The sequence below is a fragment of the Cupressus sempervirens genome, chromosome 8, assembly GCF_028749045.1.
Source record: "Cupressus sempervirens isolate cs-2001-9-10 chromosome 8, ASM2874904v1, whole genome shotgun sequence".
NCBI lineage: Eukaryota > Viridiplantae > Streptophyta > Pinopsida > Cupressales > Cupressaceae > Cupressus > Cupressus sempervirens.
This window is the reverse complement of record NC_143125.1, coordinates 846491363-846563451: the sequence shown is the minus strand read 5'-3', so window position 1 is coordinate 846563451 and position 72089 is coordinate 846491363.

Below are 72089 nucleotides of genomic sequence, written 5' to 3'. Positions count from 1 at the left end.
CTGAGATAAGGAGGCAATTTGTGCCAGAGGATTATGAGATCCTTGTGAATCAGAGGTTGCACAATCTAAGACAAAGGGATGCTGATGTAAGCACCTATACACAAGAATTTCACAACTTGACCCTTAGGGCCAAAGTTAATGAGACCAACAAGCAAAAGTTGGCAAGGTATGTTAGTGGCCTGAAGTTTAGCATACAAGATGAGTTAGCATTGATCAATTTGGAATCAGTCCATCAATGCTTCAACCTTGCTTTGAAGATTGAGCAGAAACATAAAAGGAGAGGAGAGTCAAACAAAGGGAGAGGCAGCAACTTCAGAGGTAGAGGAGGAAGGTTCCAAGGAAGGAACTCTTTCTTCAAGGATGAAAACAAAAATCAGAGTGTAGAGGCAGAATCCAATTAGAGGGGAGCCTTTAGAGGGAGAGGAACCAATGGCAATAGAGGAAGAAGTGCTGGCAGAGGCAGAGGAGGCCAGGTCTTCACTGGCAGATGCTTTACTTGTAACCAGACAGGGCATCAATCTTTTAGATGTCCCCAAAAAGGAGGAGATAGCAGCAGACCCGAAGATAGAAGGGTCAATCTATTACAAGAAGAAGAAGATGTTCAGAGCACCACTACATACCAAACTGCCACTTCAAGACCTGCAGATGCAGAACAAGGTGAGTTCCTCATGATGCAAAGGACCCTACTCAAAGTGCCATCCCCTGCAGAACCACCTCAGAGAAAAGCCTTGTTCAGGACACATTGCAAAGTGAAGGGAAAGGTATGTAAGCTAATTGTAGATTCAGGATCATCTGATAATATAGCATCTAAAGAAATGGTGGACAAATTAAAGTTACCTAGGATACCACACCCATACCCTTATAAAGCTTCTTGGTTAACAAAAGACAAACAAACTCTGGTCAATGAACAAGTATGGGTAGATTTTACCTTAGGGGAATATTCTGACAGAGTTTTATGTGATGTAACCGAAATGGATGCATGCCACCTCTTATTAGGGAGGCCATGGTAGTTTGATGTCAAGTCTAAACATGATGGGGAAACAAACATCTACACCATAACCAAGGGGGGTATTAACTACACCATGAAACCTTTACCGGATGATGACAAGTCTGATCATGTGGTTAGTAGTGTTGCATTGGTAGGGGAGAAAGAATTCTTGAAAGCCTTGAAGGAGAAGGATACACCATGTTTTTCCATTGTTGTCAGACCCAAACAAGAGTCTAGAAACCTGATCAAAGGCAAGCCAAAGGCAGACCAAAGGAGAGAAGACATAGGGCCAAAGGAAGTTAGAGATTTTCTGCACAAGTACCATGGGATTGTTGCAGGTAGTGTCCCATCTACATTGCCACCTAAGAGGGAAGTAAGCCATTGCATTGACCTTATACCAGGGACTACATTACCAAACAAAGCTGCCTATAAGTTGACACCAGAATAGAATGAAGAAGTAGCAAAACAAATAGGTGAGTTGTTGTCTAAAGGCCTCATAAGGAAAAGTGTGAGCCCATGTGCAGTACCTGCTGTACTTGCACCCAAAAAGGAAGGAACTTGGAGGCTCTGTACTGATTCAAGGGACATAAACAAAATTACAATCCGGTATAGATTCCCCATGCCTAGAATAGAAGATCTGCTTGATTGCCTAGGGGGAGCCAAGGTGTATTCTAAAGTGGACCTAAAGAGTGGATATCACCAAATAAGGATCAGAGAGGGTGATGAGTGGAAGACAGCATTCAAAACCACTGAGGGTCTTTATGAATGGCTTGTGATGCCATTTGGGCTATCAAATGCCCCTAGCACCTTCATGAGACTAATGAATGAGGTGCTTAAACCATTTCTCAATAAATTTGTTGTAGTCTACCTTGATGATATTCTAGTGTTCAGCAAAGATGAAGATGAACACCTAAGGCATTTAGATTTTGTTTTGAAAAGGTTGCATGAAGAAGATTTAAAGATAAATTTGGAAAAATGTACATTTATGAAAGAGGAATTAATATTCCTAGGTTTTGTTATTTCTAAAGATTGTTTGAAAATGGATCCTTCCAAGATTGAAGCAATTATTAATTGGCCACCACCTACTAGTGCTGGTGAGGTGAAGAGTTTTCATGGTCTTTGTAACTTCTATAGGAAATTTGTTAAGAATTTTAGTGGCATCTCTGCTCCAATGATAGACACCATTAAGGGGGGCAAAAAGTGCAATTTCCAATGGACTAAAGCAGCAGAGGAGTCATTTGAGTTGTTGAAACAGAGAATAGCCCAAGCACCTATCCTTAGGTTCCCTGATTTTAACAAAGTGTTTACAGTTGAGTGTGATGCAAGTATCAAAGCAATTGGGGGAGTGCTAAGTCAGGAGGGCAGGCCAGTAGCATTTTTCAGTGAGAAACTCAATGATGCCAAGCAAAAATATTCAGTATATGACTTGGAACTATATGCCATGGTTCAATCCTTGAAAAGGTCGAGGCATTACTTGTTGCCTAAGGAATTTATAGTGTTCACTGATAACCAAGCCCTGAGTTTCCTTAATAGACAAGACAAACTAAGTCAGAAACACATAAAATGGATGGAATTCATGCAAGCATACACATTTTCAATTAAGCACAAGAAAGGCATTGTAAATAAGGTTGCAGATGCACTGAGTAGGAGGAACTTAATGATACAAACAATTGATCTTGAGAGTGTTGGAATAGATTCCATGAAGGACATGTATCCTCATGATGATGATTTCAAAGAAATATATAATGTTTGCCTTGAAATGAATGATAGGTATCATACCGATTATGCAGATTTTCTGATTCAGGAAGGATTGCTCTTCAAGGCTGGACAGTTATGTGTGCCTAAGGGTTCTTGTAGAGAGAACATAATCAAGGAAAAGCACTGTGGCAGCATGTCAGGTCATTTTGGACTGGATAAAACATTGGAACAAGTGAAGAGGTTCTATTATTGGCCAAAATTACAGGCAGATGTCAGAAGTTTTGTGGAGAGTTGTTGGATATGCCAAAAGGCCAAGGGCCATACATCTAATGCTGGGTTATATACTCCCTTGCCTATTCCTTGCAGACCATGGGATTCCATTAGTATGGACTTTGTGTTAGGCCTACCTAAGACAAAAACAGGTCATGATAGTGTGTTTGTAATCGTGGACAGATTTTCTAAAATGGCCCACTTCATTCCTTGTAGGTCTACACACGATGCATCTCACATTGCAGGACTCTTCTTTAGGGAAGTAGTAAGACTCCATGGATTGCCTAGATCAATCATTTCTGATAGGGATCCCAAATTCCTTGGTCATTTTTGGAGGACACTATGGAAAAGGTTGGGTACAAACTTGAATTTCTCATCAGCATACCATCCCCAATCTGATGGCCAAACTGAAGTCACAAACAGGTCATTAGGTAACTTACTAAGATGCCTATCATAGCAACATGGAGGGTCATGGGATACCATACTATCTCAGGCAGAATATGCCTATAATGATTCAGTTAATAGGAGTACAGGCCTCACTCCATTTCAAATAGTTTATGGGGATCATCCTAGAGGTATTCTTGAACTGAGAGATGTCAATACAATTGAGAGGAAGAGTGCACAAGCAGAAGATTTTGCTAATGTGATGAAGGATGTACAGCAACAAATGAAGGACAGGTAAAAAAAGGCAGCAGATAAGTACAAAAACCATGCAGATAAAAAGAGGAGAGACTTGCAATTCAAAGTAGGTGACCTTGTGATGGTGCACCTTAAGAAGGAGAGATTGCCTAAAGGGAAATACACCAAGCTTATGATGAAGAAGGCAGGACCCTTCAAGATTCTGCAAAGATGTGGCAACAATGCATATAAGATTGAACTCCCACCAGAGATTGGTCTATCACCTATTTTCAATGTTTCTAATCTTTATGCTTATAAGGAAACTAACACATGTGATGCAAGGACAGGTATACAAGACAAGGTGACAGAGACTCCATTGCCAAAGGTCATTCCACCAAAGATTGAATGCATTCTAGACAAGAAAGTCACTAGACAAACAAGGAAGCATACCTATTATACCTATTTGGTCAAGTGGGTTGGCTGTCCTCATGAAGATGCAACTTGGATGACAAAGAAGGAAATTGAGAAGGCAGGTTTTGATTTTGACTCAATCCCAACTCAAGGGACTTGAGTTCTTTGAAGGTGGGTAGTATGGTGCAAAGCACCAAAGGGCATACAAAGAAGATGACAAGGAGGCAAGGTCTCAATGAAACCTAGACATCATGGGTCATGGACCTATAAATGCTAATTGATCTTGTTTCCTTGTATAAATGGAAAGTAGATAGGTTGATTAGTCTTGGAATAATGTGCCCATATTGTAAAGGCACTTGGTACAATTTGGTGTTCTATAAACCATGTGCCAAGTAGCCTAAAGGGCTAAATAGTACTTTAGAGGGCTAGATTAGGAAATAAGTTATGTTTTGTTTCCACTTAGTGGAAAATTTCATTTCTCATGTTTTTAGAGTCATTTGAATAGGTTTGGGCAAGTTTCATAAGGTTTGAAGATCAAACAAACAAAATTGCAAAAAGTTGCAAATATTGTCAAGCAACTTTGAAAAGTTGCTGAGCAGTTTTTGGAAAAGTTGCTCGGACTGGTATGGAACTGATTCCAACCATCCTCTAAGTAGTTGATCAGTCTTATGGGCCTATTTAAACACTAAGTCATCTTCCCCTTCAGAACAGATGACATTGTACTCATTTTGCTTGTGAAATAATAAAGATCCAGTTGTTTTCTTGTCATTTTCTCTGCTGTTTGGGATCCACACGTGTGGTAGGGACACCACATGAAGGCACAGTAACATTTTTATAATCCTTGGTGATTTACCTCTCTGCTGCACTTGGTTTGGAGGCAAAAGGAGATCAGTGCTGAAAGTTATCTTCATTTCTTTCCAAACAGCCTGCAAACCCTCACAAACCAGGGTTTGGTCAAAGATGGATGTGTAGGTCGCGACTGCACCATTCAAATTGGATCAAACCCAATGAATCTGCTAGTAAACAGAATGTACTTTATCATTTTAGGAGTAGGAGTCATAGTTTCAGCAAGGAGGATCAGAACACTCAAGCCCTAGGCCAAATCTAACCATTGATTTGGACCCAGAATTGTAGGATTTGCAGATTTTGAGTGTATGGGATTGTTAGGATCCTAGAAATTGGTGGAATTGTTGTTGTTTGATCAAGATAAGTCATCCTAAGACCAGATTTGGAGTTGAGAACCCATCCCTAGCAAGTTTCCCTTGAAATCCAAGCCTAAGGTGCACATTAGGCCTGTTGAACTTTGTGAATTTGCCATATGCTGGATTAGCTCTAGAATCTAAGTCTTTGGGATTTGTTAGAACATCCAAAAGGGTATTTGAAAGTAGGATTTATTTGCAGAGTCATTCAAAAGAATACAAAGTTATTGCCCTAAAATAGGTTTGGGAGACCTACAAGGAGTTCTAGGTCCAAACCCACATTTGTCATTATAGTGTTTTGGGAACCAATCTAATAGGTTGGATTGTGTCATTTGGGAATATTAAGGTGTTTGGAATACATTTTTGCAATTGGATAAGTCATTATACTCTAGATTCCCATTTTGCCAAAATTCAGGAGTTGTGTTCCTAGAGAAGGAATTTGCTTTGAATTGATTTGTGTCTTGTGATCATTTGATTGGCTTGGAAATCATCATAGTTCATTTGAGAAGGAGTTCCTATAGTTGCTGAACCAAAACCAAGGTTGGTTTGTGAATTTGCCTTAATAGGAGTGCCTAGAGTGATTGGGCATCTTGTGAAACGTTTCCACTGCCACCTCTGCATCACACTGCCTGTTGTAACTATACCATCCTGAATACATGTGGCATCACCCTTTGACGACCTATAAACAATTGTCTCAATCTGAGTATCAAGTTGACCGTTACTATCAATCTGTGTAATATCCTTTCCCACCACCTCGTGTGGCAGAGTAGAATATGAGACCTCTACCTAGCTATCAGCTAGTTTCTCAAACTCCTCATGCAACTTCTTGGAAATTGTGTCATCTGTCCTGTGAGAAAATATGCTAAATAGAAATCTAGTCAACTTATCCACCTTAGCTGGGTCAGATAACATGTCATTCATTATACGGTGGTGCTCAACCAACTATTTAGACATGTCATGGCTTATTTTCATAAGTTTATCTCGAATGTCTAAATAACCATCCTTTCTACTATTTTGACTCTGGTTATCAATTGTCCAAGATCGTTTCCTCTGAGACTCTGTATTATACCTGTCCATTCTGGATAAAGTAGAGTGTAACCTCAATAGGATATAACTTCTTCAAACACCAAGAACTAACATGAAAATGATTAGACATAGCATGCAACTAGAGATTTGGAAATGCAACTGATTAGAAGCAACATGCAACCACCAAATTATGACATGCAAGATCTGGGTAGTTGTCAAAACTGACATGCAAGATCTGGGTAGTTGTCAAAACTGACATGCAAACTTATACAACCACCAAATTCACCAAGAACTAACATGAAAATGATTAGAAGTAGCATGCAACCATAAATTTTGACATGTAGCTGATTATAAGCAACATGCAACCATAAATTATGACATGCAAGATTTGGGTAGTTCTCAAAACTGAAATGCAAGATCTGGGTAGTTGTCAAAATTGACCTGCAACTTCTACAAACCCTCAGGCTGGCAAGATCATGGCTCTGATACCACTGAAATTTCCCCTTTTATGATTTGATATGGTATTTCACACCTCTAATCAGATTTTCAAAATCAAACAACTGCTATCACAAAGATCTACCAAATTTCTCAAGAAACCCCAAATCGGGTATGCCGAAAATAGTGCCAAAAAGCTTCACAGCTTCTCCTGTTATTAATAAATCTGAAAGTGGAAATTTTTACAAAAATTTCAGTAGCATAACAGCCTACAAAATGACATTTCCAGATCTATATATCCTTTACACAACAGCTCACAAATGTAGGACAAAAACTATGCTCATCGGGCTCTCGAAATTAACACAAAATGCCCGGAAACCCCACAAAAACACTAATAAACTATCTCAAAAGTTTAATCATGTCCCAATACATATATTCAGCTCTATTTTAACAGCTTAAATTCTAAAATACAGCAGCAACCAAAACTGATATGAAGTGCTCAACTGAAAACACCAAACTCATGCAAAAAAACACACCCAAAAATCCACAAATCTACACTGTTCAGCACAAAGGCAAACTCTGTATGAGCATGCACATGGAATGGATTCAAACTACCATCCTTAGCCTTCCTGGAAACCTGCAAACTCCCATTCTTGGGTCTCCTTCTCCATAGGTTTGGCAGCCTCTGAAGAATAACAAAGAATGAGCGAAAATCAAGTCTGGAATCCCCCCCAAAATGCCTCCAAACCTCTTTAAAAAGGGCATAACTGTAACTCACGTCCAAGAGAGGTTAATGAAACATATTTTAATAATAATTATCATTTATTAGTCCAATAGTTTCCAAAGATTAACTCCCTTTTTCCGAAACTTCACTTTCTTGGGCCTGCCTGTCTTAGCAAAGATTATTATTTTTTAATTATTTGAAAAGGGGACATGACAAATAGAGGGGGAAAAGACCAGAAGGAATCCTGATAGATGGAGGAGCAACACTGATTACGCATGGAGCTTGTTTGCTAGGTTTTCACCATGGTACTTGCCCAAAGCACCTGTTTGCCAAGTTTTCACTTTTGGATGAAATTTTTCTCTTGACTAAAATTTTCATGCCAAGATGCCTATTTGCCAGGTTTTCATCAAGGCATCCTTTTTTTCAAGACTTTTTTTCACTTTTTTTCTTTGTTTTTTTCATGACTTTTACTATTTTTTTGATATTTTTTCAGGACTTTTTGCAATTTTTTTGATATTTTTTCAGGACTTTTTGCAATTTTTTTGATATTGTTTTAGGACTTTTAGACAGAATCACGAATGTCACTGACAAATACTAAGAAGATATCTGTTGTTGGTGCTGCTAGCTGATGAGCTCTGAATCCATGACTGACCATAACTATGCAGGATTTGTTTCGAGTCTGTAGCTAAAATCAAACCACTAGAAAAGCCTTGAGATATACAATCATGTACCGTATGCAAGACAATGTCTGTCTCTTGCGAATCAAGGCATCTAAGGATAATTGGGTCAATAAAAATTTCACATGGGATGTTACTGATGATGATATATGCAAAGGCTTGTTGGAGAAGGATTTGATCTTGGTTATTGGAAAAATTAGGTAGCTGGATTTGGGGATAAATAAAGGGATATAAGGGAGGGTTGGGAGTGCATATGAGCAATGTTAGTATGCTAATAGAAACTAAATTTAAATAAAGCTTCTACAAACTTAACAAAATTCAAAAACTTCAAGATAGACTAAGATGAGCTCTCAATTGAGAATATGAGCCATTAATGGGCTCTCTCAATGAGAAGCTCTCTTGTTGAGTGGCTTTGTCTAAATAGATAGGATGTATGCTCGAGCTTATGCTTCAAAAAGGGCTTCAAATGGAGTTGGAATTTGGGTGTGAGTGTATAGTTTTGATGTAAAATGACTTCTTAAAATGGCATTATGAATTTACTTCATTGATTGTGTTATTTTGCAAAGGGGAAGGATCCAATTTATAGGCAAGAGGCTTGAGGGATTGAGGGCTAAGATGCAAGGATGGGAAAAAGCTCATGGAGGGCTCAGATTACATGAGAAGAGAGCGCATGGATTGTGCTTCCTTACAACCAATCAAGGAGTGACACATGTCACAAGGTGAGAGGATGGAGGAAAGGGGAAGGATGAGTCAACAAAGGAGGCTCAAGGGATAAAATCTTCATAAAGACCCTCACAATGGCTTGTAAGAGCAATAAAAGGGCTTGGAAGAGTCATTTATGACCTTGTGGGCTTGTGGGCTTCATAAAGTTTTATGGTTGAGATATTTTGAGGAAGATGAGAGAAATTTCAACTTGGGCTTGATTAGGAGGGTTTTAAGCTTGCTTAGGATTGTGCAAATGATTAGAGGATGGATTAGGATGGTTTAGGATTAGCTTAGGGATAGGAAAGTGGATGGCATTTAATGAGGGTGGGTGAAGGAGGAGATATTTGTTAACTTTGGCTTGGGTTAGTAAGTCTGAACTCATGTTTAGAGAATGTGACAAGGTTAGGAGGGGATTAGGATTAGGTTTAAAGACATCTTCTAGAAGAGTCTAGGCTTTGGATGAGGATAAAGACTTTCTAGAATAGTCTAGAACTTCCTAGGATGAGGATGAAGACTTTCTAGAAGAGTCTAGAACTTCTTAGGATGAGGATAAATTGGATTTTTAGGAAATAAATAAAGTTCTATTTATTTCAAGGGTTTGGGTTGAGGAGATATTTATTAAAACTTTTTTAATAAACATGAGGATTAATATTTAATCTTAATTAAATATTTTGAGTTGGGATTAGGGGTAGAAAATGATGGGATTAGCCTTTAATCAAAATTAAAGAAGGATTAGAAGATTCTGGAAAAGGTTAGTGGTCTTAAGGAAATTGGCCAAGTTTTGGGCAAAAAATAAATTTTTCATTTATTTTGGGTTTTTTTGGTCAATTTATTAATTAAATAATTAATAAATAAGGAAATAATGTTTAAATAAGATTTAAACATTTTTGGGAGGGATTCCTTAATTAAATATTTTTAATTAAGATAAAGGGATTTAATGGCATAAAAATAAATAAATTGATTAAATAATTAATTAATTAATAAATGATGATGTCATCAGGAATTTTTCAGAAAATAAAAATACTTTATTTTCTAAAGGTTTTTAGGTGTCTACAGGGAGGGTTGAGATCAATGACCTTCTGCATGAATGCTGATCGAGAGAGATCCAAAAGACTTGGTGGCATGTTGAACATTGGAACACTGATATTCATGGCATCATATTTTCCATTTTGTATCATTGGGAGCTGCTTAGCTTTTGATTTTTTATAGTCTAATCGTGCCTTTTGATTTTCACCAAGAGACCGATGCTTGCTATATTTTTCTCTTTTTGCTTTGTAACTAGAAAGTGGAGTTGGCTCCCCAAAATATGCCAATGTGTTCTCTTTAGGAGAAACTACTTCTTTATTATCTTTAGTCATAATGCCTTCAAATTCTATTATAAGAGTGCCATCATTGTTGAATTGATCAAAAATTGGTGGTCCACATTGGTCCCAATCGAAAGGTTTAGGATAACTTGAGGAGATGTCATCATCAGTGTTGAATGGGCTTTGGTTGAAGGTAGATATATGGGTAACTGATTCAACTGGGTCATTGGGGTTATGCTCAGAGGCTAGGGGATGGTTGGTTTCAAGTGGGATATCCTCAGATGCCTTTTCATCATTTGAAACATCCATAGTCTTACATGTAGGTACTATGGTACTAGGAGGACCTATTTGTAATGGTTTAAATCCAAGCCCCAAACTAGGAGGTTGTCCTTCTGTAGTGATAGGTTCAATGATTCCTTGTTTCTAAGATCCAAGACCACTATAGCCATCATAACCTTGTTTTTGCATGATGGTAAACCTAAGTCCATACTTGCTAGGAGACATCAAAGTGGGTTCTTGGTCTACTTTTTCTTTCTCAATACATATGGATGTATTCTCATTGATAGAAGTATCATTCTTTGTGCTAATGGGAGAAAGTGGTGACTCCCTAATGTGAGAGACTTTAGACATAAAGTAATCTCCACACCCATTGTCTTCAATCTTCATCTTTTCCTTGGCTTTACTAAGCAGTATATCAGCATCCACATACTTAGCGGGATTTGTGGGTTGTGCTTCATTTTTTGTGGGGATTTGGAATGCAGTAGCATCTCTTAGATTAGCACAAAATTGGAAAGGATCTAGATCACTGGGGATGGTAACCTCTATGTTATGATACAAAAACTTCAAACATTGATGATATATAGAAGGGACTACTTTCATAGCATGAAGCCAAGGGCATCCTAGTATCATGTTGCAATTCATTTCGATGTCTAGGACATGGAACAATGTGTCTTTAGTAGCTGGACCAACTCTGACAGGTAATGTGATGATGCCCTTAGAGAAGTGTTCACCATCATCATAAGCTTTTATTGTGATTCTTCAAGAGGAATCCACATCATCTTCAGAATAACCCAAATTGTTGACAACCTTAAGAGTACAGATGTTTAGTCCTACTCCTCCATCTATTAAGACACGTCTGACTTTGGCATTATGGATGAAGACTTCGAGATGAAGGGGATCATTATGGTTGGGTTTATCTTTAGGAATATCTCGGGGTGAAAAATTAATATGTTGTGATGTAGATAGGTTTCCAACCATGGCTTGGAACTGGGCAACATCAATGTTATCTAGGACAATTGACTCTTTAAGAGCTTGATCCAAGATCTTCTGATGTTGGGGAGATGCACGTAGTAGGTCCAAAATGGATATTTCTATAGGGGTTTTTCCAAGTTGTTCAACAAGGCTATAATCAGATGAAGTAGGAGCAGTAGGTCTACTTGGGGGTGTAGGTCTAGTAAAAGTAGTAGGTCTAGATGGGGCTTTAGGTAGGATGATCTTGCTATGACGTGTAGTGATAGCACAACAAGGGTCTTTAGCCTTCAATGCAAATGTGGATATGCAAAAGTCAGACTCATTAAAGAAGTTGATGGTGTAGTAATAGCTGGTGCATGTGTAATTCACATTACCTTGTGAGTTTGAGTTTGAACTTGAGGGTTTGTCTTTGTCATGATTACCCAAAGGATATTTCAAAATAGTATGATCAGAATTGGATGCTAACAGTGATGGATCAACTGTGATGACACCATCATCAATAAGGTCTTGTATTGCATGTTTCAATGGGAAGCATGATGAAGTCTTGTGTCCTTTGGTGCGATGGTAATCACAATACTTTTTGTCATCCCACCAATCAGCTTTAGTCAATGGTTCATCTTTTATTGGAGGTAATTGCAAGAAGTTATTACTCAGTAGCTATTGTAATGCAGTTTCAAGTGGTATTCCCAATGGTGTGAATTTTCTATCCTTGGTTCTAGGATGTCTTTGTCTTGCGTGGAAGTCTCAGTTTTCTATTGTTGAGGTGTTGTTTGATTAGGAGTTTGTGAAATTTTAGGGTTTACACCTTTCAAAGTCAGTTGAGGTTGTGTTGTGCTAATTGTTTGAGCATCCACAATGCCATCATCAGTCATGTTCTTGTTTTTGGAGAAAAATTTTGCCTTGTCATTAGATGAGTTGGTATTTGTGTTTTCTTTGTTTATCTTGAGGATTCTCGTACGGATAAGAGCATCTTCAATACTAGCCCCTTTTTTCATTAGTTTAGAAATGGTGCTTGGACTCTTGATTTTGAGTTCATACATTAAGTCTGGGACTAAGTTTTCAATGCACAAGTTTACTTGTTGTTCTTCAAGAATGTCTAGTAAGCATTGACTAACTAAGCTTCTCTAATGTAGTAAGAATGTGATGAATGATTCTCCTGTCTTTTGTTTAGTTGAGCACAAATTAGAAAGTGTCACCTCATTCGTAATGTTAAAGGAAAAGTGGGAGATAAACTTGTCTACTAGCTTTGACCAAGATTTGATATTACCAAGAAGTTTGGAGTACCATTCAAGTGCAGGCCCACCTAGAGAATGAGGGAACAATCTCATAAGGTAAGTGGGCTCATTGCTGAGTTCGGTACATGAAGCACAAAATTCTTGGATGTGATCAATAGGCTTTCCTTTTCCTCAGTATTTTTCAAACTTTGGAGCTTCAAAGTGTTTTGGGAATGGAGGCATATACAGATTTTTATCGAATGGATTAGGACATAGGTCCCTTTCTATATATAGACCCTATCTCTTTTGGACTCCCAATGCCTCGACTTGTTTGGAAAGTTGTTTGAATATTTGTAATATTTCTTCATTGGGTTTTTGCATGATGGTCTTTCCTTCAAGTCTTTTGTGTCTGTGAGTAGACCGTTTGCTGTGGCAAGAACTATGTCTACTTGATTCTGACATTTCTGTGTCTAATGAATCTAATGAAGTGTCGGTAGGTGGTGGAGGTATGTTGGTACCTCAAAGATAGAAAGGTCCTTGTTGTTGGGGTACTTTTTGTGGTATTTGATGGGGCACTTGTTGTGGGATTGACTGTGATTGTTGTACCATGTGTTGTTGTTGTGTCGTGTGTTGTGGTTGTTGTTGGGATACCTCTGTTGGTTGTATGTAAGACCATGTGTGTGCTTGTTGTTCTAGAGTTATTTGTTGAGGTTGTTGTGGCACATGTTGTTGTTGTAACAAATGTTGCTGGTATGAAATTTGTTGCTCAAGGCATTTTTGGTATTCCAACTATTGCTTGAGTTGCTCTTGTTGTTTAGCATACATCATTTGTTGTTGTTGGAATTGCTGCTTAAATTGTTGTTGATAAATTGTGTGTAAGTCAAGTGGGTCAATATGGGAGTGTGTGTTAGGAATGTTGGATGTTTGCCTCACTTGTGGTTTTTGTTGTTGTGTTTGATGTTGTTGTTGATATGTGGGATGTGTGTCAAGTGGATGTAGACTTGGTTGTGCCTTGGAAGTGTTGAGTCCTTGTACCATTGTAGGTTATTGTTGTCATGGGGGTTGACTAAGTCCTTGAGAATTGAACGTCATGTTTGTATTGTTGTTTTGGTACCTTTGTGTTTTAGATGTTGCTGCTTGTGACATCATATTGACTTGACTATGAGATGTGTCCCTATTAGGAATGGGTGTAACGTCAATAAGACTTTTCCTTTGTGCATCTATAGGGATGGTGTCACTTGATGTTTCACATGTTGTATTTATGAGAGGCTCCATAGTGTTTGATGTCGTAGCAAAGGGTAAAGTTAGAAGCAAAGGTGTACTTTGTTGATTTTCCTCCAAAGAAGGTATGTCTGGCATCCCTAGAGCATGGGTCCCTTTAGGTACATCTTTTTGTTGCATCATCTGACTAAAATCAAGTCTTAATGTCCTTTTGGGGTGTTTAGGGATTGGTGGTATTTCATCAAACAAGGGATTAACATTGATGTGTTCAAATGTACTTTGGAGGATTTCGATAGTTGACTCTTGATGGGACATTATAGGTTCCATTATTGCATTTGAAAACTCCAAAGGTTCCTATATAAGTCCAAATTTATCATGGGTTGGATGTTTTCAATTGTTGTGTTGGTTTGATTTTTGGACTTAGGACCTTCCAAGTTTGGGTTAAATTTGACAATTTCTTGTGCTGCCAAATGTTTGAAGTTCTTGCGAAAAATTTTGTCTTGACATGCCCTAGCCATTTCTTCATTAGTGATGCCATAATCAGTGTTAGAATCATCACTTAGGTGTACAATACCTTATTGTATGTTTGATGTGTTAGGTTGGCTGAATTGAAATGCATGCGATTGTTCATCTTCAGGTGAGGTTGGTACACATCCTCCTCCTGGTGGCATTGGCACGAATATAGGTTCAAAGTTAGGACTCCATTGAACCATCCCATGTGTGGGGGAAGAATTTGGAGTAAATCTCATGGTAGGTGTATTGTTCAATGTTTTTTGTGCCATAGCTTGAGGATCTTGTGGATACATGTTCAAGGGGTCTGCTAGTAATGGTTGTGATGCCTTGATTTGGTCCTCGTCAAAGGTTTGTTGGATTTTCTTGCTCTTTCTTTGTCTTGGATGAGGTTTTGGTTGTGCTTGTGCCTTAGAAAACAAAGGTTGATAGAGTTATTCTGGTCTCTGAGCTGATTGTGTCCTAGTAAGTGCTGGCATGATACCTAAGAGTGCAAATGCAATGGAATTTTTGAGTGCTTTGGGTGATTTTAGAGTGGTGGGTATGCAAGATATGAGTGTTTTTGGGATTTTTAATTGTTTAGGAATGTTATGAAATGTGAGGAAATGCTAAATGAATTATGGTTTTGATGTGCAAAGTGAAAATTTCCTAGGGATATTATGCAAATGCAAAATGCAAGGTGATGTTTTGAAGTTTGACTAGAGAGGATGAAAATGACTCTAAGGTATGCAAAATAACAATTAGGGTTATGTTTTGGACTTCTTAAGGATGCTAAAGGTTGATGTATGCAAGGTATATCATGAAAAGGATGATGTTATAGGGTTTTTAATGACGTTTGGGACATGCAAAATGAGGATAAATGCTCAAGAAGGTAATTTGGTTGATGGACAATTTGATAGGGTTTGGTAGTGAAAATGATGTTAAGGATTTTGATCACTACAATATGAAGGGGATATACCACTAGGGTAGGTAAAAATAATGTTTGGGGATGCTAGTGATATGATTATGTTATGACAAAGGTATATGGAAAGTTTTGAACTTAGATAAAACCTTTTGAAAGTATTTTGCCTAAGAGTTTAACCTTGTGATAAAGGACTTTGGATCTTGACCAAAAACTGATAAAAGATGAAAAGATCAAATTGATAAAAGATGACAAGGTCAAATCTATCAAGACATAGATAGATTTTGACCAAAGAAAATGACAAGCAAAGAGGTAAAAAGACTAGTCAAGATCCATTATCCGTCAACACTAGGAGATACTCTAAGACTTATACTTTGTCTAGATTTTTGACTAAATTCAAAGGTTTTGGGGGTTCAAAATGACATTTTGAGGACTTGAAATGGTCGTGATGCTGAACAGATATGTGATACAGACAATGCCTATGATGAAAAAGGGGATTTTGGGTGTAGGATATGGTTTTGGGTCAAGTGCAAAATGGGTAGGTCTAGAGGCTCCTAGATGCAGTTTTGGGGTCCTAAAGTGTAGTTCGGAGACCAAAAATGGTCATTTATGTACTAAAGTGTGCCCTAATAATTCCAAGTGTGCCCTAATAGTACCAACTACATCAATGATCCACTTGGAGATAGTTTGGGTGCAGTTGGTAGTTTCTAGGCACAGTTGGTAAGCTAGGAAGAATGTTTGCTAATTGTGAAGGGTATGGTTACCAAACTGACATGCCAGGAAGCTAAGATGCTAGGGTTGATGTTAGGATGTGTTGGGAGATGAAAAATGAAGGTTATGACATATAGAATGATGTATTAAGTGAAGGTGATGATGATTAGGTGTTGTAGAATGTAGATCCAGGCAAGCTAGTGCAAGGGGAGCTTACCAGGTACCTAAGGACACTATTGAAGCCCCAAAATGTTATCTGGAACCCAAAACTAGATATCAGGACCAAAAAGTGCACCTAGATAGTGTAGACTACATCAATGATGCAGTTGGGGCCTAGTTGGGTGCAGTTGGTAAGCTGGGCTAAAACTGAAGCAATTCTAGAAGCTATGGTTTCAGGATTGATGTCACAGAGAGGTAAATAGTAGAGGACAGTGTTAGGGCCAGTATGGATGCTCAAAATGATGGATAAAGTGGTCAATATGATGAATAGGTATGCAAGGATGCAAGGTGATGAGTGCAAAGTGCTGATTTTGAGATGGGAATGCAAAAACTAAGGAAAGTAAAACTGAACCTAAATGGATGCAATATGAAAAGTAATAGATAATAAATGAGGACTAAAAGGTGCAATATGAAGCCTATATGATGTAAGAATGAAGCCTGGACTAGGTTGAATGCAAGTGAAATCTATGCAAGTGTGAGATCTACGTTTTGCCAAGCACATTTAGGAGCACAAGTCGCCATGTTTTTCAAGGTTCGAGTGTGGTGAACCAATGTTTGCAAAGTTTGATAAAGGTTGAAATTTTTTGGCAATGTGTGAGGTTTTGACAAGTTCAAATGATATCCAAGGTGTAAATTTAACAGTTTGTCTTTTATCTTGATTATGTTTTACACACACACACAAGACACATTAAGACAAGAATAGCTATTCTAAAAAGTTAACAAACACACCACAACCTAGGCTTTTAGGATGGTATCCACTGAATTCCTACTTGAACCAAAGTTCAACCTCACTTATCAAGAGTGTACAACCTAGGATCTTGGCACCACAGGCTCCCCCTTATAGCACACTCACTTATCGAGGCTACCAAGATTCACTTCCCAAGGGGTATAACTTCCCAAGGGATTGTTTCCTCTACTAAGGACCGCGAGAATGTAGGATTTCTTCACGGGCATGGGTGACCCCTTGAGCCAGTGGATAGAAAGGATTTTGGCCACTAAAACACAATTTTTAGTAAGGGCATTCCGTTCGGCAAGTGAATGATAAACTTTCGCAGAAGGTCTCCCAGCCCCGAGAATCAGGGTTTGATGCACCACAAGGGTATTGGAAGAGAGCTATCACGCAGCAATACCGCCAACACAGCTTTCACTGTAATTGAATTTTATATAGTGGGTAGAATGTTGACCTGGCTTTGGCCCATTACCACTTTGAGGTCATCCCTTGGCATACCCAATATCAAGTATCTTGGTCCAAGGCAGGCCTCCTATAGAAGTTACACGGATTTCTCTTACACCCAAGATCCACAAATGGCGAGGGGAGAGGATATGTCCAATGCAACTCCTAGGGATCTAACACCATAGACATGCTAGGAAAAAAAGAAAAAGGTTATTTTTAAGAACCAAATGAAATGTTATCTAATCTAGGAAATCCATACACATAGTTATGAAAGACACACAAAGTCTTCGACAACGTCCTGCAAAGCACACACATCAGTAGTTTGTTATGATCATATCTTCATCCAATGATCACCACGTGCTGTAAATAGATCATCAGTAACACAAAATTACCTAATCTATGTCCTAGAGAGTGATAGGAGCTTGAAATGCAGATTTTGATTGGTGCAAGTGCTTACTATGAACCTAGGTGTGCTTTGACAGTGCAAATTGCTCCCCAGAAGGCCAAAATATCTCTGAACAACCCCAAGTGTGCCCAAACAGTGCAAACTATGTCAATGACATAGTTGGAGCTCAGTTGGGTGTAGCTAGTAGTTTTAGCGCGCAGTTGGGAAGTCAGGTGCAGGGTGTGGGGAAATAGGTGCCTAGTCAAGACCCAAAAACTGAAATTTTCAAAGCTACACTCCCAAGTGCACCAAAATAGTGCAGACTACATCAATGATGTAGTTGGGGCCTAGATGGGTGCAGTTGGTAAGTTGGAAATAGTAGAAAGAGGTTTTGGTGGTTTTTGGGCTCCTAAAATTGCTCCTAGGGGTCCCAAGTGCGCCTTGACAGAGCAAAGTGCGCCCTAGGACAGCAAGCTAATAGAATGCATGAAACAATAGCATATGAGCATTTTACTAGACCCCCTAATTAATCTAGGTGTAAAAAGGAAGAGCATATAGTCATTATACCCTTCCAAGTGAGCTCCTTCCTTGCACCTACAAGCATAAAACAAGAAAACACAAGTTAGATATGCATGTTTCACGTCGGGTTCACCAAATGTAGGACAAAAAAATGGGTTAAATGCATAAAATACTATGAGAAAATCACAAAACTCAATCAACATATGTTACCACCCACTAGTCTACCATGAAAGCCAAACTAATAAAGAAAGCAATAGAAACCCCCTTTTTCATTTGTAGCTCCCATGTCCTTCTTTCTTCTCCAAATGATTGTAGCTCCAAAGTTGCCTATAGTGCACACAAAATTGAAGCAAAATTCTATGATGTGGATAATGCCATGAGAATACTTGAAGTGTGCTTTTATGTGAGAGAGAGAATGCAACATGAAAATAAGTAAAGACTCAAAGATTCAAAGATTTGGACTTTCAAAACTTAAGCATTTGGATCTGAAAATGAGAGGAAGGGTGTCCATTTTATAATTTTCATGTAGGGTGAGAGCATTGGATTTGTCACCCACAGACATGCGATGTGGCAAGAGATTCCTATGATGCATATGACAGAATATGCCAAAAGTAAGATTCTATGACACAAGAAGTCAAATTTGAAAGAGAATCTATGACGCGTCATAAGATTCCTCTGTATATGAGCAATGTTAGTATGCTAATAGAAACCAAATTTAAATAAAGCTTCTACAAACTAAATAAAATTCATAAACTTCAAGATAGACTAAGATGAGCTCTCAATTGAGAATATGAGCCATTAATGGACTCTCTCAATAAGAAGCTCTCTTGTTGAGTGGCTTTTTCTAAATAGATACGATGTATGTTCAAGCTTATGCTTCAAAAATGGCTTCAAATGGAGTTGGAATTTCGGTGTGAGTGTATGGTTTTGATGTAAAATGGCTTCTTAAAATGACATTATGACTTTACTTCATGGATTGTGTTATTTTGCAAAGGGGAAGGATCCAATTTATAGGCAAGAGGCTTGAGGGATTGAGGGCTAAGATGCAAGGATGGGAAAAAGCTCATGGAGGGCTCAGATTGCATGAGAAGAGAGCACATGGATTGTACTTCCTTACAACCAATCAAGGAGTGACACATGTCACAGGGTGAGAGGATGGAGGAAAGGGGAAGGATGAGTCAACAAAGGAGGCTCAAGGGATAAAATCTTCATAAAGACCCTTATAATGGCTTGTAAGGGCAATAAAAGGGCTTGGAAGAGTCATTTATGGCCTAGTGGGCTTCATAAAGTTTTATGATTGAGATATTTTGAAGGAGATGAGAGGAATTTCAAGTTGGGCTTGATTAGGAAGGTTTTAAGCTTGCTTAGGATTGTGCAAATAATTAGAGGATGGTTTAGGATTAGCTTAGGGATAGGCAAGTGGATGGCATTTAATGAGGGTGGGTGAAGGAGGAGATATTTGTTAACTTTGGCTTGGGTTAGTAAGTCTCAACCCATTTTTAGGGAATGTGACAAGGTTAGGAGGGGATTAGGATTAGGTTTAAAGACATCTTCTAGAAGAGTCTAGACTTTGGATGAGGGTAAAGACTTTCTAGAAAGTCTAGAATTTCCTAGGATGAGGATGAAGACTTTCTAAAAGAGTCTAGAACTTCTTAGGATGAGGATAAATTAGATTTTTAGGAAATAAATAAAGTTTTATTTATTTCAAGGGTTTGGGTTGAGGAGATATTTATTAAAACTTTTTTTTAATAAACATGAGGATTAATATTTAATCTTAATTAAATATTTTGAGTTGGGATTAGGGGTAGGAAATGATGGGATTAGCCTTTAATCAAAATTAAAGAAGGATTAGAAGATTTTGGAAGAGGTTAGTGGTCTTAAGGAAATTGGCCAAGTTTTGGGCAAAAAATAAATTTTTAATTTATTTTGGGTTTTTTGGTCAATTTATTAATTAAATAATTAATAACTAAGGAAATAATTTTTAAATAAGATTTAAACATTTTTGGGAGGGATTCCTTAATTAAATATTTTTAATTAAGATAACGAGATTTAATGGCATAAAAATAAATAAATAAATTAAATAATTAATAAATTAATAAATGATGATGTCATCAGGAATTTTTTAGAAAATAAAAATACTTTATTTTCTAAAGATTTTTAGGTGTCTACATTTTGCCCCTCTTTGATGTGATGCCGCAAGTGGCATGGCATCAAAGATAAGAAAATAAGATGCCCAAGGCTAGAGCAGAAGAGGAGAGAATGGACTACAAGATGCCCCCTCAAGAAGGTGGCGGGGAGAGAAAGCAAGGCTTGACGACTTCTTATAAAGTACAAGAATTAGAGATGACCAAGAAGACTTAGATTGGCTTAAGAGAAGAGGTTTAGTTAGCTCAAACTCTCACTACGAGAGAATGATAAAGGGAGAATTAGAGGCACAAGAGGATGCAAGCTTAAGTTCTCAGGGATTGCAGAGGATGAAGGAGTGGAGTGCTATAAAAGGAATCTAGGATGGGGAGATGGATGAGGGGATTAAAAAGTTGATGCAACAAGATTTCAAAGAGTTAGATTGGTGGAAGATGGGTTTCGTAGATCCCTAGGGCTAGGATTGTGGATCTTGAAAGATGAGGCTTGGTGGATTGATTTGGATTGGTGGATCCTTAAGACTAGGATTGTGGATCCCTAAAGCTAAAGGTGAGGAGTGATTCAAAGAGATACTAATGCATAAGGTGGGCTAGGAGAGACAAATGCTGGATATGGATGGGGGATAATGGAGATGAAGGAAAACCATTGAAGCTTTTTGAGTGTGCAGATACTTCAAAGAGAAGTACCACCATGTAGTTGAGCACTAGATTTGCTATAGGACTGTTGGTTAATTGTCAAGGTTACCAAGAACATCAAGGCCTTTTCACCAACTGTCTAGAGGATTGACGGACTGACTCAAAACAAACATGCAAGGATTGCCCCAGCATCACACATGAATCTTGAAAGAATCAGAGTGGAACCGACACTGGGTAACCCACAAGCAAAAAAGAAAAACAAACAAAAGACTTGATCAAGACCTTATGCCCAGATTGCCCCATTCATAGTATACCATGATATGGAAGATTGTGGCAACTTTGAGGAGGGAGCAAAAATATTGTTTGGAAAAGATACTTCAAGACCCAAAAGGGAATATTCCAAATCAAAAGAAAGTGAAAATCCAAAAGAGAATTGTTTGCCAACGAGATGGGTACGAAAAGGTACTAATGGACCAAGATCAGACATGAGGAAAGCTATATCCTACAAGGATCTATCAGAGAGCACCTAAGCTGGTGGATCTAGATGAGTGATGCATTTGGCAAGCTAAAATAAGAAGGATAACACTAAGGTGACCGGAGATCTAGCTAAAAGATGCATTGGAATAGCTAACCAAGATGTGCGATGTGTGCAAGATGCTGATAAAGGAGGAACTGACACAAAAGTTGGATAGATACAATGGTACTAAGCTAAAGAGGATGTACAAGCTGACGGACCAAGATATTTACAAGCTGAAGCTGACCAAGATAGTTACAAGTAGGCAAAAGCTTAGGATAATAGGATAGCAGGATGGTTCGATGTTATGCAAGATGCGAAAGCTAAGGATGGGGTGATAGTGAAAGATATGGATTTGGTAGGATGCATCCAATGATGATGAGAAATTTTTTGACCAAGGATAGCTAGAGGAGCAAGATGAGATGGCTGGATAGGATGGTAGATAGCTAGGATTATGATGGATATAAGGAGATGACATTGGGTTTGCATGAGGATAGCCTAGAGCTAGATACCAATGACAAGGGAGGATAGACAAGACAAGATCTCCAAGGAATATAGTGCCCCCAATCAGAAGATAACATGCAGAAGGAGGTCTTATGATGGATGTGATAAGATTGAAGCTAGGATGGAAAAAGCTAAAGGGGCTAGGGAGATGGATGATAGCTGGGATGGTTGGCTGAAGTTGCAAGAGATAAGTGGATGGTGTGAGATGGAAGATGGAGGGTAGAGGATAGGTGGATAGATTGGAAGATGGAGTTAGATGTCAAGAGATGACCAAAAGCATGAGGGTGATAGGCTAAGCTAGGGATGGTGGGTTACGCATGACGCTTGTTTGCCAAGTTTTCATCATGGTACTTGTCCAAGGCGCTTGAATTGCCAAGTTTTCACCAATGGATGCTTTATTTTTCCTTATTATTATTTTTTTGACTTTTTGACTTCATACTTAGCTAGAATGATTTTGGCTTTCTTCAGCTATTTTGGCTCTTTAGATGTTGGTAGGATGGATGAAAAAGGATTGGATTGAACAAGTGGAATGGTGGGTGGGAGTTTGATAGATAATGGATGCGAAGACATAAGGCTTGTGGGTAAATGGATGAGGAAAATGGAAAGATCATCATTGGCACACACCTTGAGAGGTGATAAAGTAGTGGGAAAGATGGTTTTGAGCGAGGTTGAGGAGAAAATGGAGGAAGAGAAAGATAAGGACTAAAAGTAGAGTTGGAAGATGGAGGATGGGAAATTTAGAATAAGAAGCATATGGACTAAAAGTGGATTGGGGAGATGAAGGATGCTTATATGGGGATTTGGATGAAGGATGGATGGATGAGGCTTTTTGAGTAGCATGAATGGATGCCAAATGAGATTTTTCTTTGAGATGCATTTCTTTTATGAGAATCTTGGGTATCCACATGATTTTTGACTTTTTTAGCTTGGGCTTTTGTGGCCTCTTGACTTTTTCTTTGATTGGGATTAAATGTTTCTTGTTTTGAACATCTATTTTAGAAGGGACATGTTGAGACTTGGATTTTTGTGGATTTTAGGATTTATGCTTTTGTATTTTGGCATCCAATATGCTTCTATTAGCCATGGGATGGGAATAAGAGCATGGAGGAGATGGAGGGATAATTGATGGAGTGATAGGGTTTAAAGGTTGGAAGGGATTCAAGGGTGAGTGCCTTTGATGATCTAGCTGGTGGATTTGAGGGGATGGAAGGATAGATTGTAACATAGGATATGGATGGATATAATTTTCCAAAATGGATAGAGGGAAGGAAGGATATGGGCCCAAAATAGATGGAAATGGCAAAGGTGTAGGTCCCAAAATAGATGGATTAGGATGGTTTAGGATTAGCTTAGGGATAGGCAAGTGGATGGCATTTAATGAGGGTGGGTTAAGGAGGAGATATTTGTTAACTTTGGCTTGGGTTAGTAAGTCTTAACCCATTTTTAGGGAATGTGACAAGGTTAGGAGGGGATTAGGATTAGGTTTAAAGACATCTTCTAAGAGAGTGTACACTTTGGATGAGGATAAAGACTTTCTAGAATAGTCTAGAATTTGCTAGGATGAGGATGAAGACTTTCTAAAAGAGTCTAGAACTTCTTAGGATGAGGATAAATTAGATTTTTAGGAAATAAATAAAGTTTTATTTATTTAAAGGGTTTGGGTTGAGGAGATATTTATTAAAACTTTTTTTTAATAAACATGAGGATTAATATTTAATCTTAATTAAATATTTTGAGTTGGGATTAGGGGTAGGAAATGATGGGATTAGCCTTTAATCAAAATTAAAGAAGGATTAGAAGATTTTGGAAGAAGTTAGTGGTCTTAAGGAAATTGGCCAAGTTTTGGGCAAAATTTTTTTTTTTAATTTATTTTGGGTTTTTTGGTCAATTCATTAATTAAATAATTAATAAATAAGGAAATAATGTTTAAATAAGATTTAAACATTTTTGGGAGGGATTCCTTAATTAAATATTTTTAATTAAGATAAAGGGATTTAATGGCATAAAAATAAATAAATAAATAAATTAATTAATTAATTAATAAATGATGATGTCATCAGGAATTTTTCAGAAAATAAAAATACTTTATTTTCTAAAGGTTTTTAGGTGTCTACATCCTCAACCCACTTAAAGCCAGGAATCTATGATGAAGAAGCCAAATAGAGACATGCGTAAGAGGTAATAATATTTGATTATGACAAATCTAAGCCAAGTGTCAAAGGAGAATCCATGAGGTGTCATATCTAAGTGTCATGATGATGGAATATTTTATGGAATATTTGAATTAAAAATCCTCTTATTCCACAAAATAAGAATTAGTAGAAAATGGAATTAATGATGGAAAATGAAACTTAGGAAATTAAGAATTTCCATGGTTTGCAGATGATAAACCAATTAGTTAATAAAATTAATTAATTGAGGATGATAATTAGGAAGAATAATTAGAAGGAATAATAGGATTAAATTATGAGTTATTTAATCCTATAGAGAAAATTAGTAAATGATTGGCCAAATTGATTAAATGAATGCGATAGTATCCTTTGATGAAAATGTAATGATGATGGATATGGAATAAGATGATGACTAGTAGATCAAAGCCATGATTAGATTGATTGATTTAAGTTGATAACATGCCTAGGACACATGACATGAATTGGTTGATATGTAATATTTAATCGACATTGTAAATGCTACAGGATTGAAATTGATTGATAAGGTTTGATCATAATAACACTGAAGGACATTGTCAATATTATTAAAATGGTTGATGATGCCATGATCTGACATTGAAAGCCTCAACAACATCAAATATTGAATGACATGAATGATATTTTGACCTAGCACTAAGAGCCATGACAGTACTAAGGTCAGATTGATAAGATTGATAAGTTGATAGGTTTCCAAGGCACCGAAAGCCACAACAATGCCTAGGAGCGGATAAATGATGATTGATTTGGGATGTTTGATATGTTTTGGGTTGATTAGGACTGATTTCGAGTGATTTTGAGTTGATTTGGGGAGATTCTGAGTTGATTTGGGGTGATTCCAAGTTGATATGAAATTGATGTGAAAGGGGATACAAATGACGAAATATGGTCAATCTGGCCAAAAGATCAAAGTTAGTAGAATAAGAAAATGGGACAAGTTAGTATGAAGAAGTGATGAGGTCATAGATGCAAACCATTTTTGAGCATCTACATGATGATATTGGAAGGACAGTACAAGGCCTAGAAATTGAAAACAAAGAGACTAAGAAGGAAAATAGAGATGCAAATTGAACTTTTGGCACCTTGTCAAGAAATAAAAGTGGAAATTCATGATCTCCACACTCCTACAAGACACCCTATGTGATATGGAGGTTCCTTGATGTAGATGAACATATGGAGGATTAACTCACATGAGGTTCATTAAATGGAGTTCGGGTATGCTAGGAGCAAGATATGTGGATGTGAATTGGATGGATTTGATTAATTTGGGAGGGTTTCAATAATGGTAGGAGATGGAAAGGTATTATCGTACTTTTAAGAATATTTTAAAATTTTTTACCTCAGGTGTTCTTGCTCCTAGCCTCGTACCTCTAGCAGAATGATTACTATGTAGTGTTCCCGTACCGCTTGATGCACCTTGCATTACATATTGTTAGAACATATCAATCTAAAGTTCTCTATTAAAAAAATTAAAAAAATTACTTTTATGATATTTCTAGGTGATTAAATAATATCATGTAAAAATTAAAGAGGTTCATTAGAAGAGGTTTGGGTAAGCTAGGAGCAAGAGATGTGGATGGGAATTGGATGGATTTGATGAATGAGAGGGTTTCAATGATGGAAGGAGATGGAAGAGGATCTAGAAGCAAGTTGTTAGTGTCATACCAATTAAGAAACAATATTTCCAATCCAATGTATTATTGTACTTTTAAGAATATTTAAAAAACTTTATCTCAGGTGTTCTTGCTCCTAGCCTCGTACCTTTAGCAGATGAGTACTATGTCGTGTTCTCATATCGCTTGCTGCACCTTGCATTGCATATTGTGTGAACATATCAATCTAAAGTTCTCTATAAAATTAAAAAAAATTTACTTTTATGATATTTATAGGTGATTAAATAATATCATGTCAAAACTAATGAGGTTCATTAGATGGGGTTTGGGTAATGCTACGAGCAAGAGATGTGGATGGGAATTGGATGGATCTGATGAATGAGAGGGTTTCAATGATGGTAGGAGATGGAAGAGGATCTATAAGTGGGTTGTTAGTGTCATACCAATTAAGAAACAAAATTTTTAAGCCAATGTATTATTTTACTTTGAAGAATATTTAAATAACTTTACCTTGGGTATTCTTGCTCCTAGCCTCACACCTCTAACAGAACAAGTACTCTGTGGTGTTCTTGTACTACTTGTTGCACCCTACATTTCATATTGTTCCCATATAAATCTAGAGTGATCTATAAAATATTTTTTTTTAACTTTTATGATATTTAGGTGATTAAATAATATCATGTCAAAACTCAAAAAAACAAACAAACTTGTGTCCCCTATCCATCGAAGACCTTCACCATCAAATCATCCATGAGTGTGAAATCCCCACTTCCATATGAATAACAAGTATTCCCACAATGTACACATGGATGGAATGATACTCCATCTTGAGACGTATCTATATCTATTCCATCACACATGTGCTAACAGCTAAAACAAAATGTTGATTGGGCCCCAAAGATTGTAATAATGCACATGATGAAAATGTAAGTGGCACAAGTGAGGATGACATTGGTGGTGCACATGATACAAGAAGAGGTGAAAATAGTGGTGTAGGTGACATAAGAAAAGATGACACTAGTGGTGCAAGTGATGTTGATGGAGTTGTCGTAGGCTATGATGACCAAGGTGCCATTGGTGATGATGATGGAGTTGTCGCATGCTGTGATGACCCTGGTGCCATGGGTGATGATAATGGAGCTTTTGCATGTTGTGATGACCCTAAAGGTGCATCTAATGATGGTTAGGGTGCCATAGGTGAAGGAAAACCACCTAACTATGAGCCATGTTGAATGATAACATTTGTCAATGATGCAGCCGCATGAAGAGTCTATAAATCAATAGACTCCTTTAATATTGATGGGAGCACAACATGAGGCATGATTTTTTGTGTTGTATGTCTCCTCTCATGTTGTGGTACCACCCTATGAGCCCCAAGTCTATCCTATGTAGAGCCTTTCCCTCTATCCTAGAACTAACGGATGTCAAAGTAATTTGGCTTCTCACCAAGGATGAACTCACAATATAGCTTTCCCAAAAAAATATAGAGGCACCTCATAATTATTACATGGTGGTAGGTCAAATACCATATACCACCTATCCCAAAAACATGATCTCATCCTAGTACCAGTGCACTAGTGAATAGGAAATTTTTTTGTTGTGTGTAATAGGGAGTTGTCGGATATAGGATCGATGAAAAGAGAACATATGGTATCTTTCTTTATGTCTTTATCTTTCACTTGTTGATATGATAACCCATTGGCATAAAATGTATGCCACCTATCCCTCCATGTACCCCATTTCATAACATCCCTAGACACATCATTTGCATTTTGGGTCATTTGTTCAAGTGTATTCGATAGGGTTGAGTGGTGATCAAGTGTAGATGACCACAACCTATTGAACATTTGGGTAATGTTAGCACTATTTTGTGAGAGGCAGTTTATGAGATCCTCTTGTGTAATAGTTAAATTATGTAATTGTATGTATGAAGGGTTTATAGGAGGCAATGGTTGTTGAACGAGAACATTGAGTGGAGGGCTTTATGGTTGTGCCACTATGGGTGGAGGGTTTTGTGGTTGTGTCATGACGGGTGGAGGGTTTAATTGTGTAGGAGGTGATCTTTCTTCTCTCCCTCATTTTCTTGGATTCCTTGATGTATCTATATTTAAAAAAAATTAAAACAATTATAAAACTTATAAATTACAAAAAAAATTTATAAAATTTGATTAAAAATACATAAATGAAAAATAGAATGAAGACTTACCTTGTTTGTGGGGTGCCATGGATGGAGATGCAATCAAAATATATTTTTTATGGTAAACTCGATCGAGTTTTGTTGGTCTCCTTTGCAATTCACACTAATGTTGTCATTTGAGGGTAAAAAAATGCCCACAAACACAGATAGCAATAAAAATATATAGTTTACAAAACCCGATCGAGTTTTGTAAACTATAATGGCTAGGCTTGGATACCAAGCTTGGCCGACATTTCACTTTTTGAATAACCTGATAAGGTTTTCAAAAACCTGATTGGGTTTTGGGTATGTGCAGGATCGTGGTGTGCCAAAAAGTGGCGATGTGAAAAAAATAGAGTTTGAACATGTCTAAAAGTGCTTCAAAATTCGCTCTAACTTTTTTCCACCTATCCAGGTATCAAGCCTGGAAGGAAACGCCGAGCCTTTTTGGATATCCAATCTAATATCTGATATCTGATTTAATATCAGATATCCAATATTCATATGACATTATTATTATAATATTATAATAATATAAAAACATTATAGTATAACAGTATAATACATTATAATATATTATTATTATAATATAATATTATTATAATAATAATTATTATACTATAATATAATAATAATATTATTATATTATAATTGTATAATATTATACTATAATAATAATATTATATTATAATGTATTATATTATAATAATATAATATTTAATATTATAATATATTGTAATGTAATATAATATATATATATAGCATAATATAATAATAATAAAGTATAATATATTATAAACTATAATAATATTGTAGACACCTAAATTTGATTACACTATTTTAGTAATCTTATTTAGTTATCTAAAAAGGGCATTATTAATTAAATTTCTATTTAATTAATCCTTTGTCATCCCCTAGTTGATTAATTTAATTAATCATCTATAGTCCTAATTGATAAATCAAATAATCTATTATTTATCAATTAAATCCTATTCTTCTATCTAATTCCAAAAATCCCCATTTATTAAATAAATCTATTTGATAAATGAAATCCTCAAATTCAAAAACCCCTAACCTATCTCTAATCCTCCATTTAGCCTAATCCACCCCATCCACCCATACTAACCAAGCTTAGCCACTAACTCACCCACCCTCATTAATGCCATCCACTTGCACATCTCTAACATCCCTAATCTAATCCTAAACCCAAGCCTAATCCACCCCCTAATGTTGTCACATTCCTTAAACAAGTTTAAGACTTTCCTAATCCAAACCAAAGTCTCCCCTCAAAAAAACCAAACCACTAAGTCATGAGTGCTCTTACAAAACATAAAGACTCTTACAAGCCCACTCATGACTCTTACACCCACCTTCCACACTCTTCCCTCTTCCACACTCATTCCTCTTACATCCCTCTTACATACTCAACCCCACTCATCATGCCCTTAACCAACCCTTAACCCTACCCTCTCACACTCATCCTCCTTGTGACAAGTGTCACATTCCCATTGGTGCTAAACAAGCACAATCCATGTGCTCCCCTTTGAGTGCATCTTAGCCCTCCTTAAGCCTTCATCCATCCTTGCATCTAAGCCCTCCATCCCTCTACCCCTTAGCCTATAAATTGAATCCCATCCCAAGCCATTTCATCAACAATCTTTGAGCTAAAGTTACCATGCTATTTTGAGAACCAAAGCCATCAATATTACCCTTATAATGCCAAATTGAGAGCTCACAAAGCTACCAATTTGCCATTACCCATCTCCATTGAAGCAACTTTTGAGCATCTTGAGCATACATCCACAACAAAAGGACACATCTACAGAATCAAGAAAGCATGGATTGTTTTCTCCTGTGAGGTTTGCACTTCTTGTTTGCTTTCTTTGTCTAAGCATATATGTGAATTTAGTTTTTGGTTTGTGAATGTTTACTTTATTTGTTAATGTTCTTTGCACACTGATTCTGGTTCTACAAATATAATATAATATTTTATATTATAATATATATTAATGTAATATAATATATATAAAATATAATATTAAAATATATAAAATATAATATAATATAATATTTCAAAGCTATATGTTATTTATCTTATATATAAAATATAACGGGCGATCGAATATCCAATTCAATATCAGATATCCGATATAATATCGAATATCCAATACTACGGATATTTGATACCTGTAGCATTATATTTGTTTAAAGAAAAGACCTGCAAGCCCTTATTTCTCACATTTTGGGAGCCAGTATTGACGCGTGACCGGATATCAGTTATAAAATCGGATATAAGATATTAAGGTATGGTTTTTTTTGTGAAACTAATTTTTAATCTAAATTCGATAGATTTTAGCATGATTTTGTTTGTTTTAGTTGAATCTAGGGTTTTTGTGAAAAAAAATGTTAAAATTAAGGTTTTTTTAAAAATATATATTACGTTTTGCAATTCAATAGGAATGGCTAATCAGAATGATAACACTGAGGCAGGGAATAATATTCCTCGTAACTCCCCACCAAACAATCCAGTACCCCCACAAAATTGTCCACCAAATGATCCTCTACCCCCTCAAAACCCTCCTCGAATCGAGGATTTGATAAATGAAAATTGCACTAAGTTGAGAGGTTTGCATAGAACATATAATAATGTATCCGCATTGGCTCCTATGTTATCCACGTTAAACACCATAGTGGATAATATTGAAACCCTTACAAACCAACAAAATGTCACTCTTCATTGGTGTGATAAAATGCATGAGATGTTTGATGATGGTTTGGATTATGATGAGGTTGTGGCCCTCAACATAAGCAAATACATTTTGGCTAGCCTTTTTGCGAACCCAAAAATGGGTTTACTAGTTGACCCAAAAAAATCCAAACTATCGATTAAATGGTGCACAAATGATGCCATACATGCAAACTTTTGGGATCGTTGGTGGATGGTCTTTGATATCCCTCCACATGGAAATTTAGACATACCATTTTATTTCCTTAGAAAATTATATGTTGAATTTGTGTTGAAACTTAAAGTGAACTATTGGAGCATGAAGCCCAACATGAGCTTAGGACTAGGAGTTCCTCAGGATGGACCCTCTTCCTAGCGGAAGAAAGTTGGCACTTTTGTCCACCCCACTGATATATCCCCTCCTCCTTGAGTGCAGCATCCAAATATTATGATAGAGGCTAGCTCTCAGACTATCAGAGCCATTCATAGGCTAAGTAGCCTAATGATATCTCAAGCTAGGTCAATCTTGCCTCCTCGTGTTGATGATGTTGGTGCCAGTTCATCATCGGCTAGCTCATCACATGTTTGTGTGCCTCACACTTGCATTATGTGCAAGAATATTTTCTTGGGTCCCATACATTATCTTCCTAAGTATCATTTTGTATTAGACAAGGATACACTAGACACACACATAGAGGCTACAGACCCTGATGCGAGAGAGGAGGGAAATGCAGAGGCATGGACTCCTTCAGTGTCAGTATGTGTATATATTTTTTTGTTATGACATATGTGATTTAAAGTTAATTTTTATAATAGATTAATTTTAATTTTTAAGCCATATTGACTTTTATATGTATGTGATCTTCATTCACGTTTAGTTGATGACCGAGGAGGAGCTCAAATAGATTGATGATGCCACTCTCTCAGCCATTTCATTTGGCCTTGAGACATCTACGATACATTATGTTCTGTTCGCATTTTTTTTTCTATTTGATATTGTAGAATATATGGTTGCTAATCTTTCTTTTATCTTGCAGGTAGCACCTATCCCAGAGGGACAAAGTGCGGAGGGTGAGCCAGTACGCATGGACAAAGGAAAGGTAATTAGGCACTTTCTATTTGATTAAATATCAATGCATTCTTGTAAAATATTTGTGGTAATCCCATTTAATTGCATTCTTTATTGTATATAGGGCATTGCTACTGGTGATGAGCCTGTACAGATTTCGCGTCATAGACCATTAGGGATTTCCATTCGCACTGAAAGTCCCATTATATGTATAAGTATCATTTATTTTTTATTATCCTTATCTTCATAAATAAATTCAAAACTGATTTCCATGATATTTGATGCAGAGCCACGCCTTGGAAAACTCAGGAGGAATCAGTCACTCAACTGAGTTGCTTCAAGGGGCATCTACAACCTTCAGGATCACACACTAAAATTAGATTCAATAAACAAAACTTTGAAAATAAAATCCCCCAAAATATCTTCTTGCTGCCTTCAGATAGACCCGTACTCAGATATGAATAACTTTCAAAATAGCAAATATTTACTCAATCTAACCATTGACATTTGGCGTAACTAGGTTTCAAACAACATATAAAAATTTGAGAGAAATCCAACGGTTCAAACCTGATATATTGACCCCGCATCAGAGTACATTTTTTCTGAAAATAAATCTCCCAAAATATCTTCTTGCTGCCTTCGGATAGACCCACACTCAGACATGAATAACTTTTGAACCAGTAAAGATTTACTCAATCTAATCATTTATATTTTGTGTAACTAGGTTTCAAACAACATATAAAAATTTGAGAGAAATCCAACGGTTCAAACCTGAGATATTGACCCTGCATCAGAGTACATTTTTCTGCAATTGTTATTCCCTAAACTGATTGCCATGAGAAATATATGAAGCATAATAGTAGAACCATAATCTTGAAAAAAAAATGCAGGAAACCAGAGGAGACATAAAACTTCCCATTCCTCCCCAAGTTTGAATCCTTTTTTTTACATAAAAGATTGGCTTTTTAATAGCCAAAGTCTGACTGGCCTTGCTGTCCAGTAGTAATAAAAACGTTTTCTTTTCCATCTAAGAATAGGAATCTAAAAGACATTTTACCATCAATACCATGCAGCAATCATGGATATTCTTATAACTACTAAGAATAGGAATCTGAAAGATGCTTTACCATCAATACCATTCAACAATCATGGATATTCTTGTAACTGCTAAGAATAGGAATCTGAAAGATGCTTTACCCTCAATACCATGCAGCAATCATGGATATTCTTGTAACTGCTAAGAATAGGAATCTGAAAGATGTTTTACCATCAATACCATGCAGCAATCATGGGTATTCTTGTAATTGCCTATTATCTATCACCAGTATTTGATGGAATTCTCTTTAATTATTTAGCACAACTACGAATTAAAACAACTATTCTAATTTTAAAATCCACACACCTGGTCCTAGGTGGCTATATCTGGAGAGCTCATCGAATTGCTACTCCAGGTATGCCACCACATGTAGGACATTATTGAAAATATTTAAATTTAAAACACACACAAAATGTAAAACATTACTTATCATATTTTCCACTCTACTACGGCAGCATACTCCCCTGTAGAAAGAATCTCAAGTCCTCTTGAGATGAGATCTTGAATGGATGAACCATACTTGTTGATTTGTTTCTCATCCATCCAGATAGCCTCTGTCACTGGTTTGTTCTTCCATTTGACTAAATACTGAGTGTATTTTCGTCTGCGAGTCTTCTTTATTTTTGTATCTAGGATTTTTTCCAATTGAGGTGGTGCTGGTTTAGGTACTTGTTGTAGATCTTCTATTACTGAATCTTCATGTACGGATTGTGTTTCAGAACCTTTGTATCATGTGTGATCACAAACATTGAATATGCGTAAAATACCGATGTCTATAGGTAACTAAATTTTGTATGCATTATGTCCATATTTTTCCAGAATTTGACAAGGACCAACCTTCTTAGGTAGTAACTTTGTATTCTTCATTTGAGGTAAACTTTCTTTCTTCAGATATGCCCATACTAAATCACCAACTTCGAATTGTACTTCTCTTCTTTTTTGATCAGCAACTTCTTTGTACTTTTGATTTGAATTCTGTAGCTACAACTTGACTTGATCTTGGACCTCTTTAATAGCTTCAGCAAATTCTTCAATTTGTCTTGCCATTTCTTCATTTTGTTGTGGTGTTAGCTTATATGCTACCTTGTTGGGTAATGTTGATCCTGGTATGAGATCAATACAATGACTGATTTCTCGCACTGGTGGGAGACTTCTTGGTATTCCATCAGCTATAATTTCTTTGTACTTGTCTAGAATTGGTTCCACTTCTTCAGGCACCTTTTCCTTCTTCTTTTCTGTCACTTCCACCTTCAAGTTTGAAGACTCCATCTCTGAATTTTCTTCCTCAGTCTGATTTTCAGCATCATTCTATAATTTATTTTTGAGTACATGAACCAGTGCAAAGAGTGGACACTTCTTTCCTTTCACCTCTTTCAAAAATTCTTTCTTACCCATCACCATAACTTTGGCTTTTGCAGCTTTTGATTCTTCTTAACTTGGCTCAACTAAAGGTATCAATTCAATGACCTTTCCATTTTTTGTAATGGTATACATATTCTTCACTCCATCGTGATGTGCCTTGAGATCATATTGCCATGGTCTGCCAAAAAGTAAATGGCATGCATCCATATTAACAATATCAAACAATAATCTATCTTTATAGGCTCCAATCTGAAATTCCACCCAAGCTTGCTCTTCTACTATAGTTTGTTGTCCTTTATTTAACCAATATACTTTGTAAGGATATGGGTGTTGTATTCTTGGTAGCTTTAACTTTTCCACCATTTCAAGAGACACAAAATTTTTTGTAGAACCAGAGTCTACCAGTACCTTACAAACTTTTCCTCTAGATTTACAGATAGTTCAGAAAATGGACTTCCTTTGTGGTGGTTCTTCTTTGACAGGCATTTTCAACAGTGTTCTTCTCATCATAAGTGCTTCCCCCTTTTCTGGATAACCATAACTTTCTGAATTTTCTTGTAAATCCGCTTCTTGTGCTAGGTGTATTCTCTTTTCGCCATGAGTACTAGAGCTTGCTTTTTCTGGACATTTGTGTGCCATATGACCTTCCTGATTATAGTTGTAGCATCTTATTGGTCCATTCGTCCTTCCTGGTGATCTTCCTCTAAAATTTGGCCTTCTACCTCTAAAACTTCCTCTGAAATTATCAAACTTGTTAACTTCATTATGCAGCTCTATTTGTGGTTGAAAATTTGGACTTCTTCCTCTAAATGTACCTCTTTCTCTGAATGGTTTCCTTCCTCTGCCTCTGTTGTTATTTTCTTGTCTCCTTTTGATTTTCTCTTCCACCTTCAAAGCTAGCTGATAGCACTTAGCTACGGTGTTAGGACTCAACAAATGCAACTCTTCTTGTATGTTCATCCTCAAACCATTTAGGTATCTTGCTACCTTGATACACTCAGGTTCTACAAATTTTGACCTTAGACTTAACTTTTGAAATTCTTCTGTATAGGTATAGACATCCATATCCCTTTGTCCGAGATTCTGCCTCTTCTGATGCAACTGTACCTCATAGTCTTCAAGGAGATACATCTCTCTTATCATTGACACCATCTTCTTCCATGAACAAATCTTCCTTTTATCCTCTTTTACCCTTTCTTCTTGCACAAAATTCCACCATGTAAGGGCTGCTCCCTTCATTCTAGATTTAGCTAATTTAACTTGATGTGATTCTGAAACTTTCTCACATTCAAAATGATTCTCTAAAGCTTCAATCCATTCCAACACTAACTCAGCATCCATCTTTCCTGTAAACATTGGTAACTCAATAGATTTTCCTCCCAAAGCCTTTAAAGCTTTAAAAAATGGCTTCTCATTTTTTGATATTTCATCTTCTTCACTGTCGGGTAGGTCTTCCTCTTCTTCCATTTCTTCTTTCATTTCTTTCTTCTGAACTACATTCTGCATATATTCCAACTTACTGGCTAATTCTGCCACTATCCCCTTCAACTCTCTATTCTCTTTCTGGAGAAGTTCTTCTTGCTCCTCGACTTTCTTTGCTAACTCTGCATTGGTCACCATCTTGCTTGACCCTATTGAAGAATCTTGATCAGGGGCGTTCAACATATAACTTCACAACCTGCAACTCTCAAGCTCTGATACCAAAAATGATGCAGAGCCACACCTTGGAAAACTCAGGAGGAATCAGTCACTCAACTAAGTTGCTTCAAGGGGCATCTACAACCTTTAGGATCACACACTAAAATCAGATTCAATAAACAAAACTTTGAAAATAAAATCCCCCAAAATATCTTCTTGCTACCTTCGGATAGACCCACACTAAGACATGAATAAATTTCGAACTAGCGAAGATTTACTCAATCCAACCATTGATATTTGGCATAACTATGTTTCAAAAAAGATATAAAAATTCGAGAGAAATCCAACGGTTCAAACCTGATATATTGACCCCGCATCAGAGTACATTTTTTCTGAAAATAAATCCCCCAAAATATCTTCTTGCCACCTTCGGATAGACCCGCACTCAGACATGAATAACTTTCAAACCAGCAAATATTTACTCAATTAAACCATTGATATTTGGCATAACTAGGTTTCAAACAACATATAAAAATTTAAGAGAAATCCAACGGTTCAAACCCGAGATATTGACCCTGCATCAGAGTACATTTTTCTACAATTGTTATTCCCTAAACTGATTGCCATGAGAAATATATGAAGCATAATAGTAGAACCGTAATCTTGAAAAAAAAAACACAGAAAACCAAAGGAGACATAAAACTTCCCATTCCTCCCCAAGTTCGAATCCTTTTTTTTACATAAAAGATTGGCTTTTTAATAACCAAAGTCTGACTGGCCTTGCTGTCCAGTAGTAATAAAAACATTTTCTTTTCCATCTAAGAATAGGAATCTGAAAGATGTTTTACCATCAATACCATGCAACAATCATGGATATTCTTGTAACTGCTAAGAATAGGAATCTGAAAGATGCTTTACCATCAATACCATACAGCAATCATGGATATTCTTGTAACTACTAAGAATAGGAATCTGAAAGATGCTTTACCATCAATACCATGCAGCAATCATAGATATTCTTGTAACTGCTAAGAATAGGAATCTGAAAGATGTTTTACCATCAATACCATGCAAAAATCATGGGTATTCTTGTAACTACCTATTATCCATCACCAGTATTTGATGGAATTCTCTTTAATTATTTAGCACAACTATGAATTAAAATAACTATTCTAATTTTAAAATCCACACACCTGGTCTTAGGTGGCTATATCTAGAGAGCTCATTGAATTGCTACTCTAGGTATGCCACCACATGTAGGACATTATTGAAAACATTTAAATTTAAAACACACACAAAATGTAAAACATTACTTATCATATTTTCCGCTCTGCTACTGCAGCAATATTAAGAACTACTATTTTGTATCTCATAGGAGACTCCTAGTGCACATTAGGTCCAACGGGAGAGTTATGTAGATTTGATGAAGTGGCCACTCATTGCTGAGGAGGAGCCTAAAATAGTAATTTGTTTGAATTCATGATTAAATATGTTATAAATTTAGCATTCTATGAATTATAATGTTATAGTTTAAATTGTAGATTCATCTGAGAAAGGTATTTGAACATATACAACCCACAATCAGAGAGGTACCAGCATTGCCAAGGGCATATGAGAGGACTCCTGACTAGCACAGGAGGTCGATGAGAGAGGTATTTATTATGAAATTTTGATAGTATTAATCTTCATTACAAAAAAGATCATTATGCATTTGAGTAATTCAATGTTAGATACGTAGAATCATATAAATTTAGTAGTCTAACTTTGGGTTTTCCTTTTTTGTTTATGTAGGAGGCATCTGATCCACCTAGTGCAGCGAAGAGGCTACATTTTGATCATCCACCAGCACCCTAGGATAGTGTAGTTGTCATAGGATGCATCATGAGACATTTTGAGATGGCATATGCAACATTGTATATAGAAACATTGATATTATACACATTCTGCTGGCATGATCAGCCACATTTTGTATATGGATCTATGTATTTTGATATATATTTGAGTACTTTGTCTATAGATACATGATCTTTGATATATATTTTTGTAAAATTTTGTCTATGGATACATGCATTTTGATATATACTTTTGTCATTTATGTGCACAATGATATACATATTAATTTAGTATCTAGTATTGTTCAATTTATCATGGATCATGTGTCATGTCCTAAATTTTACTAGTAAAAACACAACAATTTTTTTTTTGTAGCTTATGAAGTTGCATAAGAAATTACATATTGTAAAACAAGGTTATCATTGAATAGGAGTTCAAGACTCATGTGGATAGTGTCATCTAGTTGTAACATTTTAATCACAGGTGGTTTTCAAATAGATTGGATGATAGTCTAGTTCAAGTTAGCATCACGAGTTAAAGGAGCAAGTTCAAGATACAACACTCATAAATTTGTGAGGTAATTCATATCCTAACAAGCCTCTAATACTAATATTCTATTAAGGTATGTTGGTTGTATCATATGGACTAGGTCGTGATTCTAGCATGTAAGGGAAGGGGATTAGAATTACTTATTACCCTCATTACCAATGTACACACATTCATTAATCATTACAATATATATTAATGTGACAATTAGTATATGGTGTGGAAGTGTAGTATATCTTAATCGACTAAACACACGTATCTAGAGAATTTAGATTTAGTACTCATCACATGAGCACCCTTAGTCAAATAAGAAAATGTACACTTGTCTCCCACACTATATCAGATCTAAGCATTGGAAATTAGAAAATATATGCCCCAAAGGTAGCTTCAAAGTATACATGATGGAGAAGGGGCCACTTGTATTGATAGTATCCATCATTCAACACATACTATATACAACTTATGGAATAAACAATTTGTTTTATGTGCCAAATGTGTATCATGTGCTTGCATCCATATCTTACTAGTTAGAGGTCCTCTCAAAGATTGGACCAATACCGAGTCATTTTCTCCCCCTTTACTCTATTTAGTCATCCATATGCATTCTATCAACATTGCTTCCTCACCAAACTAGCACTCACTATAGTTTCCTAAACACAAAAATTACTATTTCAATACATAAATTAAACTCACTCTAACAAACGACAATTACTAACTATCTAGCTCATCAACTACTAACTAATCTAGCTACATTTCCATGCTTTTACATTTACTATTTTAATTAATATACTATTACTTTTACTTTTTACATTATTACATCTAATTATTCACCATATGCTTACTTTCTCACTATCAATATTATTATTATCAAAGCATGTTAAGATTCAAAGTAGTTTCATAGTACAAATTAGTAAGCAGATAAAATGAGAAACTCTTAGTAAGTCTAAGGGCCAATTCAAAGTACTTAACTCAATAATAATTCACGATCAGTATTTAAACACATCCTACTACATCATTGTATTGAGTGTGTCAATTTAAATTTGTTAGATTAATTGTTTATTCAAGGATTAGGTGCAAGCGTATAAATAAGGTTTGTATATAACACACCTTGTCGTTCTGACATATATGTATTCATCATTTCATGCAACTAACATAGTAAAATGTGGTGTACATGAATCATATTATCATTAATTATACATAGGGTACATGAGCTGATGAGCTACCTCTAATGACATGCCTATTGACCCTTATTACATACTAGCTAACTAATGCTTTATTCCTACACTACATTTTCAAATTGGTATATATATTCTATCGACTTTGATATTCTACTAATATCTTCAATCGATCCACAATATTCATTATCTAACTAACATTCCCTCAAGCAAAATATAAAATTCACTTAACATTAAATCCAACAACTACACAGGTTTGTCATGCATTCAATTCTATCTAGTAACTCTTATCTATCAATGTGCTTTATTGACTAGATAAAACTAGATTTGAGTTATTATTTTAATCCACCATCCATCCTTATCCTTGATTCTCCAATCCCATCATCGCGACACCTTACTTCATATTAACCCTATTATATCTACATCCAACTATCCTAATTTACAGTCTTAACACTAATTTAATTAAACCCTTCGTACTTAACATCATGTTCAATTATATATGCATTCTTGTAAACTTATTTATTTCATTTAATTTATTTTCCTATATTGAGATTTTCCATTACCATATGTTTTAATTGTTACATGTTTCAAAATGAGCCTCTTGATATAAACATTACCCTTAAACTAAGCTCAAATACACTAAGTGTCATTATCCTCTACTCAAGACTTGAAATGATTAAATAATTATCTAATAAAAATAAAAATAAATCTAAAGGGTGAATCTCCTATCTATCTTAAATCCTCATCATTCCCTAACTCTGACCAAGGCCACATTTCTTCCTACACGTGGTCTCCACAAGGTCCCATGTGGGTCATGTGAAAAAATTTGACTAATCAATAAGCCCTAGGCCTATGACCATCTCACAATCTATTAGAATTGCCTCAAGCATAACTTCAACAAGAAGGTTCACCCAAAAAAATTTCAAGGAGGTGGCATGGTCCTCAAAGAAAACATGAAATTCTAGGTAGATTGAGAAAAGAAGGGCAAGTTTGATCCCTCATGGCTTGGTCCCTATGTTGTCACAACATCTTTCGGCTTAGGAGCATATCAACTATCAAGAATTGAAGGTGAAATACTTAACGATCCCACCAACATTATTCACTCAAGAATTTCTATGCCTAAGCCCCTCAATGTATCCTAATAATCTTGCAAAAAGAAAAAAAAATCAAAATTTCCAAAAAAGAAAAAGAAAATGGTAAGGAAAAATAAGCGTCCAATGGTAAAAACTTGACAATTCAAGCACCTTGGATAGGTACCTTGGCAAAAACCTAGCAATAGGCACCATGTGTACTTGGCCTTTCCATTATCTATCAATGATCTACATCCTCCCACCATCTCTCCCCACATTGTGTCATCCATCTCCCCATTTTCCCAAGGTGTTCCAAAGATCCCATCACCACACTATCACTATCACTATCCCAATCTCTGAGCTTGGAAATTGAATTAGAGCATTGTATTAATATACTATCACTATCTCCCATGGTATATCATATCCATGTGCCTTATCACATATATCATATCACATATATCCTATATCATGTATCATACCCTAAACCCTAAACCCCTTGTATTGTAAAATAGTGTACCATATCTTATTGCATGCTATCTCCTCATCTTGAGCTTTTTCACATTGCACTTTATCATAGCAATTCCACTATCTCTTCATCTTGAGATTTTTATATTTTAAATAAAACCTAACATATTAAATGTCCCATTACATTGAGCTTTTGTACAGTGATCCTTGTTCATATCTTGGTCAATTTGTTGTGTATCCCAATTACAATCCTTCCTTGTCTAGTCTCTTTGTACATACCCCATTTTATCTTTCAAGTCAATTTGTATCTAGTCATAAACCATGTTTTTGTCAAATAGGTCATTTTTTGAACACTTTAGTGAGATTCCTTGTCATCAAAGAGTTGTCCTAAAAAAAATATGGTAACCCAATTTTTTGTAGTCCCAAATACTACCAATAGGTCCTTGTAGGATGCATCCTTTCTCATGTCTAATCTTGGTCTATCAATATCCAGTCCTACTGATCTCTTTCGAAAAAGGTTACTTTTATGGATTTATTCTTCCTTTCAATATTGGATTTCACTTTTTAGTTCTTAAATTATTTTTTCCAAGAAATTTTGTTGTTCCCTCCTCAAGGTCGCCATGATCTTCTATATCATGGTGTGCTGTGAATGTGGAAAATTGAGAGCAAGGTCTTGATCAGGGATTTTTCTGCTTGTGAGTCAATAGAATGTAACCCTTGTATGTTACAAATATATTTTCATCACTGATCACATGGTGCATTAGCGAAATATTATTTTCTTGTGGATTACGTAGTATTGTTTCCACTCTTATTCCTCTGGAATTTGTGTGTAATGCTAGGGCAATCCTTGCGTGTTTATTTTGAGTCAATTCTAAGTAATATTGGTAAATATGCTTTGATGTTCCTAGTAACCTTGGCCTATTCCTAGTATTCCTATATCAAACTAAGTGCTCAAAACTACATGGTGGCCCTTCTTTATGAAGTACCCCACCTTCAAGCTTTAAGAAAAATTTCATCCCCACTACCTTTATTTTCATGAAAGAGATCTATCCCATTTCACTTTCTCAAATCAATCTTACTAATCCTACAAAATACTATCTTATCCTACATATTAGTCCTACCAATCCTACAAAGCTCCTATCTTATCATACACATCTATTCTACTAATCTTATAGTTCCTACCCCTAAAGAATCCAAAGTTCTTATTTTTCCTACCCCTCCATTCCACCCAACCACAAGGGTCCAATTTCAAACTATCACCTCTTCCTTTCTACCCAATACCCTCACCTATCAAATCTCCCTATATCCCCTATCTCAAACCATGTTCAAAGTTGTGCACATTGTTTTGTCCCACCATTTGAGGCTATGGTCAATCAATGATATGCTACAAATCCATCCTACCCATCCCCCTACTCTCACATTTGTTTCCCTATCATTATACTTGCATTTATGTTACACCTATTAATTTCATGCATTATCATTGTCTTCTTAGGTTCATCTTAGTTACTCATTTGCATTATCATAGTCTTCTTAGGTTCATTTTTTTTTATCATATGCATTATCGTTATCTTCTTAAAGTTAATTTTTATCACATGGTTTATCATTATATGCATTTTTATTATCTCCTTAAACAATCATTTAATTGTCCATTGCATCTTTTATTCATAGTACATTTTAGGCGTCCTTAGCATTTTTTTTAATCTATTTTATTATTATCATATTTTTTTATTTTACATCCATACTTATTTTTTTAAACCATTACATCTTTCACATCATAAATCATTTGATACATCTCATAAATACATGCATTGCTAAAAATAACACCAACATCATTACATCCATATAAAACATCATGTCATACATCACACACGTCAGTAACATCATGCATCTCATCCATCTCATATATAAAATATCACATCCTATATAACACATGTCAATCAACCTCATACATATATCCTATGCATCTCATACTTATTTTATTATCATATTTTTTTATTATCATATCTCATACATGTCAATCCATTTTATTATTATCATATTTTTTTATTTTACATCCATACTTATTTTTTTAAACCATTACATCTTTCACATCATAAATCATTTGATCCATCTCATAAATACATGCATTGCTAAAAATAACACCAACATAATTACATCCATATAAAACATCATGTCATACATCACACACATCAGTAACATCATGCATCTCATCCATCTCATATATAAAATATCACATCCTGTATAACACATGTCAATCCATCTCATACATATATCCTATGCATCTCATGAAAAGAATATGATTCAATTAAATCACATGGGCATAGTACTCATTACACACATATCCCACCCCAAAGAATTTTCATCATATATATCATATCCTACCATGAATAAAGAATACATCACCCACCCCTAAAAGAATACAAAAATATCCATCATAGTCCAAATCCATTGCCAATACAAAATCTATATAGTACATGTATCCATAAAAGTACATATGGATTTGTGCCCATAAAAATACATATTTGTACAAAAGACTACCCTATAATAAAAAATACATCATATCACTACTCATCTATGCCCTCATCCATTGGCTCCTCTCCATGGGACTTGTATGAGTCCCTCCCTAAATCTTGCTCTGATGCTGGTGGTGGTGGTGGCCTCATCCTTCGCCCATCCCCTCCTCCTCCTATACCAAATCTCTCCCCCTTATCTATCTGTCCTGATGTCCCTCTATCTTGCCTCTCATGCTACTCTGATCTATGGCTTTTCCCTATCCTTTAAGACCCACTAGTCCTCTGGGATCCCCAGTGCTCCACCTACTCTTCCCACCACCCTGCATCATAGTATGTGATGGTTGTCCCTTACCACATCAGACACATGTAATGCTCTATCTACTTCATCGGCATGACTACATGGAACTACCCCTATAGAAACTTGCTCTCTCTCACAAATCCTCCACCTCCTCCCTTAACTATCTCAATTCCTCCAATCCTCCCCCAACTTCCATCTATACCCTAAGGGTCACCACCACCATCATATCCCTCTCCTCTTGTAGTACATCCACTATCCCCTAGAGTTTGTCCCTCTCAGCCTCCACCACCTCCATCCTCCCCTCTAAGCACCCTAAATCTCACCGTAGTCCCCCCAAACCAATATCAGCTCTATCTAGTTGTCCCTAGGTAGCATCTCACTCCCTCTAGAACTAATTCCTCTCACCTTTGAGTTGGTCCCTCTCCCATTGCATATCCTAGAGTAGTTGGCTCATAGCCTCATATGTATGTTGCAGGGAGGCATATCTCCCCACCAATCCACCATTCCCTCCTCCTAATGAAGATCCTCCTCTTCCTCCTCCAACTGGCCTGTGGGCCCCCTCTCCTACCTCAAATTATTGTGGCCTCCCCTCCTCCTAAAAATCATTGTCTCCTCCTCTATGGAACCTTACCCTGCACCATAGCCTCTTCTTGCTGCCTCAATCACCTCACCTCATACCTCCCCCTCCTTGTCACTCAGGAAATTTCCCCTACCACCACCACCTCCCTAATCACTTGTGCCCTCCCTATGGGCCTCAAACACTAAAACAAATCCTTGTAACCCTTTTTGAACCCAACATCTGCTACCCCTCCAAACCAATCCCAATCCTATGATGCAATATCTTGCCATGCCTAAAATACCCCCTCTCTTTGTAGTGGTGGCCCAAATAGGGTCACTGACTCTTGTGTCACTCACTAATACCAAACCAACTCTCCTAGCACATCTTGTGGCTAGCCAAACTACCACAGCACCCTATCTGATTGATATTGCTCCTCTATGTAATCCCACTACCTAAACATGAATCATGATGATATAGTATACATCACCTACTTCCTCTCCTTTGACCATAGCCTGAGACCTAGGTATGGTCTCCAAGTCATCACCCAAATCTCATCTAGTTGTACTCTCTAATAATCTACCTCCTTTTTGTGGTGGTAGGTTAATGGATCTCCCTAGTTGTATACAACAAGATCCTTTGGTTGTCAGTCTCTCTATCCAATTGGTCTAAATATAGCGATGTGCTCCCACACCCACACTTGCAAAAGGGGGGGGAATCCAAACTCCTCCCTTGGTGGCATCTTGTACCTTGATACATAATTTGATGTAAATCTCTATAGAGCTGTACCAACATTAGTGAGTCCCATGTAGTTAGGACTCCCTCATCTATGATATGGATGATCATCGAGATCAAGGCCAATATCACTCCTGTATTTCCTATGTCAAGAGCAATATACCTTGACACTAGTCCATAGACATAAAAGTAAATCCACTTGTCTGGCGCTACTTGATCCAAGTGCTCATCTAAGGAAAATTGGCCCCTTTGGATCTAGAACTAAACCCTGATCCCCATTAGTCTCTACACTACCCTCTATCCTATCACTCCTCTTATTGTCATCATAGGCATGCCCCACACTGGCAGTCTAAAGATCCTATAGATGTTCTCTAAGGTAGCAGTCATCTCACTTATCAGCAGATGAAATATCCCAGTCTCACTATTCTAATGCTTGCACAACATCATCACCATTTCCATATAAGTTTGTGTATTTGGAAACCTCACTAAGTAACCTAGCTCAATTGCATCTATCATCACCCAGTCGGTTGGTGTAAATTACTTTCTAGCCCATAGTACCATAGATCATCACTCTTAGGACACCAGTGTGTCAAGTGACCATTGCATCCACAAATAATCAAAACACATATCAATTCATTATTTCCATTAAACCCCTTCTTCCTATTTTTTCTAGTAACCCTTTTTACACCTAACTACCCTTATCACTACATTCTTGCAGGAATTTTTTTTTTGTTGCGACCCTTCCCTAATCCCTCATTCCCATAGTTGTAGATTATAGTGGGAATGTGTCTTTATTTTCACCCACCTAGTCAAAACCCCTACCCACATTCCTACACACTGGTTTGCATTCTCATGATTACTCCCTAGCCTAATGTTCCTATAGTTGTAGATTACAGCAACAAGGCAACTTACTTTTCACCCCCTATCAAACCCTGACAACATTCTCGCATTTACTTTCCCCTTAAATCTACTTAACCTATGGGACTAATTTCCCACTATTGAAACTATTATCCCATATGAAGTTTCTTGTAGAAATGGTCTCCCATAAACTCTCCTTGGGATCCCCCTTTTAACCCTTTCCCTCAACCCTTTTGCGGGATCACATTCCTACTGATCCCTATGACATTTCCATCATACCTGTGCCCATGGGAACACATTTTTGAAATTTTGGGAACACTCTAACTAAAAAAGAACAAATAAAAAAAGAAATATTTAGTGCCTACCAAATGGTCTAATGTTCATCGTGCCCACAAGCATCATACCACATCTATCTGATGTTCTGGTCATCCCTGTGCAACCATTGCATCGTCTAATCTAAAGCTCACAAAGGGAAATATAACACTATGAATATGAGAGTAGTTAATCCTTTTTGTCCCTCCTAAACCCTCTTATAGGCCCCCTGTAGTGCCCTACATCCCTCTCTTCCACCTCTGGCAACCCCTTTCAACTTGACCCAATTATTTTTGCAATTTTATTGCAATTTTAACCCTCATTTGATCTGTCTACATCCTCTTGCTCACCCCAGCTTGTTGTAGCTTTTCAAGAAGTCGTTGAGCCTCATCTTCTCTCCACCCCCCACCTTCTTGAGGGGGCATCACATAGTCTAGTCTCTCCTCTTTCTATTCAAGACTAGGGCAACTTTGTTGCTTTAAAAATCTTCTTTGTGTCATTTTTAATCAAAATTTTTTGAAATAGTGTTGTCCCAACATGATGTCAAAGAGGGGCAAAAAATACCTAAATCTAATTACATCATTATGTAATCCTATTTAGTCATCTCCTAGGACATTATTGATTAAGTATTTAATATTTAATTAATTAATCACCATCCCCTAGTTAATTAATTAATTTAATTAACTATAGCCCAATAGATAAAATCAAATGACAACCCAAAGTCTAAATTATCGATTAAATCCTTATTCTTCTATTAAATTAAACAAATTTCACCATGCCTATTTAATTTAATCCAACATCCACTTTTTAAATTAATCATTTAATAAATCGATCCCCAACCACTAACTATTCCTAAATCCCTGTCATTAGCCAAATCCAACCCATTCACTCATGCTAATCTTACTTAGCAAACTAATTAGCCCACCTCATTAATGTAAGAATTTGGTATAGCTTTGATACCATGTCAGAATTTGGTATAGCTATGATACCATGAAGAATTTTCCTTAGGGAAAAATGAAGCCAAGATCAAGAAGCACAAGACTAGCACAAAATGGACCAAATAATGTATGATCAAAATAATAATATGAGAATTCAATTGACATTGTTGATATACAAGTACACTAGAAGTGCCTGTATGTAAAGGCCTCTAGGATGGACTCTATTAGGGACCAATGAAATGCATTTAGTACATATCAGTCCCTATTAAGAGACTTTTAATTATTGTTAAGAGATGCCAACCCTATTAGGATTTGTGCCAACCCTATTAGTAGTTGTAGAAGGTAGATTGACCCAGTAGCCAAATGTATTTTGGGGCAAGAACACCAAACTCATTGTCTAATTGGCCTCTGCATTATTTCTTTTAGAATAATAGAAATGAAATTGATATTCAAAACTCAAAATCTTTATATGTCCTCTTGTTATGCCAATACTGCACCAAATACCTTCTTAGATCTCAAAACCAGATCTTCACATTTGTACCACACTAATCCCTTTGATCACTTACTCACATATGCAAACTTTGCATATGCAATACAAGTTCACTTACATACATTCACACATTTCACCACAAGGAAAATAACCTTCCTTTATACCATGTCCTCAAAATAATTATCTCATTCAACCTTTGAGGCTTTCCTAGTTAATTATAATAGGACCTTGAATTAAGATGTTACAATTCATTACATCTTTTCAAAATTACAAAATACTGTAGGTTCATAGTAATTATAACTTTTCACATGTGTGACTTTGAACCTTGCATACTTGTTGATTTCATCATCAGGTTGTCTTCTATCACTATCTAACATTGCTCATCATAGTTCTATCCCTATTAGAAGATATAATCCAAACATCAGAAACCATTTCTCATGTACTCTATTTGCATACTATCTTTTGTAAATCACAAATAATTTTCACATGTCTTCAACTTTCTGCATGCACAATTGTCCACATCATCAAGACATACTATAGAACATATCCTTTATTATACTTGACCTCATCATCAATACATAGTCTATACAAACTCATTATCTATCTACTACTCTACTAGTATTTATAGAAACAATACTATGTTGACATCAATGACAAACATAGTCATGAATGAAGCATGTCAATTATTCTAATAATCCCCCTAATTTTTCTATCAATGCTTATGATAATCCCCCAAAGGAATACCATCAATATTAATGCTAAAAATATTCCACTTTGTTATTGTTGTTGCTCTCATCTTTTCAAATCCTCTTCATCAATCAAATTTGAAACTCATAGGAATAACTGTACATCTATTCTTCCTCATTCTTACATGGATGACATCAATTATTCACACTTCTCCCCCATCGATATAATGCAAGGTGATCATCTTCCTTCAGTACATCTTTCCCTCATCACACACTCTCCTCATTCATAGGATATGTTTTTCATGCAATCTTTCCCCCATTGACATCAATGAAAAACATCCTTATTTCAATCAATTACTCAAAGTCTTCAACTAGATCAAGTGTCCAAAGACACTATGTCATATCAACTACCAAGGGTACTTAGTGACTCTGCACAACCATAGATACTCCCCCATAAAAGAAGCATCAACATTTAGTCCAGATATACAATAGTACTTTGTACCACTAGATAGATGCAATCTCTACATCATATACTCTAAAGTAGGTACAGAAATAACTCCAAGCATACTTCAAAAATACTCAAATGTATCCTTAGGAAAAGGCTTTGTAAAAATATATCCAATCTGCTCTTTTGTATTAACATACTCTAATATGATTTCTTTCTCTACCACTTTCTCTCTACAAAAATGATACTTAATAGATATGTAATGCGCTTAGTCTTAGAATGCAACACAACATTCTTAGACATACTCACTATACTTGTGTTATCACAATGTATGATAATAGGTTCTAAAAAATCTATCCTAATATCCTTTAGCATTTGTTTCTTCTTCATGATTTGATTGTGATTGCTTGATGTTGCTACATACTCTACTTCTATTGTACTCTATGAAATACAATCTTGCTTCTTGCACAGTCAAGAAACCAATCTTCCTCCAAGAAAAAATGCTCCACCACTTATATTCTTTCTATAATTTCTTACTTCCTACTCAGTCTGCATCAGTAAATGCACATAGAGTAAATTCATTTGATCTATCATACCACAAACCAAAATTAGGTGTACCCTTCAAATATCTAAAAATTCTTTTCACTATTGCATAGTGTGATTTTTCATGTATGGATCTATTGCTACTAGCATAATCTTCACTAGTGCTTGCACTTCTTGACAAGGAAGGGTGAACATTTAATGCACTAAAAGCATTTTCCACTCTAGGAAAATATCCAACTTGTTTTAAACTCACTTATGTTGCTTTCAATCTTTGAAGAAGAGTATCTCTAGAAAATTTCTTAGTACAAGGTATCACTTGTTCAATCATCTACAATGTCTTCTTGAATGGTGGTGTCAAGTTTTTTAAGATCTTCCATATGATCTCATCTTCATCTTTAGATATATTTCAAGACTTGATTCATGCAACAAGTTATGGTATTCTGCCAATATAACTTCTTACAAATTCATCTTACATCATCTTAGCCTCTTGAAACAAACATATCCAATGTTGTAATATGATTCTTTTAGCATGCTTATCACCTTCAAAAGTAGATTCCAAAGTTTTCCAAATTTTAGAAGACAAATTTAAGGATTTTATCTGATTGTATTAATTTTTAGGAAGAGATGACAAAAGTACTTCTCTGGCAAGCATGTTACACATAGATAGGTCTCTTTTAGCTTCACTAGATTCTTCAAATTTTCTTTCTTCCATAATCTTCTATCTATTCTTTTTCATCAACCAATATCCTTGACCCATGCATAGAAAATGTTTCATCATCTTCTCTTTCTAGTTGTCATAGTTAGGACTTTCTTTTCTGAAATGACCCACCATTAATCTCCTTAATTTGTTAATATTTTCCTTCAAGGACCTGATGCTCTGATACCAATTATCAAAAAGTAAAGTCCACCAAAATAATTAAGAGGGGGAGGGGGTGAATCAGTTATTAGATCAATATAACTTTTATCAACATTATGAAACTTTAAACATGTGAGAAATATAATCAGAAACCATAAGAAGATACACATACATAATAACACCAAATATGTTAACTAGGGAAACCCTTGATCAAAGGGAAAACCTTGGTGGGGATGGAACCCACAAAATGATGTATTAATATAAAAGTTCCTTGTAAGAGGATGGACTCTATTAGGGACCAATGAAATGCATTCATTACATATTAGTCCCTATTAGGAAACTTTGAATCCCTGTTAGGAGATCCCAATCCTATTAGGAGTTGTGTCAACCCTATTAGGAGTTGTAGAAGGTAGATGGATCCATTTTCCAAACAACTTCAAGGGAAAGACCACCAAACTCACTATCCAACTAGCCTTTGTATTATTCCTTTCAAAATAATAGAAATGAAATTGATCTTCACACCTAAAACTCTTTCTTTCTTTGTCCTCTTACTATGCCAATAACACACTAAATACCTTCTTAGATCTCAAAACTAGACTGTCAAATTCATGTCACTTTAATCCCTTTGATTTCTTACTCACATTTACAAACTTCACATATCCAATGAACATTCACTTACATACATTTACATAATTCACCACAAGGAAAATAACCTTCCTTTAAACCATGTCCTAAAAACAATTCTCTGAGTTATCCTTGAGACTTTCCTAGTTAACTACAGTAGGACCTCATTAAGATATTTCAATTCATTACATCTATTTGTAATTACAAAACATTGTCGACTCAGTAATTACAAATATTCAAATGTATGACCTCAGACCTTGCACACTCATTAACATCATCATCAGGCTATCTTTTGTCACTATCTAACTTCACTCAATAGATTCTATCTCTATTAGGAGATACAATTCAAACATCTAAAACCACTTCTTAGGTACTTTTTTTGCATACTTTCCTTTGTAAATTAAAAAAAAACTTTTACATTCTTTTCCTTTATGCATGTGCACTTGTCCACATCATCAAGACATATTATAGAACATATCCTCAACTGCACTTTACCTCATCATCAATACACAATCCATACAACCTCATTCTCTATCTTCTACTCTACCAATCTTTATAGAAATAATACTATGTTGACATTAATGATAAACACAATCATGAATGCAACATGTCAATCATGCTAAAAATCTCCCCAATTGTTCTAGCAATGCTTAGGATACTCCCCAAAAGAATACCATCAGCATTCATGCCAACATAAGTATATCTAGTTTTTGAATCATAAGGAACATTGAAAATGATATGATATGGAAGGTATGAAAAAGATATTAGATAATGATATGGAAGACATGGATGGAGTAGGTAATATATGGAATGGAGGAAATGTGTAGGATAATCAAGATCAAGACAAGACATGTGAAAGAAGGATGGGTGCATGTAGGATTATGGATGATAAATGGTGGATAGTGGATGCATAATATAAGGAAGATGAGATGGATGATATTGATATGATGTCAATATAAAATATAGATAAAATGAAGGGACAATGTATAGGATTATGGATAGTGAATGAATAAGGGATAAGTGATAAGTGATCTGAATGGTACATATGGATAAATAAAGAGAATATGATAGTCAAGATAGAAGATAGGAAAAAATGAGGATAAAGGGGCTTATATAGGATAATGCATGCTAAATAAGGGATATGAAAGGTATACCATGAAATTTAGTATGGATAAAGATTTCCCCCAAGTGAAAAGTGCAAGGGGAAAAGGATAAGAGAATGGATAGGATATGACAAGTTTGGTAGGTAGTGAATGACTATCTACAATTACACACCCCTTAGTATGACAAAAAGGTAGATGGAAGGATTACACATGATGCCTATTTGTTAGGTTTTCATCATGGTACTTATCCTAGGTGCTTGTTTGCCAAGTTTTCACAATCAGACTTTTTTTTCTACATTTCTACTCTTTTATTTTACCCTTTTTTTCCTTTAAGTGTTTTTTAAAAAAATTTATGGAGGGAATAATAATAGAGAGATGGAAGTATTAAGAAAAAAATATTTTAGTGGATAACATGTTAGAAATTTATCTAGGAAGATTTGTAAGGGTGATATAGAGTTGTCATTTATGGTAACATATACCTACTATAAAGAAGAAAAAACATATTATTTTTGGATATTTGGACTTGGAAGATTGTCTAAGTATTATTTAGAAAATACGGAACAATTGTATATTTTTCTTTAGTGCGGTTTACTGGAGGCACTTCAAACTATGTGTGGTTGAGGAAAGGAAGTACATGATGTAATGAGAATGTGGTTAAGAGTGCTCAAGAATATTTTATGTATAGACAAAGTTATGGATAGTTTTCTAGATACAACTTATACAGGCAAAATAGAGAAGATAACAAAGTAAAGGCATTTTGGTTAAGGGATTGTTTTGGTTTACCAAAGTAATGACATGACAAGGTTTGGATAACATCCTAGATATTAACCCTCCCTTAGCAAAAAGTTATTTCAAGTTTTGGGAAATGTGCAAGGTATTGAAGGTTGACTAGTTAAGTAGTTTGGTGAAAAGGAAGATACTTTTTTATAATAAGTGTGGCTTTGTAATGTAATCTTATAATGTTTTGATGCACACTTTGTATAATTAGTATTGATGCAAACCTGATGATAGTATGGTATTGTACAAATTTTGATTAATTATTTAAAGAGAGCTACAAAGGACAAATCAAATATTGAAGATATAGACATAGTTAGAATGGTTTTTTTATCTATACCTTTTTGTATACATATTGTACTATTGTATATGCATGTTTTAGCAATGAGCTTAGATTGCTACTTTTATTGTAATACTAACTCCTAACATGGATGGGGCATCTAACAAGGACATATATACTATACATATGTAATAGACTCCTGACAGGGTCAATATCTTTCACAAGATACTTTTGATTAGTGGATCATTTTGTGGGTACCATTCCCACTAGAGTTTTCCCTTGGCCAGGGTTTCCCTAGTTAAAAAATAATGGTGTTATGAGTTGCATTGTGTTATTGTTATATTTACTTTTTAGTGTGATCATTTATACGTATTTAAAGGTTATTAATAATATCCATAGTTGGGTGAAATTTTTTGGAATACTGATTCACCCTCCCCATTCTTAATATTTCCTATTTCTAATGATTGGTATCAAAGCAAAGCTACTCAAAGGAGGCCTAGTAGCTTGAGTAAGATCTTTATGAATACAGATTAGTTACTAAAGAACTTGAAGGAAGCTCTTGAGGAACTTGGAGGAAGCTCTTGAGGAACTTTATGTAGTTACAAAGGAAAGAAATAAAATGATCTATCAAACTTAGAGATGCACAAGATTTCATTTCGAAGTTGAAAGAGCATATTGAATCATCTAAATCCAAGAAGAAAGAGTCAAATGATCAGATCAAGGATATTGATACAATTTCTAAGCTTAAGAAGGAGAATGAGATTCTAAAGCATGAACTTGAGATCACCAATCTTAAGATGAGCATGATGGAAGATGAGAAGAAAAGTCAATCAAATTTGAGATCTAAAATCCAAACTTACCAAGGTGACATTTGAACTTGAGACTACAAGTTATAGTATACAAAATTTGAGAAATATAACACTATTTTTAAAGGAAAACTCACACAAACAAAGAAACATATTGAAAAGTTATATTCTAGCAATGAGAAGCTTGATGAGAATATTATGGCATAAAGACTTATTTATGACAAGATAGGGATTGGATATGTTGAAGGAGAATCATCTAAAGGACCTAAAGTTACTGAGGAACCAAATCTAGTGAACCAACAACTTTAATGACAAGAAGATATGAACCAAAAAGTACCTAATCAACTTGATCAATCTGATCAATCTAAATAAATGGAGAAATAATTTAATGGAAGATGTTTTTCATGAATCAACTTGGACACATGAATAAGGACTGCATAGGTATGTGTTCTAAAACCTTTTTTGGTTATTTTTATAATTAATTTACTTACAGACATAGAGCTAATGAATGTAGGAAACCTATATATAATAATAATAATAAAATGTATGAAAGTACCAACCCTGTGGGTAGTAGACCTATTGGAGAAATAAATGTCATTACATGTTGTAAGTGCAACAATTTTGGACCTATTGCTAGGGATTTCAAATTGCGAACTAATCAATATGGACCTTGATATGGAAACAATGTGATAGCATGCCAAATTTGCAACAATTTGGGACATACAATAAGACTTTTTACAGTGAACAACATGAGGACACCAAGTATGAAATCACAAAATATGAACTACAAAAGGAATGCAAACAACAATGTAAGAAGGAATAAACGTGGTGCAAGAGCACCTAAATTACAAGAGCACAAGGAGCTTAAGAGTCCTTATATCATATTTTAAAACTTATTTAAGACATTTATAATATATTTGAGTCCATAAGTTGAAATGTAAAGGCTAGAGAAGCCATTTGTAATAAGTTGTCAAAATTGTGCATGTAGCTCTTAAAGTAGTCAAGAAGGTCAAATTATGAAAGAATTCCTTGTGAAGGATAAAATTGATGTAAATTTTCCATTTAAGTCCATTTTAGGGTGATTAAAGTGTCTATGCAAATATTTGTCAATTTTAGAGTTAAACTTGCAAAAGTTGTAATACAGAAATGCATAAAGTGCATAAAATATTGTAAAAAATGCATAATGGTTAAAAGAGTGTAAGGAGATCGTTTCAAAAGTGGTTTGGAAGTTATAATTGTATATGAGAAAATGTTAGTATGCTAATAGAAACCAAATTTAAATAAAGCTTCTACAAACTAAACAAAATTCATAAACTTCAAGATAGACTAAGATGAGCTCTTAATTGAGAATATGAGCCATTAATGGGCTCTCTCAATAAGAAGCTCTCTTGTTGAGTAGCTTTGTCTAAATAGATAGGATGTATGCTCAAGCTTTATGCTTCAAAAAGAGCTTCAATGGATGATTGTGGATTTTTGGTGTGGATAGATGGCTTTAGTATGGATTTGGCTCTCAAAATAGCATTATAACTTTACTTCATGGATTGTGTTATTTTGCAAAGGGGAAGGATCCAATTTATAGGCAAGAGGCTTGAGGGTTTGAGGGCTAAGATGCAAGGATGGGAAAAAGCTTATGGAGGGCTCAGATTGTATGAGAGGAGAGCACATGGATTGTGCTTCCTTACAACCAATCAAGGAGTGACACATGTCACATGGTGAGAGGATGGAGGAAAGGGGAAGGATGAGTCAACAAAGGAGGCTCAAGGGATAAAATCTTCATAAAGACCCTCATAATGACTTGTAAGAGCAATAAAAGGGCTTGTAAGAGTCATTTATGACCTAGTGGACTTCATAAAGTTTTATGGTTGAGATATTTTGAGGGTGATGAGAGCAAATTCGACTTGGACTTGATTAGGAAAGTTTTAAACTTGTTTAGGCTTGTGCAAATGATTAGAGGATGGATTAGGATGGTTTAGGATTAGCTTAGGGATAGGCAAGTGGATGGCATTTAATGAGGGTGGGTGAAGGAAGAGATATTTGTTAACTTTGGCTTGGGTTAGTAAGTTTTAACCCATGTTTAGGGAATGTGACAAGGTTAGGAGGGGATTAGGATTAGGTTTAAAGACATCTTCTAGAAGAGTCTAGATTTTGGAGGAGGATAAAGACTTTCTAGAATAGTCTAGAATTTCCTAGGATGAGGATGAAGACTTTCTAGAAGAGTCTAGAACTTCTTAGGATGAGGATAAATTAGATTTTTAGGAAATAAATAAAGTTTTATTTATTTCAAGGGTTTGGGTTGAGGAGATATTTATTAAAACTTTTTTAATAAACATGAGGATTAATATTTAATTTTAATTAAATATTTTGAGTTGGAGTTAGGGGTAGGAAATGATGGGATTAGCCTTTAATCAAAATTAAAGAAGGATTAGAAGATTTTGGAAGAGGTTATTGGTCATAAGGAAATTGGCCAACTTTTGGGAAAAAAATAAATTTTTTATTTATTTTAGGATTTTTGGTCAATTTATTAATTAAATAATTAATAAATAAGGAAATAATGTTTAAATAAGATTTAAACATTTTTGGGAGGGATTCCTTAATTAAATATTTTTAATTAAGATAAAAGGATTTAATGGCATAAAAATTAATTAATTAATTAATTAATTAATTAATTAATTAAAAATGATGATGTCATCAGGACTTTTTCAGAAAATAAAAATACTTTATTTTCTAAAGGTTTTTAGGTGTCTACAATAATAAATGAAAACCACTATAAAAACTAATTTATGGTTGAACCAAAGAAATAATTCGAGGAAAGAGATACATTTGAAATCAATTTGGAGTAATTCTAAGTTGTTATTTTGATCATTTTTTTAGTTTTTGTGGTGGTTCCAGGTCTTGTATGGTAATCTATAGCTTGGAAACCATTTATAATCTATAGATTTTGATATTTTAGTGAATAACCTTTATTTTGGCTTTGGTTTGGGTTTATTTCATGGAAAAATGAATAAGTAACGAGCATTTTGTTGGTTTGAGTCATTTTGAGGAAAATGTGTGAAAGTTATGACAAGTTTGGTGAAAATTATCTTTTAAGGATATTCATTGAAGTTACAGTCAAAGATTGTTCTTGTAGAATGATTTATACATTGGAAAAATAAATGGCTTACATATTGGAACTAGACTCACAAGTGGTTAATTTCAAATTGTTTTGGTTTCATTTGAATTTATTTTAGAAAGATATTGATGCCCTAGGTAGGGTTTTTGGTTTTACTTTTGGTTTTTTACAATAAAATTGGGTCTCAATACAAAGATCATAACTTTTAATTAGGTTTTTGTATTGGTCTCATCTTTGGATATGGTTTAGAATGACTAATTTTAAATAATTCTTGCAAAGGGTTTGGCAAGAAAGTTTTAGGAACAAACATTATGAATAATGGAATTTGGAATAGAAACCTAGCTATGAGAATGGGAGAATATTAAGCTTGGTTTAGTTTAACCTCATGAAATGCCTCTATGTTGAATGTTTAATGTTAGTGATATGTAGATTTGGGTTTTTTCAAAATCCTATTTACATCAAATTAGTATCAAAACCCAACAAAAGTTTTGGGTTGGTAAATTTGGATTGTGGATTGTTATTATTATGGTCAAAGGGTTTTCATCCATCAAAGATGCTGAAATAAAGTGTGTGTGGAAGACCTAAGAATTTTTCTTAATTTTGTTTCCATCAAGATGAAGCTAGGTAGAAGGTGCAAAGAGAGAAACCATTAAGAGAAGGTGGTAGTGCATCTTCTAGGATCTTGGATGGGTAAGATGGCAATATGTGGGTAGTTGAATAGCAGCAAGAGGATTCGTGGATTTCTTGAACCTTTTTTTAGCATCAATTCAAACTATATTAATGAGAATTAGTTGCAAGATAGAGTACGTAGCAGAAGCATGGGGAAAATCTTGTTTGCAAATTATTCACAAAGGCATTTCCATTGGACATGGAAAATTTTCAAAATCAAGAGTATGGTGCAGGAGAACCTAAATTACAACAACACAAGGAGGTTAAGAGTCCTTATATCATATATTAAAATTTATTTAAGCCATTTATAATGTATCTTAGTCCATAAGTTGAAATGTAAAGGCTAGAGAAGCCATATGTAATAAGTTGTCAAAATTGTGCATGGAGGTCTAAAAGTGGTCAAGAAGGTCAAAATATGAAAGAATTCCATATAAAGGCTAAAATTGATGTAAAATTTATATTTAAGTCCATTTTCGGGTGATTAAAGTGTCCATGCAAAGATTTGTCAGTCAAACTTGCAAAAGTTGTAATGCAAAAATGCATAAAGTGCATAAAATATTGTAAAAAATGCATAATGGTTAAAAGAATGTAAGGAGATGGTTTCAAAGGTGATTTGGAAGTTATAACCAACCACAACCACTATAAAAACTGATTTATGGTCAAACCAAAGAAATAATTAAAGGAAAGAGATACATTTGAAATTAATTTGGAGTAATCTTAATGTGTTATTTTGGTTAGTTTTTCCATTTTTCTGGTGGTTTCAAGTCTTCTATGACCATTTATAGCCTAGAAACCATGTATATATGTATATTTTTATATTTTAGTGAATAGCCATTTTTTCATTTGGTTTGGGTTTATTTCATGGAGAAATGAATAAGTTATGAACATTTTGGTCAAAGTTGTTATTTGCAGTTTTGAGGATATCCAACTACAGTCAAATTGAAACATTTGGTATAGACACATTTTGAGAAATCAGAACATGAAATTATAATCAATGGAAATATATGTGAACTAGATTTATTTTCCCATTGGTTTGAATCATTTTGATGAAAATGTGTGAAATTTATGACAAATTTGGTGAAAACTATCTTTTAAAGATATTTGTTGAAGTTACAACCAAAGATTTATTCTTGTAAAATAATTTATGCATTGGAAAAAATAATGGATTACATATTTAGAAACTAGACTCACAACTGGTCAATTTTAAATTGGTTTGGTTTCATTTGGATTTTTCTATGAAAGATATCAGATTCCCTAGGCAAGGTTTCTAGTTTTACTTTTGGTTTTTTATAGTAAAATTGGATCTCAATATAGAGATCACGAATTGTAATTAGGTTGTTTGATTGCACTCATATTTGGATATGATTTAGAAGGACTAATTTTAAATAATTCCTCCAAAGGGTTTAACAAGAAAGTTTTGGGAACAAACATTAGGAATAATAGAATCTAGAATAGAAACCAAGCTATGGGAATTGGAGCATAGTAAGCTTGATTGTGTTTAACCTCATGAAATGCCTCTATGCTAAATGTCTAATGTCAGTGATATGTAGATTTGGGTTTGTTCAAAATCCTATTTACATTAGAAAGGTAGAAAGAAAATGTGAAAGTGTAAGTAAAAAGCTTCAATAAAATATTTATTAAAGCAAAGACACCTACAAGAACACAAATGTGGGGTGAAAAGACAAATGACACATTCAATAAGAAATTAAAATCAGTTGTAGTATTTGATAAACCCTTATCGATTTAAGATATCAATTCATTAGAGTAAAATAGGGGATAACACACCAAAAATTCACTAGACCTTGGGATGGTGACATTAAGTTTTGTGCACTTAGGAGGAACATGAAAATGATGTCTAAGAGCTATAGTTAAATGTGCATAAATGTCTGAGGTCATATGTGAGCTAAAGAAAGAATTTTAGTCTAATAGTTACAATATCAACTTTTTGAGTTTATGTACTGGACAATTAATGCTAAATGGATTTGTGGTGAATAAAAGGACTAAAATCAAAGTAATGATCCATAATTTGAGTATTTGGAGCCAAGAGAAATTTGTGGAGTATATTGAAGAGTGATTTGAAGGAGATTTGGAGTGTTTGAGAAATGATTTCAATAAGGTTTACACAAAAGCTCTAATTCTATGATTTCAAGGTATTTATTTGCATCGTTGAGAGTTAATATTATAGTCATTTAATTTTTTTAAGATGAATTTGTAGACACCTAAAATTGTCCAAAATCCCATTTTCTAGCCAATTAAATAAATACTTATTATTTATTTAATTACCCTACATTTAACTAAATAAATTTACATTTATTTAATTATGTTCACCATACCTTGATTTAAATAAACTAAGGTTTATTTAAATCACCAATAGTGATTTTTATCACCAAAGGAGATTTGTAGTGATTTTTATTACTTAAACTTAAGGGTTAATGAACTTGTATGGATTAAACACTTTTCATTTGAATGCATGAATGTTTAGGTTAGCTAACATTTGGGCTTGGTGCTTAAAATGGACACGAATGTTTATAGTAGCAAACATTTGGACTTTGGTGCTTAAAATGGACATGAATGTTTAGGGTAGAAGACACATTTGGACTTGGTGCTTAAAAAGAATTCACACCATCTTGAATGCTTTAAAGGATAATGGACATGTATGCCTAGGATAGATCACATTTGAATTTGGTGCTTAAAATGAATTTATACACTCTTGAATGCCCTAAAAAAAATAGACTTTATTTTTCGCATTTTTATTTTCAGCATTTTATTTTCACGCACTCGCTTTACTTTCTTGTTGATGAATCTGCATTTTCATTTACGTTGGCACTATTTCAAGTTGGAAAGAACCTTGTATGTTTTAATCATGAGTGTCTTCAAGTAGATAGAAAACTTAAAGTTTCATTGGGAAAGAACGTGTGTCTTTTAAACCCCAAGGCCACTTACGTATTCTCTCCCCTCACGCCTTTGGGTGATCTTGGGTGCACAAAAAATAAGTGGTCTTGTTTTTCAATTTTTTAGGAGGCTTGCGTGGGGATTTCATCACCCCTTGGGATGACCTCAACTCCAATATTCTAGTAGAGTATAAAAGTTGGGAGGTGAATCGAAAGACACCTCTCTTGGAAGCAAAATATTGTCACTCTTGGCTAAGCCCCAGAGAATTTTATACCTTTGGGAAGTGAAGGAGGAGATTTGGGTTATCATCTCCCCTAGCTATGTGGCAGTACTTTCTTTCATCTACAGATTTGGGCCTCACATACCTTGTGTATATCGAGGATGCCCTCTAGTTGATCCTTATACAGCTTAGTTGCAACCTTATAGGTTTTTTGGCGTGTTTGATGTTCTTGAGTGTTTGAAACACACTTTCCTTGTACATATTTCCTTGTTTTATTTTGCATCTTAAACATAAAAATCCAAAAACATCATAAAACGTAAAAATCCAAAAAATCATAAAAGTTCAAAAATAATGAAAAAATCAAAAAAAAATCTCAAAAACAAAAAAACAAGTCTTAGTTTAAGTCCTCTTAGTCAAGTTGTCCACATCATTCCATGTCACTTCCTCTTTCTATCAGAATCATCACCCTCATACATCTTTTGTCTTAATCATGTTCTTAATCATTCCTCAAAACCTTAATCATCTCTATTCATCCAAATCATTTCCTCATTTTCTTAATCATTCAATCAAATCCATAATCTTCAGCCTAATCATGGTTCATAATCCACATCAAGATCCAATTCCCTCATTCAATGATTCATCTTCATGATTCTGAATCCAATCCCTTGTCAAATTCATTCCTTTCTAATCAATTCCTAATTCAATCCATTTACATCTTCAATCCAAAATCAATCAATTTTTCTTCATCTATCCAAATCTTCTTCTAATTCAATTTTTCACTTTGGACATAGGAACATTTTCATAAACATTGGACTTTCATTAAAATCCAACATTCACTTGTTTGCAATATCATAGGGTTTTTCATCAAATCAAATCAAAACCTCATCCAATCATATCAAATCAAATCCAATATCAAATCAAATCCAATCAAATCAATATCAAGTCCAATCCATTTCAAATCAAATCAACTAAAGACCATAATTGCTGCTAGTCCTAGGTTCATATTCCATCCATCCTCAAATCTTTCATCTCTTCATCTAACATCCATGGATTTGAATTTTCTTAATCAAATGGTTGAAAATATTTAAAGACAATATGGATTTATACCTCCCATTCAACCTACATATCAAATTCATCATCAATATTTCATACGCAACTCTCATCCATCTCATGTGCATTATTCTTCTACCTTTGACAAGGAAAACCCACCTCATTATCCTTCAACTACATACAATTCCATTCATAGCCCACACCATTCATAAAATGCAAATGCCCTTGCCATGGAAATGGAGCAACTAAAGAATTATCTTTTAGCAAGCTAACAGAAAGAGGCCACCTTCCATGCCATGTGTCCTCTTCCCCCATGTTTCAAAGACCATAGTCCTCATGTCCCATCAAACCCCAACCCTCCATGCAATCCCCTACCCATAGTTCAACGTTCACACAATCCTAATCCTCCAAAAACATTATCTCCACCTTGTAAGGGGTATTTCTCATCATTCTTGGCTAAGTGTAAAATACAAAATGAAGAGAGCCAATCACCCCAAGTCATACTCCCCATTCCATCTCAAGACTTTCCTCCAAAGCATGACATTATAGATTCCTCTTCTCCCCTAGATTCGAGAATTTCTCCATCCCATCATTCCTCTATCCCTCAAGCTCCATTTATCCCCCCTAGTCCATCTCACGATTCCCTTCCTAACCAAGATCAAGACATTCCCTATACCATGCACCTTACCACTTCCATTCCATCTCAAGAGTTAGCCTCCATAGATCCTCCACTTCATGAAGAGCTTCCTTCTAGTCCATGCACTAATAATCCTCCTCCATGTCAAGATCAAATCACTCCATCTCATGATCCTATTCCATCTCATGATCCACTCATTCCACCACATGATCCTCTTTTAAGTCAAGATCAAAGCACCCCTTCGTTCACCTTCATGATCCCACTCCATCTCCAAATCCTATTATCCCCTCTAATCCCCTTCATGATCCTAATCCTCCACATGATCCTATCATGCCTATCCAATCCACTCATGAACCCCAGATACATGAACTCGCATCTTGTGTTGAAAATGATAAGTATCCCCTTGAAGAAATAATGTCTCAAGATGTTGGTACACCTTCCACTCCTTCCAAATCTAAGATTATTCCTTCCTCACTGCCATCCATTTTAGGACCTTATATCCATATTCCCATTTCTTCCTCATTTCCATTCATTCTAGGTCCTTATGTTCCCCTACCAAGCCCTTCATCCCTTCCTTCCATTTTGGGTCCTTACATACATCCATCCCTCATATCCATGTTTTCCACTTTGTTCCCTCATGGCCCTAGTCAAGATCAACAATGGCACACATCCTTGAATTCCTTCTAACATTCACCATCCATACGCTCTCTACCCCATTTATCTTCATGCACCCATACAATGGCCAATGGCAATAAATTGGATACTAAAGAAAAAGTGAATAAAGCCAAAAATCCACAAAAGCCCAAGGATCAACATGTCCCCTCTAAAAGACATGTCCAAGAAAAGAAAAATCTGATCCAACACAAAATCAAAAGGGCATGAAGGCTAAAAATAAAAAATGCAAAAATTTTGTGGATCCCAAAGCTACTTAATGTAGCAATGAATCTCAAAGAAAGATTCCAAATGACATAGAATTTTGCTAATCCAATGGCTTCTCTCATGCATAAATCATCCACACTTCCATTTTCCAAATCCATTTTGGGTCCTTATATACCCAAATCCACCATCTCAAATTCATTGTCGCCTTCTTCCATTTTGGGTCCCTATATCCCAAAATCCAAACTTTCTCCTACATATCCTCCACAATTTCCTCCTTTCCATCACCCTTCAAGGTGTGTGCCAATGAAAATCTTTGCAAATGTACCCTTTTCAAATAATTAAAAAATAATTATCTTTGCGAAGGCAGGCAGACCCAAGAAAGTGAAGTTTCGGAAAAAGGGGGTTAATCTTTGGAAACTGTTGGACTAATAAATGAAAATTATTATTAAAATATGTTTCATTAACTCTCTTGGACGTGAGTTATGGTTATGCCCTCTTTTAAGGGGTTTGGAGGCATTTTGGGCTGATTCCAGAACTTGATTTTGCTCATTTCTTTGTTATTCTTCAGAGGCTGCCAAACCTGTGGAGAAGGAGACCCAAGAACAGGAGTTTGCAGGTTTCTAGGGAGACCCAAGAATGGGAGTTCATAGGTTTCTAGGAAGGCTAAGGATGGGAGTTTGAAGCCATTCCATGTGCATGCTCATACAGAGTTTTCCTTTGTGCTGAATAGTGCAAATTTGTGAGTTTTCGGGGTTGTTTTTTGGTATGAGTTTGGTGTTTTCAGTAGAGTATTTCATATCAGTTTGGGTTGCTGATGTATTTTAGACTTTAAGATGTTAAAATAGAGCTGAATATATGTATTGGGACATGATTAAACTTCTTAGATAGTTTATTAGTGTTTTGTGGTGTTTCCGAGCATTTTTGTGTTAATTTCGAGAGCCCGATGAGCATAGTTTTTGTCCTACATTTGTGATCTGTTGTGTAAAGGCTATACAAATCTGAAAATTTCATTTTGCAGGCTGTTATGCTGCTGAAATTTCTGTAAAAATGTCCATTTTCAGATTTATTAATAATAGGTGAAGCTGTGAAGCTTTTGGCACCATTTCTGGCATACCCGATTTGGGGTTTCTTGAGAAATTTGGAGGATCTTTGTGATATTACTTGTTTGATCTTAAATATCTGATTAAAGGTTGGAAATATCATAAAAAATCAGAAAAGGGACATTTCAGTGGTATCAGAGCCATGATATTTCCAGCCTGAGGGTTTGTAGAAGCTTGCATGTCAGTTTTGACAACTACCCAGATCTTGCATGTCATAATTTATGATTGCATGTTGCTTCTAATCAGCTGCATGTCAAAATTTATGGTTGAATGATACTTATAATCATTTTCATGCTATTTCTTATTGAATTTGGTGGTTGTAGAAGTTTGCATGTCAGTTTTGACAACTACCCAGATCTTGCATGTCAGTTTTGACAACTACCCAGATCTTGCATGTCATAATTTATGATTGCATGTTGCTTCTAATCAGTTGCATGTCAAAATTTATGGTTGCATGCTACTTTAATCATTTTCATGTTAGTTCTTGGTGAATTTGGTGGTTGCATGTTGCTTCTAATCAGTTGCATGTCAAAATCTATGGTTGCATGCTACTTCTAATCATTTGCATGTTAGTTCTTGGTGTTTGAAGAAGTTATATCCTATTGGGGTTACACTCTACTTTATCCAGAATGGATAGGTATAGTACAAAGTCTCAGAGGACACGATCTTGGACAATTGATATCCAGAGTCAAAATAGTAGAAAGGATGGTTATTTAGACATTCGAGATAAACTTATGAAAATAAGCCATGACATGTCTGAATAGTTGGTTGAGCACCATCGTATAATGAATGACATGTTGTCTGACCCAGCTAAGGTGGATAAGTTGACTAGATTTCTATTTGGAAGATTTTATCATAGGATAGATGACACAATTCCCAAGAACTTGCATGAGGAGTTTGAGAAACTAGCTTATAGCCTGGCAGAGGTCTCAGATTCTAATCTTCCACAGGAGGTGGTGGGAAAGGATATTACACAGATTGATAGTAACAGTCAACTTGATACTCAAATTGAGGAAATTGTTTACAGATCGTTAAAGGGTGATGCCATAGGTATTCAAGATGGTATAGTTACAACAGGAAGTGACTACAGTGTAGTGGGTTCAGATGATGATTATGAGGACGTTGTTGTGCAGGATGGTGAGATACCTAGTAGAGATGAGCAGACATTGAGCATTCATGACTTTGCTGAGAAAGAGTACCAGGCACAGTTAGATGCTTCATCACATGAGGTTGAGGCTGGTAGTACTTCACGTGATTTGTCTAGCCAGCTGAAGGTGAACAAAGATAGTATTGTGACTTCATTATCTCATCATGACAAGTATGTGGAGTTAGTTGGTATTGGTCATATTACTCAGGTGAGGAGTTTTCTTGAGTTACCAGTTGATTCTAGTTTACGGATATGGACTCGAGATTTTTATATTGGCATTTGGGATTTAGTTGACTGGAGATCTTTAACACTTTTTGGTAGCAGTGTTTGTTTGGGTGCTATCATGGATTTGATTAGCAGATTACATGGTGTTGTCTTTTCTTGTGCCAGTATCTTGTCTGATGTTGGTATTAGTTTTTATACACCGATGTTGGGCTTTGTTCATATATCCAGTCAACCATATTTGCTAGAATTTTTTGATGATCTTTCATATTTGGCAGTGTGTACAGATGAGTCCCAGGATCATATTGGCATTGATGACATCCAGGAGGATGTAGTGGGCAGTTTTGAAAACTTAGTTTTCTTGGGTATAGAGGAGTTGGACAGCAGTGCTAATGTTTTTGATACTCCATATGTTGATATGAGCTTTAGATTTGATTCACATGATATGGATTGTAATACTCTAGAGACTAGTGACTTTGATTATACTCCTTTAGACAGTGCATCAGAGGAGGTTTGTAGGAGACAGTCAAGCCAGTGCCATCATGTGTCTAATCAGTTGAGAGTTAGTGACTGAGACATTGCTATCACTTGCCAACATTTTGATGCTGCTCATCAGTTGTTAGCAGTTTATGGTTCTCCTAATAGTGATGAGTAGGAAGGAAGTTATCTTTCCTTGACAGAGATCCACTCTTTATGGGAGGCTATTCAGATTTTGAGACAGAATTATATGCAGTTGGTAGCTGATAGAGATTATCTTATGGAGTGGGGTAGTACAACATATGATGCATTGTTGGCCAAGGAAGATGAGGTGAGTGAGCTTACTGAGCAGCTTGAGGTGACTTCTGAGATTCTTGAGAGTACACAGTTGGCTTTCAAGGAGTCACAGTTTCATTTGGCTAAGGTGACCATGGAGCTAGAGCGACTACAGTCTTTACCTGATTCTATACAGTCACAAGCTATGGTGTTTGGTGATTCGAGGATGTCCATGGCTGAGATTTTCAGAGATAGTGGAGATGGGGATGCATCCATCCTTGATACTAACATTGGCATATCAGGTTCATTCCCACTAGAGTTAGGTTTAGTTGAGTTGGGTGTTGTAGCAGATTGTTGTATGCCTGACAAGGTGGTGGCCTCTAGTACTGAAGGCACAAAGACTAGAGATGTATCAAAGATCATGTGTGATGTTGGTGAGTTAGTAGTTGGCATGGTTCCTACTAGTAATACTACTCCCTTGGTGATATCTTCGGAGGTAGTAGTAAGTTCCAACATGGTTAATGATCAATTGCAGTTAGTTTCATCTAGATTACAGTCTGAGCGACTGATTGAGATTGGTGAATTCTATCGGCATTACACTATGAGGTACGCTCATCAATTTACCTTTGATGACCATGTTGATGAGATGATGATATAGAGATGTACTTTGGTTCCTAGTGCTTATCATCAGTTATGGGACAGTTTGATGCCTCAAGATGAGAGTTGTGATGGGCATGACATGGTGATAGGTTCTGTAGTTGACAACTTGATAATATGTGACTTAGAGTAGGAGTTTGGGAGTGATGCTTCAATGGGTGTTGTTATTGATTCTACTCATTTGGCTATGACATCTCCTGACTTAGCTAGTGATCAGTCACAGTGGGTTGTATCACTTGTTCATGGTGAGCTGTTAACTGAGATTGGTTTTTTTAATCAACATTATATTGCAGGGTATGTACATCAGTTAGCATTTGATCCTTGTTTTGAGGAGTTGATGGTAGGAAAATTTGGTTTGGATTCCATTTCTTACTCTTTATCTTGTAATGTCTTTTCACCATCAGCAGTGCATGGGAGTTATGGTTATGAGATAGTGGTCGGTGATTTGCAGAGTTGTGTTGACTGCAGGAGTTGTACAATGTGTGGATTCTCCAAACTTGGTATAGTTTCATTCGAGAGGGTTCACCATTGTTGCAAAGTTGGATTGTACATTCTATATAGGCCAATGGGATGCGTTGATGGTATTTACTGTGTTGGTGGTTTGATTTGTCCACTTTACTTGGGTTCTGATGTTCTAAGAGTTTGTGTCTGATGGGTTTTTGACTATGGTAGTGGTGATTTTGGAGTTTGTTTGAGCTATAATTTTCAGTTTGATTATGGATTCCTCTTGGTCATATTGCAAAGACTATTGCACGAGCCTGTGTTAATTGATAGTAGTATAGTTCATGACTACATTTGGGATCCAGGTGGATTGATTGGTTTATTGTTTAGCCATTGCTTGAGGACAAGCGATTTTTGGGAGGGGAGGACTTGTCATGTCCCCTTTTCAAATAATTAAAAAAATAATTATCTTTGCTAAGGCAGGCAGGCCCAAGAAAGTGAAGTTTCAGAAAAAGGGGGTTAATCTTTGGAAACTGTTGGATTAATAAATGAAAATTATTATTAAAATATGTTTCATTAACTCTCTTGGAAGTGAGTTAGGGTTATACCCTCTTTTAAGAGGTTTGGAGGCATTTTGGGCTGATTCCAGAACTTGATTTTGCTCATTTCTTTGTTATTCATCAGAGGTTGCCAAACCTATGGAGAAGGAGACCCAAGAATGGGAGTTTGAGGGTTTCTAGGGAGACCCAAGAATGGGAGTTTGTAGGTTTCTAGGAAGGCTAAGGATGGGAGTTTGAAGCCATTCCATGTGCATGCTCATACAGAGTTTGCCTTTGTGCTGAATAGTGCAGATTTGTGAGTTTTCGAAGTTGTTTTTTTGTATGAGTTTGGTGTTTTCAATAGAGTATTTCATATCAGTTTGGGTTGCTGCTGTATTTCAGACTTTAAGATGTTAAAATAGAGCTTAATATATGTATTGGGATGTGATTAAACTTATGAGATAGTTTATTAGTGTTTTGTGGTGTTTCCGGGCATTTTTGTGTTAATTTCGGGAGCCCGATGAGCATAGTTTTTGTCCTACATTTGTGAGCTGTTGTGCAAAGGCTATATAGATCTATAAATTTAATTTTGTAGGTTGTTATATTTCTGAAATTTCTGTAAAAATGTCCATTTTCAGATTTATTAATAATAGGTGAAGCTGTGAAGCTTTTGGCACCATTTCTGGCATACCCGATTTGGGGTTTCTTGAGAAATTTGGAGGATCTTTGTGATATTATTTGTTTGATCTTAAAGATCTGATTGAAGGTTGGAAATATCATACAAAATCAGAAAAGGGACATTTCAAAGGTGTGTGCCAATGATAATCTTTCTACCTCCTTCATCCACCCATTCACAAGTCTTCCAACCTAGCATCCATCAACAATGTCTTCCTACCACTCACTCCACCCGTTAATCCAAACCTTTTCATATGTCCTTGACCTCCATTTTTCCAACCCATCTCATCCTTCTTTTCACTATCCTACCAACATCTATGAGAAAATAGTAAAAATTCCTTGAAAATAACAAAGACATAAATATCAAGGGATACCATCCATGAAAATAGATGCTTGAGTCCTCCCTTCATTTTCCTATCATGTATCCATTGCCTTCCAATTCCACTTATCCCTCCATTCATTTTTTTATCTTCCACTTGCACTCTATACTGGGGGCAAGCTCCATCCATACGAAGCTTCCATACATTTCTTCCATTCTTCTATATACCATTCATTATCTTATTCCATCTTTGATCTTAACTTTCACTTTCCTTTCATCCATCCATATGCACTTTTTGTGTCCCTTTCTTGTTATCCATACATCCATAATTCTTCTATATATTTGATCTTGACATGCTATCCATCTCTTTAATCTCATAGTCCTTGTCATGTTCATCCATTTTTTATCCATACTCCCATCCTTCTTTCACATGTCCTTGATCTTGGTTACCCCTTCCATTTCATCCATTCATATCCCAAATTTCATTCATACCCTTCATATCATTATCCCTTTTTCATACCTTCCCTCCCATATCCCATATTCATTCCCCTTTCATACCCATAATCGTGATCACCATTAGAGGCACAACAACAAAAATGTTCATACATGCTTTGGAAGAGCACATGCCTTCTCTTCCTTCCTATCCATCTTTCCATTTTCACACATCCTTTCCACCCTTATTTCCCACCATATTCCTATCTTTGGTATGGGGCATTTGGACTCCTTTGAGACATGGTCTTTGGCTCTGCATTTTTTGATCCTATATCATTTGGCCCCTCATATCCTTTCACCATTCCTTCCATCAACTAGTTCATGTTTCTTTTCCTCCATTTACCATGGCTTGGTTATCCCTTGTCATTGGTCCCAATCCATTCTATCTCACACTCATTCATACCACATTCATTCAATCTAATTCTTCCACCACTTCAATCAAATTCATTCATCCTCTAATTTAATCAATTTTCAATTCTTCTAATTCTTTCACATCAAATATATTCTACTCTCGTTATTCTTCATCCTATCACCATCATTCTTCCAATCTCATCCTCGTTCATTCTTCTACTTAAATTTCAGTTTCATCTATCTACCATAAAATCAAAAAATTAAAAAAAATCTCACTATGCAATCAATACTAATCCAATCAATCTAATCTTGTAATCATATACATCAATCCTTAATCAATTCATCAATTTGACCCAATCAGCTCATAATCCATTAACCCCTATTCAAACATTATCATGGGATGAATCCTTCCCAATCCTTGGATGTAGATTATGCCTATCGTTAGCTTTTCCATCCTTAGTCAATCATCATCAATCAATCCATTAATGGGTTTTTAGCTTGACTAGGGGCAAAGTTTTGGTTTTCTTTTGGTTGTTTGTGCATGATTGCTTGTTACTTGGCTGCATTAGTATATTTTGCATTTATTATGGTCTTTGCATCCTATTGTCCCTAGAATCATGGTCTTCCATATCATGGTTTCATAAGACATATGGTTGTATTAGACCCCTATTTTCACATACTTGACACATTGTCATCTTGGTTCCTCATACCTTGGTGCATAGTGTTGAGTACAATATCAAACGTAGGTTGTTCACACCATTGTAGCATAACTTTTCCACTCCCTTCCATCTTCCTGTCCATTTTGAGAGCACATCCATGTTCTCCTAACTCGCATATCCTATTGAGGGGGTATACCCTTCCACCCTCATCATCCTTCCTCATCCTTTCATGACTGGGGCATCACGCTACTAGTCTGCTTCCATGATTGGGGCATCATGCTACTAGTCTTATCCTTCCATCCGCTATATTTTATTCCTCTTTGATATAACATTACTAATGCTATATCAAAGAGGGGCAAAATGTAGACACCTAAAATTGTCCAAAATCTTGTTTCCTAGCCAATTAAATAAATACTTAATATTTATTTAATTACCCTACATTTAATTAAATAAATTTACATTTATTTAATTATGTTCTCCTTAACTTGATTTAAATAAACTAAGGTTTATTTAAATACTAACCCATTCACTTTAATTAAGTACTTCATTTACTTAATTAATCCCTTTCCTAATCCCACTTGGAATTAAATATTAAATTTAATCCTATTTGAGCACATGGCTCCTAACTTTAACTCTAACCTAACCCATCTTTCTAAACCTACCCACTCCATAATCATTTTTGCTTTGCATAATCACCTAGCTAATTTACCTTTTAATCCTAAGTGTGTGCTCACACATGTGAGGAATCCTCACACATGTGTGAGGGATGTTCACACTTTCCTTACCCCTCATGCCTTTCACACCTCTTGCACACTTGTCCTCTTGAATGAGAATCAAGTTGTCTCACACATGTGAGAAGTGTTGAGATAATGGGTGTTGCACACATTGCATAATATTGTTATTTTATTATTTTTTTATTTTATTTTTTTATTATATAATGTTGTACCTAGATGGACATGCAACATGTAAAGATTTCTATGGAATATTCTTGATGAGTTGTATTGTAACATTGTGATAATATTTCATGTAATTATTTAATATTGGAGAAAAGAATTAATTGCCCAATATTAAATGTGGGGTCAGTGGGTTAGGTAGCACATGGTTTATGTAATACCATTTAGTGGTTTTGTGGGACTTGCTACTATATAAGCAGCCACAAGGGTAGTTGTTGTAGAGAGAAAGAGTGACAAGGAGAAGACAAGAGGCAAGAATCGAGTGGGACAAGGCTTGACAGGTTAGCCAAGGGAGCATTTGTGAAGGTTGAAAGCATGGCATGGAATGTGTGGATTCATGCTTGTTCACATAGTTTGCTCGGTTGTGGCTATGGCCACGAAGGCTTCCATGGTTGTATGGCAATGGTATTTTTTGCTGAATAATTCATGGTGATGGATGCTTTTGGAGGCTAGTTTTTTCCCTCAATGAGGGTTTCCCAGGGTATATCTTGTGTCACATTTTGTGGGTATGTTGTCTATTCTCTTACATGTGGATTTTAATTCCGTGTTTAATTTTAGATCTATTATGGGTTATGTGG